Here is a 60,948-nt window from a genome sequence, read left to right as displayed (position 1 = left end):
TTGACAACAGTAGAGAAGAGCTGAGCAGCTTTGCAATTTAAATTATTTGTGTAAAGAAAACAGCGTGTGTTATTTCCCGCCATGCATACGTATCACTGTAGGCACAGTGGGGATCTAATGGCTCTGCTGTAGCGTCCCTCTGTCAGCCAATGCTGGGACCTATAGGATGACATCCCCACAGACAGAATCCTCAGATCTCTATTCTAATACTGTGTATAATGTCCTGTCTTTACCCTGACCTAGGGAGTAGGAGTAGGCTCGTATGCACAGATCTAGGACCAGCTCACCCTCCCCAACACTGGGGAGAAAACCAAACAGCTGACCTTAGATCAGCGGAGCGATTTACATCCTCCTATGTCACAAAGCAAGATTAGTTAGCTGTGCCTGGCTCTTCTCCATCAATACAATCCTGCTGCCGTTACCCCCCCCCCCCCACAAAGCTAAGACTTTCATTGGGCAAAGTGATCTGAGTAATAACTGCTCAGAGCCTGAGAGAGAACCCCACTAGAATCAACACTCAGATATAACAGGCCTAAACATACACTGTCACAGATACTGTTTTGGTGGTGGTTGGTGGAACTGAAAGGTTGGATTGCCCCCTGGTGGTGTTATATGTGTGTATACTCAAACGTGACGTTAAATATTTTCTGCTCTGCTGCACACCTGGGGGGTAATTCAGGGGATGTAAATGATGCTCAATACCGTGATTCACTGCTACTCAATTGGCCCTCAGGCAACACAGCTACAACGTGATGTATTTCAATGCATTAATTTCTTGCATGAAGCATAATTGTGTATGTGTAGGCCTGCACTCATTTATTTAATCATACTTCACAGACTTGTAATATTTTCATCTCTACAACATGGCTGCCTCCAACTGGAACACATTTGGAGAATAAAGAGTGAACACCGTACGGACAGCAAATTTGCGGGTTTTTAAAATCTCAGTGTTGAGGTTATGAGTGTTATATCTGAGTGTTGATTCTAGTGGGGTTAACACCAGTGTTATATCTGAGTGTTGATTCTAGTGGGGTTAAAACCAGTGTTATTTCTGAGTGTTGAATCTAGTAGTGGGGTTAACACCAGTGTTATTTCTGAGTGTTGAATCTAGTAGTGGGGTTAACACCAGTGTTATATCTGAGTGTTGATTCTAGTGGGGTTAACACCAGTGTTATATCTGAGTGTTGATTCTAGTGGGGTTAACACCAGTGTTATTTCTGAGTGTTGATTCTAGTAGTGGGGTTAACACCAGGGTTTTATCTGAGTGTTGAATCTAGTAGTGGGGTTAACACCAGTGTTATATCTGAGTGTTGATTCTAGTGGGGTTAACACCAGTGTTATTTCTGAGTGTTGATTCTAGTAGTGGGGTTAACACCAGTGTTATATCTGAGTGTTGATTCTAGTGGGGTTAACACCAGTGGGTTTGAAATGTAGTATGTCTTTATGATATATGTCATGTATTGTCATAAAGACTTGGTCACTCACTTGGTCAAGGCTACGTGACTGAACGCAACAACAATGTATCTGTGACTAGCAAACACAGTCATAGGTGTAACTCGTAACTCAAACATTCACTGGAAAGGTACCCTGGGCAATCAATATGGAAATAACACCCTACAGTGTTAAAACAACACCCCAAAACAAGTTCCTGTCACACCACAGTTGTTAATTCCCTAACACTGAGAAAGTGTAAGAGCATCAATTCATATCAAGTGTTCATTTAAGTCGGAGTTAGAGACCCACACTCTCAGGGTGTTAGTCTATCAGCACTTTGAAAAGTGTTCGTTGAACACATATCATTTCTATGAAAGTGTTAAATGTAAAACCGTCTGTGTTAGAATTCCCGACCTCAAATCTGCTGTGCACAGTCAAAACATCCGCTCTGCTCTGTTTGTAATAGTGTTAGGAAAGGAGGAGGAGACGTCTGCCACGTCTGTAAACTACACATTCTCTCTCTAGCGGTTCTTGGAACAGGATGGGACGGGGGATTGAGAGAGAGCGAGAGGTGGGAGTAACAGAGACAGAAACACACACGTGTTAACAACCCTGTTTTACTTTAGACCAAACAAAGCCCCCAACAGACCCGTTTCTGGGTTTGCAAACACTGCCGTGTGAGGGTGATGCGCGCAAGTTGGTGGCGGAACACCAACTTCTTATAGTGAAGGCAAAAGAAATCTATGTATTTACATGTTGCTTATGAGTGCATTTCACACTACTTTGGGATTATAATTGGAATCGTATGAATGTCCTTAATATAATGTTTGTGTCATCATCGCAAATCAACTGCATTATACTTAAAAAACAGTTCAACACCTACCAGTAAAATGGGTCTTTGGCTAGCTTTTGCTACAGCCTATGTCAATGAGCGTTAGCATTCTAGCTAACAACTGATGCATCCAAAATAGTTATTTTGCAAAGATCACAACCAAATAATCTTAGTGACTGTTCAAGCTGGAATCAAACCATCAGTGTCAGCGTATGAGAACCCCCCCCCCCCCCCCTAGAATGCTAACGCTCACAAAAGTGATTTTGTTTAGAAGAAATAGAACCGTAAATCGAGGCTATGTTGAACGGGCGCAGATGGCCACGGCTTTCTTACTGCAGCCAAGAGACTTGCGTATCTGTGCATGACGTCAGTGTGTCGTGTACTGGAAAGGGGTCTATAAGAAACAATAATTGGCCAATTTACACGGCGTGGTTTTAAAATAGTGTTCGAGTCGCTTGTCTTTATGTGTCATTTTGTTTAATCTGCTGCCAAGAAAAATATATATATTTAGCCTGCTTCATCGGTTAACGTCACAGCTCTTTCCTCATTCGAGTGTTGCGGCTGCGTTCAGAATCTGAAGAAAGATGAGCTAACGTTATTCCAGGGGCGGGCGGACAGCGAAATTGCGTGTGTGCCTGATTGTGTAGCCGGCTGGTAGGCACATCTTTGCTGGGTTCCAGGACAACGTGGATGGTGGTATCCGTGTCTCGATGCTAGGAATGGAGGAATTTGTCACCGACGAGGAAGAGCCATGGTACGACCAGCAAGATCTCGAATCGGGTAAGTAACGACGCATATGGGAAAGCCGTTTGCAGCCAACCGCATCCCCTATGTCAATGCACCGGTTAGCGGTTCGTTATTGGCGAGCTCAGATGTTCTTCTCAAACAAAGGCCTTTATGATGGAAGGCTTCTAGATCAGTATGCGAAGGTACATTTGTCCGTGCATCTTGACAAATAGTAATGGCAATGCTCTTCGAAATGTAAAACCGCAATTTAATATTTTGCTACTTTCTGACATCAATTTATTGAAGGGATTCCTAGGGCCTTTCTGACGTGGATGGGGGAAATCATTTCCCTACTGTTGTCACAATATTGCAAGAAAAACCAAATACTCTGAACAGTGGTCTGTTGGTGATTGCAAACAATGGGTTACAATATTACAATGTAATAAATTAACCATAGATAGCAGTTAGTAGATTTCGCCTGTCACCAATGCAATGCAATTGTTCTTTGTAGGTTGCAATAATGATTAGGGATCACTTAACCTTGTTTATGCAGTCAATTAGGTTTTGTTGATTTCCTTATTCAAGCATTACTTATTATGTTTTCCTTTTAGAATGTGGTGACTTTCAAGGCCTGTAGACTGTCATGTCCATGTCCCCATAATTCAATAAGAACTGAACATGTCAGTTGAACATAATCAATAAGGAAGTGATTGGTTGAGACAAAGAGCATACATGGGCCAACAAAGCCGTGAAACATGCTTGATTTGCAGACTTGCAGATCCACCAGAATAGTTAATGAGCCAGAGATTATTTCGCTGCCCACAACATTTTCCGACAATGCAGCATAATTCACAGTATGCTGCTGTAAATATACAGGGTAATACAGTATTTACTGTAAAATTGTATTGTACAATTTTACAGCAGTGTAGCGGAGCACCATTGAGCCCCCATAATACATTGCTCTTTACAGTACTGTACTGTAATATATAATTACAGTAGCTAACTGTGAAACATATAGAATTACAGTAGCTAACTGTGAATGTGTTGCTGTAAATTTACGGCAATTTGTTACAGTGTACTGTTATAAGTCACTAGGCTATTCCCCAAATAACAACTGACGACGTGAGTAAAACATTTAAACGTGTTAACCCTCGCAAGGCTGCAGGCCCAGACGGAATCCCCAGCTGCGTCCTCAGAGCAAGCGCAGACCAGCTGGCTGGTGTGTTTACGGACATATTCAGTCAATCCTTATCCCAGTCTGCTGTTCCCACATGCTTAAAGAGGGCCACCATTGTTCCTGTTCCCAAGAAAGCTAAGGTAACTGAGCTAAACGACTACCGCCCCGTAGCACTCACTTCCGTTATCATGAAGTGCTTTGAGAGACTAGTCAAGGACCAAATCACCTCCACCCTACCTGACACCCTAGACCCACTCCAATTTGCTTACCGCCCCAATAGGTCCACAGACGACACAATCGCAACCACACTGCACACTGCCCTAACCCATCTGGACAAGAGGAATACCTATGTAAGAATGCTGTTCATCGACTAAAGCTCAGCATTTAACACCATAGTACCCTCCGAACTCGTCATCAAGCTCGAGACCCTGGGTCTCGACCCCGCCTTATGCAACTGGGTACTGGACTTCCTGACGGGCCTCCCCCAGGTGGTGAGGGTAGGTAACAACATCTCCACCCCGCTGATCCTCAACACTGGGGCCCCACAAGGGTGCGTTCTGAGCCCTCTCCTGTACTCCCTGTTCACCCACGACTGCGTGGCCCTGTGTAACAGTTCAACTTTAGTCCGTCCCCTCGCCCTGACCCGGGCGCGAACCAGGGACCCTCTGCACCCATCAACAACAGTCACCCACGAAGCATCGTTACCCATCGCTCCACAAAAGCCGCGACCCTTGCAGAGCAAGGGGAACCACTACTTCAAGGTCTCAGAGCAAGTGACGTCACCGATTGAAAGGCTATTAGCGCGCACCACCGCTAACTAGATAGCCATTCACATTGGTTACACATGCACGCCTCCAACTCAATCATCAAGTTTGCGGACGACACTACAGTGGTAGGCTTGATTACCAACAACGACGAGACGGCCTACAGGGAGGAGGTGAGGGCCCTCGGAGTGTGATGTCAGGAAAATAACCTCACACTCAACGTCACCAAAACAAAGGAGATGATTGTGGACTTCAGGAAACAGCAGAGGGAGCACCCCCCTATCCACATCGACGGGACAGTAGTGGAGAGGGTAGTAAGTTTTAAGTTTCTCGGCGTACACATCAGGGACAAACTGAATTGGTCCACCCACACAGACAGCGTGGTGAAGAAGGCGCAGCAGCGCCTCTTCAACCTCAGGAGGCTGAAGAAATTTGGCTTGTCACCAAAAGCACTCACAAACTTCTACAGATGCACAATCGAGAGCATCCTGTCGGGCTGTATCACCGCCTGGTACGGCAACTGCTCCGCCCACAACCGTAAGGCTCTCCAGAGGGTAGTGAGGTCTGCACAACGCATCACTGGGGGCAAACTACCTGCCCTCCAGGACACCTACACCACCCAATGTCACAGGAAGGCCATACAGATCATCAAGGACAACAACCACCCGAGCCACTGCCTGTTCACCCCGCTATCATCCAGAAGGCGAGGTCAGTACAGGTGCATCAAAGCAGGGACCGAGAGACTGAAAAACAGCTTCTATCTCAAGGCCATCAGACTGTTAAACAGCCACCACTAACATCGAGTGGCTGCTGCCAACATACTGACTCAACTCCAGCTCACTTTAATAATGGAAATTGATCAAAAATATATCACTAGCCACTTTAAACAATGCCACTTAATATAATGCATATGTATATACTGTACTCTATCATCTACTGCATCTTGCCATCTTTATGTAATACATGTATCACTAGCCACTTTAAACTATGCACTTTTATGTTTACATACCCTACATTACTCATCTCATATGTATATACTGTACTCGATACCATCTACTGCATCTTGCCTATGCCGTTCTGTACCATCACTCATTCATATATCTTTATGTACATATTCTTTATCCCTTTACACTTGTGTGTTTAAGGTAGTAGTTGTGGAATTGTTAGGTTAGATTACTCGTTGGTTATTACTGCATTGTCGGAACTAGAAGCACAAGCATTTCACTACACTCGCATTAACATCTGCTTACCATGTGTATGTGACAAATACATTTTGATTTGATTTGAAATATATTTTTTGCAGTAGCCTAGTCAACTACGGTCCAGGCCTTGTGCATCACCTCCGTTCCACGTTAATTCTATGGGACCATATATGATATTTGCATAAAGATAACCTACTTGACCTGGACTATATAGATTGTGTAAACAACATCATTCAGCGGAATCGCTATTAGTCTGAATTCAATTTGTATTAGTATTTATTAGGGATCCCCATTAGTTCCTGCCAGGGCAGCAGCTACTCTTCCTGGGGTTTATTAGGGATCCCCATTAGTTCCTGCCAAGGCAGCAGCTACTCTTCCTGGGGTTTATTATGAATCCCCATTAGTTCCTGCCAAGGCAGCAGCTACTCTTCCTGGGGTTTATTATGGATCCCCATTAGTTCCTGCCAAGGCAGCAGCTACTCTTCCTGGGGTTTATTATGGATCCCCATTAGTTCCTGCCAAGGCAGCAGCTACTCTTCCTGGGGTTTATTATGGATCCCCATTAGTTCCTGCCAAGGCAGCAGCTACTCTTCCTGGGTTCCAAACACATTAAGACAGGTATATTACACATAAAACAAAAGATAAAACAGTACATCATATAATGCAAATAAGCTTCATTTTGGATGACACTCATTTAAATGCATATCCCAAGCTGCTGATAATGTATCTGCTGAGCTGTAGCCAATCGCAGCTTGTCAAACAACTTTGCACTTCTTGCCAGCATTAGGGCTATTTCATATCTCTCCCCTCTTCCTCACTACATCACTCTTTTTCTCTTTGCCTCGCTCCCTGCCTCTCGCTCCCTGCCTCTCGCTCCCTGCCTCTCGCTCCCTGCCTCTCGCTCCCTGCCTCTCGCTCCCTGCCTCTCGCTCCCTGCCTCTCCCTTCCCTCACTCCCTTCCCTCGCTCCCTGCCTCTCCCTTCCCTCGCTCCCTGCCTCTCCCTTCCCTCGCTCCCTGCCTCTCCCTTCCCTCGCTCCCTGCCTCTCCCTTCCCTCGCTCCCTGCCCTCGCTCCCTGCCTCTCCCTTCCCTCGCTCCCTGCCTCTCCCTTCCCTCGCTCCCTGCCTCTCGCTTCCCTCGCTCCCTGCTTCTCCCTTCCCTCGCTCCCTGCCTCTCGCTCCCTGCCTTTCCCTTCCCTTGCTCCCTGCCTTTCCCTTCCCTCGCTCCCTGCTTCTCCCTTCCCCCGCTCCCTGCTTCTCCCTTCCCTCGCTCCCTGCCTCTCGCTTCCCTCGCTCCCTGCCTCTCGCTTCCCTCGCTCCCTGCCTCTCGCTTCCCTCGCTCCCTGCCTCTCGCTTCCCTCGCTCCCTGCCTCTCGCTTCCCTCGCTCCCTGCCTCATGCTTCCCTCGCTCCCTGCCTCATGCTTCCCTCGCTCCCTGCCTCATGCTTCCCTCGCTCCCTGCCTCATGCTTCCCTCGCTCCCTGCCTCATGCTTCCCTCGCTCCCTGCCTCTCCCTGCCTCTCCCTTCCCTCGCTCCCTGCCTGTAGCTTCCATCGCTCCCTGCCTCTCCCTTCTCTCGCTCCCTGCCTCTCACTTCTCTTTCCCTGCCTCTCCCTTCTCTCTTTCCCTGCCTCTCCCTTCTCTCTTTCCCTGCCTCTCACTTCTCTCTTTCCCTGCCTCTCACTTCTCTCTTTCCCTGCCTCTCGCTTCCCTCGCTCCCTGCCTCTCGCTCCCTGCCTCTCCCTTCTCTCTTTCCCTGCCATGCATCACTCATTCCTAATCTCTCTATCACTTGATCTCATTGTTCCAATTAATAGGATATCTGCCACAGGCTGAGAGCAGATGATGCATTTGCATTTGAGTCATTTAGGAGAAGCTCTTTTAGGAGAAGCTCTCTCAGCACAGGCTGAGAGCAACTTAGCGATTAGGGTTAAGTTCCGTGCTCAAGGCCACATCGACAGAGTATTCACCGAGTCGACTCGGGGATTCCAACCAGGTAATGCTTTGACCCTGCTCTTGATCTGGTCTTATATACACACACTATATACACACACACTATACACACTATACCAGTGGATGCTGTTGAGGGGAGGACGGCTCATAATAATGGCTGGAATGAAGTGAATGGAATGGTATCAAACCATGTTTACCATTCCACTTACTCTACTCCAGTCATTTATTAAGATATTTGTATTTATTTTACCTTTATTAACTAGGCAAGTCATTTAAGAACAAATTCTTATTTACAATGGCGGCCAAACCTGGACGACGCTGGGCCAATTCGCCCTACGGGACTCCTGGATGTGACACAGCCTGGATTACCATGAGCCCGTCCTCCCAAATTAAGGTGCCACCAGCCTCCTGTGCACTATACACACACACACACACACACACTATACACACACACTATACACACACACTATACACACACACTATACACACACACTATACACACACACTATACACACACACTATACACACACACTATACACACACACTATACACAAACACTATACACACACTACACACAATACACACACACTATATACACACTATACACACACTATACACACACTATACACACTACACACACACTATACACACTACACACACACTATACACATAATACACACACTATACACACACACACTATACACACACACACTATACACAAACACTATACACACTATACACACACACTATACACACTACACACACACTATACACACTACACACTATACACATTATACACACACTATACACACATGTACACATGGATTTTCTACTGTATATATGTGGTGGAGTAGGGGCCTGAGGGCACAGAGTCTGTGAATGTATTGTAATGTGTTTAAAATTGTATAAACTGCCTTAATTTGGCTGGACCCCAGGAAGAGTAGCTGCTGAGAGAGTGGGCAGGAGGGGGAACTGAGTGTGTGGGCACATCAGTAGAACTGAGGATAAAAATAAAGGCTGATGTATCTTCACTTTATTCAGAAAGAAGAAGAGTGAGGGAAAGGGAGAATACAGAGTGTTGGAGAAAGAGAGAGACAGTAGAAGATAAAAGGATGAAGACAGGATGAGACGAGAGAGAGAGGAAGATCAGAAGAGAACAAGCTCCATTTCTCTCCCATTTTCTGCACCCAGCCTTCCTCTCTGCACCCAGCCTTCCTCTCTACACCCAGCCTTCCTCTCTGCACCCAGCCTTCCTCTCTGCACCCAGCCTTCCTCTCTGCACCCAGCCTTCCTCTCTGCACCCAGCCTTCCTCTCTGCACCCAGCCTTCCTCTCTACACCCAGTCTTCCTCTCTGCACCCAGCCTTCCTCTCTGCACCCAGCCTTCCTCTCTGCACCCAGCCTTCCTCTCTGCACCCAGCCTTCCTCTCTGCACCCAGCCTTCCTCTCTGCACCCAGCCTTCCTCTCTGCACCCAGCCTTCCTCTCTGCACCCAGCCTTCCTCTCTGCACCCAGCCTTCCTCTCTACACCCAGCCTTCCTCTCTACACCCAGCCTTCCTCTCTACACCCAGCCTTCCTCTCTACACCCAGTCTTCCTCTCTGCACCCAGTCTTCCTCTCTGCACCCAGTCTTCCTCTCTACACCCAGTCTTCCTCTCTACACCCAGTCTTCCTCTCTGCACCCAGTCTTCCTCTCTGCACCCAGTCTTCCTCTCTGCACCCAGTCTTCCTCTCTGCACCCAGTCTTCCTCTCTACACCCAGTCTTCCTCTCTGCACCCAGCCTTCATCTCTTCACATCTCTCTGGTGCATCCTGTTTTCATCAGAAGTGCTATTTAGCCAGAAGGTTTGGCAGATTGAGATGTGGTAATAATCAGATGAAGAAGCGAACTTCCATGCTTAGCATCAAAGCAGGCATTTATTGATGCAGCGAGGCAACCTGCTGTTCTATACCGTAAGGAATCAGCAAACGTGTTCCATCTACAATACAGACGCAGACATTTCCGTGTATTCTAGAAACACTATGCGAGGAGGAAAACATATCAATGATCATGCTTGGAACCCTTTGTAAGACAGACCAAGGCTGGCTCTAGGCCAAACTCTGAGCTGAAGCTATGTGCCCAGACCTGATTGGTTAGCTGGACTTTAATCTGATGACAGGGTTGTCACGCCGCGTACCTGCTGTTCATACAGCTTTACCATCTCTTCAACAACCACCTCTCTACGTCGCCACGTACCTGCTGTTATTACAGCGTTACCATCTCTTCAACAACCACCTCTCTACGTCTCCACGTACCTGCTGTTATTACAGCTTTACCATCTCTTCAACAACCACCTCTCTACGTCTCCACGTACCTGCTGTTATTACAGCGTTACCATCTCTTCAACAACCACCTCTCTACGTCTCCACGTACCTGCTGTTATTACAGCGTTACCATCTCTTCAACAACCACCTCTACGTCTCCACGTACCTGCTGTTATTACAGCTCTACCATCTCTTCTTCAACCACCTCTCTACGTCTCCACGTACCTGCTGTTATTACAGCTTTACCATCTCTTCAACAACCTCCTCTACGTCTCCACGTACCTGCTGTTATTACAGCTCTACCATCTCTTCTTCAACCACCTCTCTACGTCTCCACGTACCTGCTGTTATTACAGCTTTACCATCTCTTCAACAACCACCTCTCTACGTCTCCACGTACCTGCTGTTATTACAGCTTTACCATCTCTTCAACAACCTCCTCTCTACGTCTCCAAACACACATTTTCTTTCCTTGTTATCCTGCAGATAACAGTTTGTGCTGCATCATTTGTACACAGAATTTGAGCTTACTATGGGATTGACTGAAGACTGCAGGGAAGTCGTACTGAAGGGGTTGGTCTGCTTTTCTGCAGACAAGGAAAGAGGGAACGTAGGAAGGAGAGAAGGAGGACAAAACAAGGAGAGGTCTTGTTTTCCTCATTCCGGTGAATCCTATGGGAGATATGTAACTATAAAAACAACACACTGCTCAGAAAGGCTGGGCACATTCTAAACCAGGGGTGTTTTCTTTCGCGTGTGCACACAGACACACACATACGAACGCACACACACATGCACACAGGTTACAGTTGTATTACATGTATTTCTGCAGCCAACGTGTGCACGTGCGCAGTTGGTTGTGACAGGAGTGTGAATCTTCCCCTGAGGACAGTATGTCAGTTTAACTGACACTGCTAAAACATAACAAAAGAAAACCATAGAATTGGCCTGATAGCCCATGCAGGAAATGCACACAATCCATTCCATTATGTCTCAGTCACTGGGTCTGGGTGGTGATGTCGTCCTTCAGGGGGGGTCAACTCCCCTTCCTGGTGTCCTTGTTTGGAGACTGTGGTCTGTGGAGGGTATTGATTAGGATGTTTAATGTTGCAGAAAAACACAGTGCTCACCTCCTCTCTCTCTGTCTGTTTATGTCTGTTTATGTCTCTTTCTGTCTCTGTCTCTCTCTCTCTCTCTCTGTTTCGGTCTCTTTCTGTCTCTTTCTGTCTCTTTCTGTCTCTGTCTCTCTCTCTCTCTGTCTCTCTCTCTCTCTCTCTGTTTCTGTCTCTTTCTGTCTCTTTCTGTCTCTTTCTGTCTCTTTCTGTCTCTTTCTGTCTCTGTCTCTCTCTCTCTCTCTCTCTCTCTGTTTCTGTCTCTTTCTGTCTCTTTCTGTCTCTGTCTGTCTCTGTCTGTCTCTGTCTCTGTCTCTCTCTGTCTCTCTCTCTCTTGTCTCTCATCCCCCTCTGAACACCCACTGTGGGACTCACCCCCCTGTCATAACGTTTGCTGTCATTAAATGTGAAGACTGTTATATTTATCAATTCTCTATGTGTAATTATTACGTAATTAAACTAATCACGGAATAGTGATTAACTAGGAAGTCGGAGCACCATGGGAAAATTGTTGTATAGAGTTTCAATTTCCCAAATATAACTCTTCAGATATTTTATTATCTTATCGATTACAGTCTTCTATTAATGTATTGTTACCTCGTCAGTCTCATTACTAAAGGTCACAAACCCTTGGATATCTGCACAAACCCTAACATAGATCATGATTCAGCGATTTACAAATTGGCTAAATTATACACTGCTCAAAAAAATAAAGGGAACACTAAAATAACACATCCTAGATCTGAATGAATGAAATATTCTTATTAAATACTTTTTTCTTTACATAGTTGAATGTGCTGACAACAAAATCACACAAAAATTATCAGTGGAAATCAAATTTATCAACCCATGGAGGTCTGGATTTGGAGTCACACTCAAAATTAAAGTGGAAAACCACACTACAGGCTGATCCAACTTTGATGTAATGTCCTTAAAACAAGTCAAAATGAGGCTCAGTAGTGTGTGTGGCCTCCACGTGCCTGTATGACCTCCCTACAATGCCTGGGCATGATGAGGTGGCGGATGGTCTCCTGAGGGATCTCCTCCCAGACCTTGACTAAAGCATCCGCCAACTCCTGGACAGTCTGTGGTGCAACGTGGCTTTGGTGGATGGAGCGAGACATGATGTCCCAGATGTGCTCAATTGGATTCAGGTCTGGGGAACGGGCTGGCCAGTCCATAGCATCAATGCCTTCCTCTTGCAGGAACTGCTGACACACTCCAGCCACATGAGGTCTATCATTGTCTTACATTAGGAGGAACCCAGTGCCAACCGCACCAGCATATGGTCTCACAAGGTGTCTGAGGATCTCATCTCGGTACCTAATGGCAGTCAGGCTACCTCTGGCGAGCACATGGAGGGCTGTGCGCCCCCCAAAGAAATGCCACCCCACACCATGACTGACCCACCGCAAAGCCGGTCATGCTGGAGGATGTTGCAGGCAGCAGAACGTTCTCCACGGCGTCTCCAGACTCTGTCACGTCTGTCACGTGCTCAGTGTGAACCTGCTTTCATCTGTGAAGAGCACAGGGCGCCAGTGGCGAATTTGCCAATCTTGGTGTTCTCTGGCAAATGCCAAACGTCCTGCACGGTGTTGGGCTGTAAGCACAACCCCCACCTGTGGACGTTGGGCCCTCATACCACCCTCATGGAGTCTGTTTCTGACCGTTTGAGCAGACACATGCACATTTGTGGCCTGCTGGAGGTCATTTTGCAGGGCTCTGGCAGTGCTCCTCCTGATCCTCCTTGCACAAAGGCGGAGGTAGCGGTCCTGCTGCTGGGTTGTTGCTCTCCTACGGCCTCCTCCACGTCTCCTGATGTACTGGCCTGTCTCCTGATAGCGCCTCCATGCTCTGGACACTACGCTGACAGACACAGCAAACCTTCTTGCCACAGCTCGCATTGATGTGCCATCCTGGATGAGCTGCACTACCTGAGCCACTTGTGTGGGTTGTAGACTCCGTCTCATGCTACCACTAGAGTGAAAGCACCGCCAGCATTCAAAAGTGACCAAAACATCAGCCAGGAAGCATAGGAACTGAGAAGTGGTCTGTGGTCACCACCTGCAGAACCACTCCTTTATTGGGGGTGTCTTGCTAATTGCCTATAATTTCCACCTGTTGTCTATTCCATTTGCACAACAGCATGTGAAATTTATTGTCAATCAGTGTTGCTTCCTAAGTGGACAGTTTGATTTCACAGAAGTGTGATTGACTTGGAGTTACATTGTGTTGTTTAAGTGTTCCATTTTTTTGAGCAGTGTATATTTACTAACTAACTAATCACTCACAGAATTACATAAACACACAATAGGTCATACATTGGTTACTGACAAGATAGAAAAGTCCCTGGTGGGCTAAACCGATATGATGGCTTGGTAGACAAAGGAAAGCGGTGAGGACAGTTCAAGAGTGGATTCACAATAATACAGTTGATAACTACACTCATGAAATTCTAATACGTTGAACATGAACAACTGCTCATTAGAAAATAAATATAAATTCACATATTTACGAGTGTATGCCTTTGTTGTCTCTCTCTCTGTGATCGCCGGTCCGTCTGCTGGATAATAGTCCATTGACAGAAAGCCTCTGGTTTGTCCACCAGAGATCAAAGTATGTTGTAGATTGTTATAATGGATACGTCAGAGTGCCACTTGGTAAATGTTTTTAGAGCAGATGTGTTTTCCAGACTAAAGTACTTAAACAGCTGCAGACTGAATAATCGGTCTTTAGTTTGTAGATTTCTTCACCATTTCAGTGTGGGGAGGATCTCAACATTCTCTAGTCTTGTCCTTCGGTAGAGTTGTAGTTTGAACCACTTCACCAGCATCACCCGGTTTGTTTTGGTAGAGTTGTAGTTTGAACCACTTCACCAGCATCACCCGGTGTGTTTTGGTAGAGTCGTAGTTTGAACCACTTCACCAGCCTCACCCGGTGTGTTTTGGTAGAGTCGTAGTTTGAACCACTTCACCAGCATCACCCGGTGTGTTTTGGTAGAGTTGTAGTTTGAACCACTTCACCAGCATCACCCGGTGTGTTTTGGTAGAGTCGTAGTTTGAACCACTTCACCAGCCTCACCCGGTGTGTTTTGGTAGAGTCGTAGTTTGAACCACTTCACCAGCATCACCCGGTGTGTTTTGGTAGAGTCGTAGTTTGAACCACTTCACCAGCATCACCCGGTGTGTTTTGGTTTGGAGTTGTAGCCATGTCAACACGGGGACTCTGCCCATGCGTTATCTTGACTAAATGTACATTTTGTCACGAGTCCTTTTATGAGAAAAGGGGGCGTTCCATGACGTCGATGTAAATGTCTGTGCTCACGGGGTGTGGTCACTGACTAGTTAAAAACTTTATATGAAAACAATTATCTTGTTTAGAAGGCTTTCATCTTCTCACAAATAGTTGCATATTTGATCATATATTCTATACAACATTTAGATGTAAACCCCATAATTGAGAAGTGTACACAACCAAAGACACAGTAATGTGTGTCTCCTGTCCTTCATGAGATCACCAAATCAGACAAACTCGACATGACTGTCCCTTAAGTGTCCACGGACCACTCCAACTGCTTGGAATACAGAAATGCTGTTCAATTATTCAACCTTTTGATGTCCAAGTGTCTCTCTCTCTCTGTGTTCCACAGTTACATTCCAATCTCCCATACTACTTAACCCAGAGGCAGAGTATTTTACGCCCCCATAAAGCGGCCCTATCTCCCTCTGCAGGAGAGAGAGAGGGTGCTGTAGAGCGGACCCACTGTAACCTCCTTCAGATCTTCACAGTAGAGTTATGACACCCCTCTGAACACCCACTGTGGGACTCATCTCCCTATTCTGTTATACACGGTCCCTTAGCCCCATTCTAATAGGCCCTATTCTGTTATACACGGTCCCTTAGCCTCATTCTAATAGTCCCTATTCTGTTATACACGGTCCCTTAGCCCCATTCTAATAGTCCCTATTCTGTTATACACGGTCCCTTAGCCTCATTCTAACAAGCCCTATTCTGTTATACACGGTCCCTTAGCCCCATTCTAATAGGCCCTATTCTGTTATACACGGTCCCTTAGCCCCATTCTAATAGGCCCTATTCTGTTATACACGGTCCCTTAGCCCCATTATACTAGTCCCTATTCTGTTATACACGGTCCCTTAGCCCCATTCTAATAGGCCCTATTCTGTTATACACGGTCCCTTAGCCCCATTATACTAGTGCCTATTCTGTTATACACGGTCCCTTAGCCTCATTCTAATAGTCCCTATTCTGTTATACACGGTCCCTTAGCCCCATTCTAATAGGCCCTATTCTGTTATACACGGTCCCTTAGCCCCATTATACTAGTGCCTATTCTGTTATACACGGTCCCTTAGCCCCATTCTAATAGGCCCTATTCTGTTATACACGGTCCCTTAGCCCCATTATACTAGTGCCTATTCTGTTATACACGGTCCCTTAGCCCCATTCTAATAGGCCCTATTCTGTTATACACGGTCCCTTAGCCTCATTCTAATAGGCCCTATTCTGTTATACACGGTCCCTTAGCCCCATTATACTAGTGCCTATTCTGTTATACACGGTCCCTTAGCCCCATTCTAATAGGCCCTATTCTGTTATACACGGTCCCTTAGCCTCATTCTAATAGTCCCTATTCTGTTATACACGGTCCCTTAGCCTCATTATACTAGTGCCTATTCTGTTATACACGGTCCCTTAGCCCCATTCTAATAGTCCCTATTCTGTTATACACGGTCCCTTAGCCTCATTCTAACAAGCCCTATTCTGTTATACACGGTCCCTTAGCCCCATTCTAATAGTCCCTATTCTGTTATACACGGTCCCTTAGCCTCATTCTAACAAGCCCTATTCTGTTATACACGGTCCCTTAGCCCCATTCTAATAGGCCCTATTCTGTTATACACGGTCCCTTAGCCTCATTCTAATAGTCCCTATTCTGTTATACACGGTCCCTTAGCCCCATTCTAATAGGCCCTATTCTGTTATACACGGTCCCTTAGCCCCATTATACTAGTCCCTATTCTGTTATACACGGTCCCTTAGCCTCATTCTAATAGTCCCTATTCTGTTATACACGGTCCCTTAGCCTCATTATACTAGTGCCTATTCTGTTATACACGGTCCCTTAGCCTCATTCTAACAAGCCCTATTCTGTTATACACGGTCCCTTAGCCCCATTATACTAGTGCCTATTCTGTTATACACGGTCCCTTAGCCTCATTCTAATAGTCCCTATTCTGTTATACACGGTCCCTTAGCCCCATTATACTAGTCCCTATTCTGTTATACACGGTCCCTTAGCCCCATTCTAATAGTCCCTATTCTGTTATACACGGTCCCTTAGCCCCATTCTAATAGTCCCTATTCTGTTATACACGGTCCCTTAGCCCCATTCTAATAGTCCCTATTCTGTTATACACGGTCCCTTAGCCTCATTCTAATAGTCCCTATTCTGTTATACACGGTCCCTTAGCCCCATTCTAATAGTCCCTATTCTGTTATACACGGTCCCTTAGCCTCATTCTAACAAGCCCTATTCTGTTATACACGGTCCCTTAGCCCCATTCTAATAGGCCCTATTCTGTTATACACGGTCCCTTAGCCCCATTCTAATAGGCCCTATTCTGTTATACACGGTCCCTTAGCCCCATTCTAATAGTCCCTATTCTGTTATACACGGTCCCTTAGCCCCATTCTAATAGTCCCTATTCTGTTATACACGGTCCATTAGCCCCATTCTAATAGGCCCTATTCTGTTATACACGGTCCATTAGCCTCATTCTAATAGTCCCTATTCTGTTATACATTGTCCCTTAGCCCCATTCTAATAGTCCCTATTCTGTTATACACGGTCCCTTAGCCTCATTCTAATAGTCCCTATTCTGTTATACACGGTCCCTTAGCCCCATTCTAATAGTCCCTATTCTGTTATACACGGTCCCTTAGCCCCATTCTAATAGGCCCTATTCTGTTATACACGGTCCCTTAGCCCCATTCTAATAGGCCCTATTCTGTTATACACGGTCCCTTAGCCCCATTCTAATAGGCCCTATTCTGTTATACACGGTCCCTTAGCCCCATTCTAATAGTCCCTATTCTGTTATACACGGTCCCTTAGCCCCATTCTAATAGGCCCTATTCTGTTATACACGGTCCCTTAGCCCCATTATACTAGGCCCTATTCTGTTATACACGGTCCCTTAGCCCCATTATACTAGTCCCTATTCTGTTATACACGGTCCCTTAGCCCCATTCTAATAGTCCCTATTCTGTTATACACGGTCCCTTAGCCTCATTCTAATAGTCCCTATTCTGTTATACACGGTCCCTTAGCCCCATTCTAATAGGCCCTATTCTGTTATACACGGTCCCTTAGCCTCATTCTAATAGGCCCTATTCTGTTATACACGGTCCCTTAGCCCCATTCTAATAGTCCCTGTTCTGTTATACACGGTCCCTTAGCCTCATTCTAATAGGCCCTATTCTGTTATACACGGTCCCTTGTCCCACTGTCTTATTCTAACGGAGCAGTGGGACAGCACTGAATCCACAGAACTAGAATGAGATTCTATTTCTATGACTGGAAGCAGCCTCCTCATTGTTTACGAGTTTAACCCTTTGAGGAGTGACCTCTCGGTGTTCTCTTCCTGAACGTTATCGTTTAGTGAGGATTGAATCGGCCTTAGAATTGAAATTGGAATGGGAATTAGCAGTCATGAAATAGGAATTGGTTAAGTAACGTTCAACGTAGGGTTGAATGTGCTGTGCATAGTGCTGGAAGGGTAACACAGGAGTTAATTAGCTGTGAGTGCAGCAGGCAGGTCTATGTATTAGCCCATGCCAGAGAGGAGCTGGCAGCAGCCTGCTTTTCTCCTCATTAGTTTAATTGAGGGAAGACAGGACAAGACAGGACAATAAGAAAGAGGAGAGACAGCATGGTTGAAAAGCAAGCACTGGAACAAAATGATGCGTGTGCAACAAATTCCCGTGTGTGTGTGTGTGTGTGTGTGTGTGTGTGTGTGTGTGTGTGTGTGTGTGTGTGTGTGTGTGTGTGTGTGTGTGTGTGTGTGCCATCTCTCCTTTCTGTTTCTGAACCCTCTTCAGAACAACAAACATACTGTGTTCTCTCTCGTTGAAGATCAGATTCTGATTAGAATGAACTCTGATTATCAGATAACTGGAGTGTTGATCAGTGATCCCATTGTCCATCACTCTCAACCTCAGAGTTTTACTGTCAGCTCAGCTCAGTCTCTACAATGAGAGTGATGGTGTTTCCATTGAGTTGTTGTGTGTTTTCCCTTCTCAGATATGACCACAGGTCCCAAAACACAAAACATATCTCGCTGCTGTGTCAGACCTGAAAATATAGACTATGCATCGGGCTGATTCGCTCTGAAGGCAGAATACAGTCCCTTCCACTCCTGTTTGACCCTTAATCAATGAGAATATCTCTCAATTAGGGTTTTTCCCCACTGCACCATTTTACCATACAATGAGAGAAGTATTCTAGTCTAGACTGATTGTTAGTGTCTTGTATTGCTTCACTACTAGAACAGTGTTCTTCAATCCTGTTCCAGGGTGTACATGACTACACGTTTTTGTTTGAGCCCACACTCTGCTCGCATGTGAATAAAATGCATAATCTAACAGCAACTTCATATCCTGTCACTTTCTACTTTAGACATTAGCATCCCCTCCGCCCTGCTGCAGAGAGACATACTGCATAATATATAGACTCTGTGGAGAAGTGGTGTCTTCTTGTCTTCTGATGATCTTGGCAGACATCGCAGACCTTCACTGACAGAGATACCAGAGTCAAACGTCTCAGACCTTCACTGACAGAGATACAAGGGTCAAAATGTCTCAGACCTTCACTGACAGAGATACTTTTTCTCTCTAGCGTTGTCTCCCTCCCCCTTTCTTTGTCTCCCTCTCTTTCTCACTAGAATGAGCTTGTTCATCTTTGTGTATCTCAGGGAGGAATGAAGGTGGAATATGATATTTTTTTGTTTAAAAAAATGTACTCTCTTTTTCATGATATCCAATTGTGATCTTGTCTCATCATCCCCAACAGAGGGTGAAGGTCGAGTCATGCGTTCTCCGAAACATGACCCCCCAAGCCGCTCTGCTTCTTAACACCTGCTCACTTAACCCATAAGCCAGCTACACCAATGCATCGAAGGAAACTCTGTTCAACTGACAACCATGTCCGCTTACAGGCACCGGCCTGCCACAAGTAGTCGCTAGAGCGCGATGAGCCAAGTAAATAAACAAAAGTGAAATAAACAATAAAAAAAATTAACAGTAAACATTACACTCACAAAAGTTCCAAACTAATTATGACATTTCAAATGCCATATTATGTGCAAATAGTTCAAGTGCAAAAGGGAAAATAAATCAACATAAATATGGGTTGTATTTACAATGGTGTTTGTCCTTCACTGGTTGCCCTTGTGGCAACAGGTCACAAATCTTGCTGTTGTGATGGCGCACTGTGGTATTTCACCCAATAGATATGGGAGTTTATCAAAATTGGGTTTGTTTTCGAAATCTTTGTGGATCTGTGTAATCTGAGGGAAATATATGTCTCTAATATGGTCATACATTTGGCAGGAAGTTAGGAAGTGCAGCTCAGTTTCTACCTCATTTTGTGGGCAGTGTGCACATAGCCTGTCTTCTCTTGAGAGCCAGGTCTGCCTACGGCGGCCTTTCTCAATAGCAAGGCATATACTCACTGAGTTTGTACATAGTCAAAGCTTTCCTTAAGTTTGGGTCAGTCACAGTGGTCAGGTATTCTGCCACTGTGTATTCTTTGTTTGGGGCCAAATAGCATTCTAGTTTGCTCAGTTTTTTTGTTAATTCTTTCCAATGTGTCAAGTAATTATCTTTTTGTTTTCTCTCTCTCTCCCTCTTGCGCTCTCTCTCTTCCTCATTCCCTCCCCCTACATCGCTCTACCTCGCCCTCCCTCCCACTCTCTCTCAAGACCTCCACCTGGCAGCAGAGCTTGGGAAGACTCTGTTGGAGAGGAACAAGGAGCTGGAGGATTCTCTACAGCAGATATACATCACCAATGAGGAGCAGGTGCAGGAGATTGAGGTAGGAGGGCCAAGTCTCAAAAGCTCCATGGATGCATCTCAATAGTCTAAACTCTACCCACATAGTAACCTCTACCCACATAGTAACCTCTACCCACATAGTAACCTCTACCCACATCCAGGGGTTGGAACCTAAATTATTTTCCAATTGTTTCTTTCTGAACCAAACCATAATTTTTTTCAATCCGTTCCACAGCAAAATAAAGTTTTGAACCAGTTCGAACCCCGAAAAAAATGTCCTTTCTGTTCCTTTTTAACCTCGGAAATCATTATTTATTTTATTTTTACGTTTAGCTCGACATTAAATTACTTCACAAATGGATGGAGCAGCTTGCTATTGAGCAGGCAAGCTATGTGTCAGGTTTTGGCCAAGACTGTTCGGGTTTTGGTCACTAGATGTTCCCATTGCACCTTTTTTGTACCTTTTGTTTTTCTTGCTCTAATTATTGTTTGCACCTGTAGGTCATTCCCTTGTTAGTATTTAAACCCTGTGTGTTCCTCAGTTCCTTGCTCAGTGTTTGTAAGTTAGCACCCAGCCTCAGCCCAAGCCTTGTTCTTTACAGATATTTCTCTTGTTGGATTTTCCAGAGGTTCTCTGGTTTAGTTCTTGTGTATTATTTGAGTAGTCTTTTGAGGTTTGTTTTTTCCCTGCTGTTTTTTACCACTTTGTGGAGTTTCTTTTGTATTTTGGAGGATTTCCATTTTGTGCCTCTTGGCTTTATTTTTGGACATTGTGGATTTAGTTTCTTTGCCTGAAGATTTTGTTCTTTAATTAAACCACCATCTCTAGTACTGCTGTGTCTGCCTCATCTTCTGGGCTCTGACGATTATTAGTGACTGTTTCTCGCACCGGGTCCTGACACTATGTACAGTGGGGAGAACAAGTATTTGATACACTGCCGATTTTGCAGGTTTTCCTACATACAAAGCATGTAGAGGTCTGTAATTTTTATCATAGGTACCCTTCAACTGTGAGAGACGGAATCTAAAACAAAAATCCAGATAATCACATTGTATGATTTTTAAGTAATTAATTTGCATTTTATTGCATGACATAAGTATTTGATCACCTACCAACCAGTAAGAATTCCGGCTCTCACAGACCTGTTAGTTTTTCTTTAAGAAGCCCTCCTGTTCTCCACTAATTACCTGTATTAACTGCACCTGTTTGAACTCGTTACCTGTATAAAAGACACCTGTCCACACACTCAATCAAACAGACTCCAACCTCTCCACAATGGCCAAGACCAGAGAGCTGTGTAAGGACATCAGGGATAAAATTGTAGACCTGCACAAGGCTGGGATGGGCTACAGGACAATAGGCAAGCAGCTTAGTGAGAAGGCAACAACTGTTGGCCCAATTATTAGAAAATGGAAGAAGTTCAAGATGACGGTCAATCACCCTCAGTCTGGGGCTCCATGCAAGATCTCACCTTGTGTGGCATCAATGATCATGAGGAAGGTGAGGGATCAGCCCAGAACTACACTGCAGGACCTGGTCAATGACCTGAAGAGAACTGGGACCACAGTCTCAAAGAAAACCATTAGTAACACACTACACCGTCATGGATTAAAATCCTGCAGCGCACGCAAGGTCCCCCTGCTCAAGCCAGCGCATGTCCAGGCCCGTCAGAAGTTTGCCAATGAAAATCTGGATGATCCAGAGGAGGAATGGGAGAAGGTCATGTGGTCTGATGAGACAAAAATAGAGCTTTTTGGTCTAAACTCCACTCGCCGTGTTTGGAGGAAGAAGAAGGATGAGTACAACCCCAAGAACACCATCCCAACCGTGAAGCATGGAGGTGGAAACATCATTCTTTGGGGAGGCTTTTCTGCAAAGGGGACAGGACGACTGCACCGTATTGAGGGGAGGATGGATGGGGCCATGTATCGCGAGATCTTGGCCAACAACCTCCTTCCCTCAGTAAGAGCATTGAAGATGGGTCGTGGCTGGGTCTTCCAGCATGACAATGACCCAAAACACACAGCCAGGGCTACTAAGGAGTGGCTCCGTAAGAAGCATCTCAAGGTCCTGCAGTGGCCTAGCCAGTCTCCAGACCTGAACCCAATATAAAATCTTTGGAGGGAGCTGAAAGTCCGTATTGCCCAGCGACAGCCTCGAAACCTGAAGGATCTGGAGAAGGTCTGTATGGAGGAGTGGGCCAAAATCCCTGCTGGAGTGTGTGCAAACCTGGTCAAGAACTACAGGAAACGTAGGATCTCTGTAATTGCAAACAAAGGTTTCTGTACCAAATATTAAGTTCTGCTTTTCTGATGTATCAAATACTTATGTCATGCAATAAAATGCAAATTAATTACTTAAAAATCATACAATGTGATTTTCTGGATTTTTGTTTTAGATTCCGTCTCTCACAGTTGAAGTGTACCTATGATAGAAATTACAGACCTCTACATGCTTTGTAAGTAGGAAAACCTGCAAAATCGGCAGTGTATCAAATACTTGTTCTCCCCACTGTACATGCATTGACATTTTGCGGGTGAGGAGAGCGCTGGGCATGAAGTGCTGGGCATCTTGTGATGACATGCATTTTCTGAATTAGGCCCACATAATTATACCTACACAGGAGCGGCTTCTATGAAAGAACTTTGAATGTCTTTGAACTTCAGAGAGTTGGCTTAACTAACGTTGGACCAGAGCTAGCTAACGTTGGACCAGGCCTAGCCCTTGATCATGACTCTCAGTTCCATTACATTACACATAATGCCTGCTTAGAGTTTTCGTGAGCTAGACCAGAGCTAACTAACGTTGGACCAGAGCTAGCTAACGTTGGACCAGAGCTAGCTAACAAACTAGCTTGTGTGTGCAGAGTGGCACCAGAATTAAAATAAAAACACGTCTTACCTTTCTGTAGTTAATAAATCCAATGTGAAACGTGATAACTGCAGTATCCTTAATTAGCATTGAAAAAGTTAATCCATTCTTCTCTCCCTAATTTCTGCCTGTAACGTCAGTAGCTACTGTAGATTATGTATTCTTCGGAGGGAGAGGGAGGGGAAAGTAGCCTACACACACTGGCAAAGATTTCAGGATGACACTGGAATACGTTTCAGAGTGACAGTGAGGGCTTTGCATAGGCTCTATGTTACGTTTTTGTGGGACTGGAAAAAAATGCCCAGAACATAAAATACCATTATTAAGCAGTTCCCATGCTTTTAAAATTAAGGTTATGTTCCGGAACAGTATAGATCACTTTTGTTCTCGGTTCTGTTCTTCGGGAAAAAAAAGAAAAAAAATCCGGTTCTGTCCGCTGAACCGGGTCCAAACCCTGCCCACATCGCAACAATCTAAACTCTAACATAACCTCTACCCACATCTTAACTGGGGTGACAGGTAGCCTAGTGGTTGCTGGATTGAATCCATGAGCTAACAAGGTAAAAATATGTTGTTCTACCCCTGAGCAAGGCAGTTAACCCACTGTGCCATGGGTGCTGATTAAGGCAGCCCCCCGCACCTTTCTGATTCAGAGGGTTTGGGTTAAATGCAGAAGACACATTTTAGTTGAATACATTCAGTTGGACAACTGACTAGGTATCCCCCCTTTCCCTAACTGTCTAAACTCTAACGTAACCTCTACCCATAAGTTAGGTGTAGATTGGATGACAATCTACCTGTTGACTGAGCAGAGTAGTAGGATGTTGGCTCTTCTCTGCTGTGGTGGGTGGCCTACCTAATGCCTCAGTAACTCTTTGACCCTGTTAGCTGATCCTAATATAGTGAAATGGTTCACTGAGTTCATGACCAAGGGGTTTTAGAGTAACCAGTGGAGGGAATAGAAGTGTTGCCCTTAACCAGCAATACTATTGCCAGAAGGCATCCATCCCCTAATGGCTAATGGTTAGTGGAACATGCACCCATCTGTTTTAATGTACTGTATACAGTGCTTTTGGAAAGTATTCAGACCCCTTGACTTTCTCCACATTTTGTAACGTTACAGCCTTATTCTAAAATGTATTTAAATCGTTTTTTTCCCGCATGAATCTACGCACAACACCCCATAATGACAAAGTGAGAACATTCCGCTCCAGTCATTACCACGACCCCGTCCTCTCCAATTAAGGTGCCACCAACCTCCTCCTGTGATATATATGTATATGTGTGTACAGGATATATATATGTATACAGTATGTCTCTCTCTGTGCAGTACCTGGCTAAGCAGCTGGAGGTGCTGAGGGAAATGAATGAGCAACATGCTAAGGTGTACGAGCAGCTAGATGGGACAGCCAGAGAACTGGAGCTCACCAACCGTACCCTGGTACTGGACAGCAAGGCCTCGCAACATAAGATGGAGAGGTGAGCTGGATGAACGCACAGCGTCAAATGCACGTACACAAACACACTAACCCCATTTCTCTCTTCCCTGGTTCTCCCAGGTTGACGGGGACAATCGAGACCCTGCAGACCCAGGTGGAGTCTCTCTCTGGGCAGGTGGAACAGCTCCATTCCCTGGAGCAGCTCAGGGTCCGGAGGGAGAAGAGGGAACGGCGCAAAACCATCGCCTCCTTCCCCTGCCTTAGGGAACTCTGCACCGCACCCAAGTGAGGGCTCATAGCAGTCACACTCACGTCTTTGGTTACTGGATCTCAAGGTCCCTAGACTATGTGTTGCGCTTGTCTGTAGGTACAAGTAAACAGGTTTATGTGATCGGAGACTAAATCCCCATGTCGTTGCCTGCTCGTTGCGGGCGTCCGGCCATCACCGACGCTTGTTTAATGTGAGCGAGTCAGAGACACAATCTGAGAGCTACCGATCCCGTCTTTGAGCCGTACCAGACGTCGAGACATTTTCAGACGTTCGGAACAAAATCTGCAATGCTCTTGTAGTGTGAGTACGGCGATCATCAATAGCCAATGAGAGCTGGCCAGAGAAGAAGCCAGCGAAGATGATGACGTTGTATCACATCACCCAGAATGTGTAGACTCTCCAGCAGGAACCATGACTACAATTATTAGGTGTTTTGTACTTGCCTTTAAAACAAAGTGTCAAATCGTTACAGCTCTGAAGTTCACAGGCAAATGTTATTCAACTCAAAAAAAATGTTGGCTAAATATTTCAACTCTGTGTGGCAGGTGTGAATGTCTGACTGAAAACGTTTGAGGCTGCTTTGTTCTAGCTACGTTAACAATCTAATCACCATCATTGTTTTTCGCGAGACAGTGTGTTGGTAATCGAAAATCCTCACGACCAAGTAAAGAATCTTGTAGTGTGTGAACCCCTGTCTGTGCCACATCGTTTAGTTGGCAAGACAAAAACATCTACAGGAAGAATGGTAGTTTAATATGAGAGGCTCAGCGATGTTAGGATTTTAGCTGATATTGTGTGGAACTGTGTGTCTCTCTATGTCTGTCTGTCAGGTATGAGGATGGGTTTGTGGTGGGCCGCTCAGACAGCTTCACCTCAGAGACTAAGCGCCAGCCAGCAGAGGAGGAGAACGAGCGTCTGAGAGAGGCGGTGTCGGCGCTGCGCTCGGCCGTGAGGGCGGAGCGGGGTCGCAGGGAGGGGGCGGAGAGAGAGTGTCACGTCCTCCTGGGGGAGTTCTCTCGTCTGGAGTCACGTGTGCTGGTCAGAATCACTCCTATTTCAACTCCATTTAATATTCATTCCAGAAGGAGTGCCTCCGTTTTTTTTATGGTTGCATGTTCTACTAAGTCGGTTCAATCCAATGAGTGATACTGATACTTGTTCCTAACTTAAATATAGCAGGGCTCCTAACTCTCCCTCTTTTCTGGGAGAATAAAAATATTGAGTGATTGGTTTATTGACTGTCTGACTGACTGATTGACTCGTTGACTCATTGATTGATTGACAGGGTGCAGAGAGCTGCCAGGCACGGGTTCGTGAACTAGAGGCAGAGCTCCAGGAACTCCAGCAGCTCCGACGGGCGAGGACCCTCCTCCTGAGCAGCGAAGATGACGGCGTGGGCTTCACCCAGACCCTCCTCAACAACACCCCCGAGACAGACACCCTGGAGGGGGAGGGAGGAGAAGTGGGTGGAGGGTCCAGGGAGGAGGGCGAGGGGGGAGGAGGTTTAGGTGGAGAGTTGTTACCTGCCTCCAGCCCCGTAAGGAAGAGCTGCAGCGACACGGCACTGAATGCCATCGTGGCAAGGGACGCGTCCGGGAGGAGAAGGGGGAGCTACGCGATCCACGCCAACAGCGTCCGTAAGAGAGGGATGTCCATCCTGAGGGAGGTGGACGAGCAGTACCACGCTCTGCTGGAGAAGTATGAGGAGCTGTTGGGGAAGTGCCGGCGCCACGAGGAGTCCATGTGCCACGCGGGGGTGCAGACCTCGCGGCCCGTCTCCAGGGACCCCTCCATGAAGGACTGTGCCATGGGCCCCACCCCTGCACCCCCGCCCTCCCCCACCCAGTCCCCCTCCACCCCCGAGGTGATGGAAAGCATCAGTAAGCAGGTGGAGGCTGTGGATAAACGACTGGGCCAGAGCGCGCCAGAGTACAAAGCTCTCTTCAAGGAGATCTTTTCTCGTATTCAGAAGACCAAGATGGACATCAAAGCTACCAAAGCTACCAAAGCCAGCAAGTCTGGCAAGTCCAGCAAATAAATGATGATACTAGATTGGTTTGGTAGCGCAGTGCTTTTTCCATGCTCAAAGCGCTTGAGATTAGAGGAGGAATTTGCCTCGTACTCTACCGATGTGTAGCACTCATGAGTAGGCTTCTGTATGGGGTCTGGTCTCCTGTCTGCTTCACAGGAGGCTGCTGAGGGGACAACGGCTCATAATAATGGCTGGAACGGAGCAAATGGAATGACATCAAACACCTAAAAACCAATGTGTTAGATGTATTTGATAACATTCCACTGATTCCGCTCCAGCAATTAGAACAAGCCAGTTTTCACAAACTAAGGAACCTCCTGTGGACTGCTTCTGTTACTATAGTTACCAATCAAACAATATGCTACTGAAACCAATCTACTACTAATGCTATTAGCACCTGCCTAGCTTTGCCAGTGAGATCTAACACAGCTGCCTTTTGCTACCGTTACACAGGTCACACAGGTATGATAACTGTCACCCTCAACTTGATGGACTCCACTATTGTCTGGGCTTGATATGCCCAGCTGGTAATACACTCGTGTCCCCCGACGACCAGTTCGTACATTCTCCATTCTCCTACTTCACTCGATTTTAATTTAAGGTGGAAGAAAACCTACTTTCTTTTTGAAACACCGTTTTCCACCACCATGCTCGAGTGGCTAATGCAACTTCCTGATGTGACGCCCCGCGTTCAGCCAGGGGTAAACATTTTAGGCATTAGCCACTCGAGCATGGTCCATAACTCCAACCACCTTTCCTTATTATCATGAATGTTATAGCGCATGTTTCATTACTTTGACTTATCTATGTGAAATACTCACATTGTAATGCCATACCATATGGCAGGAGAAAATGTACACAACAATGAACCTGCAGTATACAGGAAATATAATCGATTATACCTTGTATTATTACATGTTTTACTTTTCTATTATTTCTCTGTTCTTTCTCCCTGCGTTGTTGGGAAGAGCCCGTAAGTAAGCATTTCACTGTTAGTCCACACCTGTCGTTTACGATGCATAACATTTGATTTGATTTAGAGACTAACTCAACTCAAGGTCTTAAACTCAACTGAAGCTTCAAACCTTTATAGCAGCCACAGGATTTGGCGTGAGATCAATGCTGGTGTCGTGTTGTGAAAGTTAAACTGTGGAGTGTGTAATGAGAAAAGAAAAGTTGTTACAGAGAAATCAACTGAATCATTTAAACCAGAAACGTGTTATTGTTTTCACCACAGTGTTATAATTAAGCATTAAGGCACGAGGTGGTGTGGTATATGGCCAATATACCACAGCTAAGGGCTGTTTTTACGCACGACGCAAAGCGGAGTGCCTGGACACAGCCCTTAGCCGTGGTATATTGGCCATATATCACAAACCCCTGAGGTGCCTTATTGCTATTATAAACTGGTTACCAACGTAATTAGAGCGGTTAAAAATAATTGTTTTGTCATACCCGTGGTATACGGTCTGATATACCACGGCTGTCAGCCAATCAGCATTCAGGGCTCGAACCACCCAGTTTATAATGAGTCGTATGTGTCAGGTACAAGCAGAGGCAAATTTTTCTCCCAAGGTCACTCAAGTGTTGCTGAGTGAAGAAAAAGGGCATGACGTCTTGTGGAGGACGGACATGACGTCTTCTGTCATAGCAATTTTCCTTCCTGGTCCTGGAGGGCCGCAGTGTGTGGTGCAGGCTTTTGTTCCAGCCCAGCATTCAGGTATACTGCTGGGCTGGAACAAAAGCCTGCACAGCCTGAAGCTCTTCAGTGCAAGGAGATAATGACACTGTGTCATAGCAATGGTAATATATGTTCTATATTCTAATAAGAGACAACAAAATGAAGCGGTTTACACGTCCACCCTTCCTAACGGGGAGCCACTCAACAGTGGACATCCCATTCTTATGGAACATTCTCACAATGTCCTTTTGAAGGCTCCTTGGCTTTCTCTGCACTGTAATGTTTTACTGATTGCACTTAAAAAAAAGAAGTTATTGCGTATTTATACATGGATATTTACTTATTATTGCTTGTGTATTTATTCCAAATATTGTGTGTCTCTGTGAGCATTGATTCATGATAACGACACTTATCTGCCATGGTGCCTGTATGTGATTGTATTCATTATTGATAGGCTACATCTTTAGAATGGAAATCAAGTCATATTTGTTTTTTATTTATCTACTCAACCTGTTGGGCTCCCGAGTGGCGCAGCGGTTTAAGGCACCTCATGTCAGTCCTAGTTATGTCACTACAGACACCCTGGTTTGATTCCAGGCTGTATTGCAACCGGCCATGATTAGGAGTGCACAATTTGTCCAGGTTTGGCCGGTTTAGGCCGTCAGTGTAAATAAGAATTTGATCTTAACTGACTTGCCTAGTTAAATTAAAATTCATTCAGATGAATGAGCATATTATTAGTTTTATGAGCATATTAGTTAGCCTTCAGCATCACAGGTTTTGTCATTGTAGCAAGCCACATTAGCTCTCTCTCATTGAACTAAGAGTCATTCGTGTTGTGGCACTCTGTATCATTGACTTTACATGTCTGCTCTGTGCAATTAAAGCATTGGAATGAAAATATGTCTCTTTGTGGATTTTGTTATATTACTCTGAAATGTATATTGATGGTTAATTATTTGATTAATTGGCTGGTGGAATGATTAATGGAGGTGCGCACACAGTGGTGGAAAAAGTTGCCAATTGTCATACTTGAGGTAAAGTAAAGAGACTTTAATGGAAAATGACTTGAATAAAAGTTAAAGTAACCCAGTAAAATACTACTTCAGTAAAAGTCTAAAAGTATTTGGTTTTAAAAATACTTAAGTATCAAAAATACATGTAATTGCTAAAATGTACTTAAGTATCAAAAGTAGAAGTAAATTTCTTATATTAAGCAAACCAGATGGCACGATTATCTTGTTGTTTTTTTCATTTACAGATAGATAACACTCAGATCATTTACAAACAAAGCATTTGTGTTTAGTGAGTCCGCCAGATCAGATGTAGTAGGTATGACTACGGATTTTCTCTTTAATTGACAATGTTCCTGTCCTGGTAAGCAGTCAAAATGTACTTTTGGGTGTCAGGGAAAATGTATGGAGTAGAAAGTACATTATTTTCACTATAATGTAGTGAAGTAAAAGTTGGCAAACATATAAATAGTAAAGTAATGTACAGATACCCCCCAAAAACTATTTAAGTAGTACTTTAAAGTATTTTTACACAAGTACTTTTTGTAAGTCGCTCTGGATAAGAGCGTCTGCTAAATGACTTAAATGTAAATGTACTTTACACCACCGCACGCACACACAAGGGGGTCAAGTTAGTCCGATTTTCATTCACCCGCCCCGACGATCCCCGCACCCTTCCACCAAGATGCGCTATTGACCAGGTCAACGGCGTCTTACGTATGACTATATTATTTCACCCGTCTAGTTGTATTTACAGTGTTTAGCTGCAAACACTCACTCCAGCACGGTGAGCCACTGAGCAGAAAACAAATATTCAAACCGAGTTTTTTTAAAACGAGGCCCGACATCGCGAGATTTCCGTGAATGCTTGCCAAGCAGACTCGGTAGAGCAGACCGGGTTTGATGTTTAAGAATTCAATGAGAGAAGTGAAAAATTATTCCTTCGTTGTTTAATTTTCTCGAAATCTTCTATAGCTAATGTCTTAAGTAACCGAACTTGTTATTACTCCAACCTCGTGAAAGTGACAAACTGACACGTTTTCATTATCGAAGGAGTGCCATTGATAACAGCGCGATAAGACCATTAGACTCGATTGCGTGTTTCTGCACATGAGCACAGCTAGCCAGGCCAGCAGACATCGCCTAAAAGCGTAAATTATATCTTCATCTTACCCCATCATTGATCCAACGTTAAAAGTAGTAGCCTTTAGATGTCTTAAACGTTGTAGTTTTCTACATCGACCGCGTGGCCTAATGGATAAGGCGTCTGACTTCGAATCAGAAGATTGAGGGTTCGAGTCCCTTCGTGGTCGTCTTTTGCTAAATCGTATGGTTACTGTCGCATTTGTAGCTAGGTACTTTCATTGGAATGCGAAAGGGTCAAGATTTGACAATGGCCTGATTCAGCATAAGGCAAACAAGTTAAATGTTCTCATACTGTACACGACCGCATATCATTTCTACCTCTTCTTGCACAGTTGCGGTAGGTAACGACTTCCGAACCGAGTGCACCCTTGCCTCTCTCACCAGTCGTACAGTGTGGGCGTTTCCAGCTACGTATATTAACGTAACTGCGCTACAAATTCCTGTATAGCAGAGTGGCGCAGCGGAAGCGTGCTGGGCCCATAACCCAGAGGTCGATGGATCGAAACCATCCTCTGCTAGTTTTTTCTTCCCGTTCACGCGGAATCAGATGTTTTTTGCTCATTCATTGAATAGCATTTACTTGTAATTTATAGAAAAATAATCAACTCAGCAATCAACTCAAGTGAGATCAGCATGTCTACAAAAACTCAACATAGATGTTTTATCCTTTCAAACAAAAAATGCTAAATGTATTGATTACGTGAGAAAATAGACACAAAGCAGGACTCATTCACTACCTAGATGCCCTGTGGTCTATGTTCTTTGCAGTAGCCTCATTGGGCTTCTCATTAGCCTCTGCTATGATGTCAATATCTTCTGAATGTAGGCCCTGAGGTTTCTCTGCTGGCTCCTGCTCTGCTCTGCTCTGACATCACCAGCAAGGCTCACTGCTTTGTTGATATGGTTTTTATTCTGCCGTGGAAGAAAGAGTAAAAAAATACTGAATTCAATATCTTACTTCAAATAAAATCGAATCGAATTTTATTGGTCACATACACATGGTTAGCAGATGTTATTGCGAGTGTAGCGAAACGCTTGTGCTTCTAGTTCCGACAGTGCAGTAATATCTAACAAGTAATCTAACAATTCCACAACAACTACATAATACTCACAAATCTAAGTAAAGGGATGGAATAAGTATATATACATATAAATATATGGATGAGCGATGACCGAGCGGCATAGGCAAGATGCAATAGATGGTATAAAATACAGTATATACATATGAGACGAGTAATGCAAGATATGTAAACATTATTAAAGTGGCATTATTAAAGTGACTAGTGATCCATGTATTAAAGTGGCCAATGATTTCAAGTCTGTATGTAGGCAGCAGCCTCTCTGTGTTAGTGATGGCAGTTAAACAGTCTGATGGCCTTGAGATAAAAGCTGTTTTTCAGTCTCTCGGTCCCAGCTTTGATGCACCTGTACTGACCTCGCCTTCTGGATGGTAGCGGGGTGAACAGGCAGTGGGTCGAGTGGTTGTTGTCCTCGATGATCTTTTGGTCTTCCTGTGACATCGGGTGATGTAGGTGTCCTGGAAGGCAGGTAGTCTGCCCCCGGTGATGTTGTGCAGACTGCACCACCCTCTGGAGATGCATTAACACAGCGCAAATTTAGTTAGGACAAATGTTCGGTGGAATACATGTGACAAATCTTCATGGTCGTGATAAAACATCAGGTTCTACCGAGATTTGAACTCGGATCGCTGGATTCAGAGTCCAGAGTGCTAACCATTACACCATAGAACCACATTTCGCAGTCCATACTGCAACATCTTATGAACTATTGGAATCTCGTGTGTCATTATATGTACAGCAGATACATTGTATACAACCAGGAAGCTGACAGCTGGCTGTTTGGGAGGCAGTCGATATTGAAGGGGGCCAGTGCCTTATCCATTAGACCACTGGGGCGCATTAGAAAATATATATGTCGGAATGACCATAGGGGCTGCAAATTCATATTTGTACTGTCGTGTAAAAGCATTCTTTTCAATCTACAATTTCCATAGAGATTTTCACAAACGGCGCGCGACGGCCACGCAGGGCCAGCACCCTGATGGTAAATTTGACCAAGGACATGGCATGGGTTAGCGAGAGTTGGCAAACCAGCTATCTACCTTTTCATGTTGGCACGTGGTCGCATTTTAGCTACCTACCTGACTAGCTAACTTTCATCTGACTGGAGCAATGTCTGTCTCTGGTGTACTTCCTGAGCTATCTCTGGTGGAGACCGACAATGTAGTTATGTCTGTGTATACTCGTGTTGCGGTTATCTTCCACTTTTTAAATTGTATTTATTTAAAAAAAACATTTTTAAATCACCATCCGTCAGTCAGTGGCGACAGCTAGCTAACTAGCTATTTGCGAAAGGATATATTGTCATACTGCAGCAAGCACTTTTAAAGGCCAAAATAATCAATATTCTCTTATAGATCATGGTGATAAACTAGCCTCTGAATGAATAATATAAATTACTTTTTAAACAGGTCAACATTCACAAAGCGGCTGCGCCAGACGGATTACCAGGACGTGTACTCAAAGCATGCATGGACCAACTGTCAAGTGTCTTCACTGACATTTTCAACCTCTCCCTGGCCGAGTCTGTAATACCAACATGTTTCAAACAGACCACCATAGTCCCTGTGCCCAAGAAAGGGAATGTAACCTGCCTAAATGATTACCGCCCCGTAGCACTCACATTTGTAGCCATGAAGTGCGTTGAAAGGCTGGTCATGGCTCACATCAACACCATCATATCGGAAACCCTAGACCCACTCCAATTCGCATACCGCCCCAACAGATCCACAGATGACGCCATCTCAATCGCACTCCACACTGCCCTTTCCCACCTGGACAAAAATAAGTACTATGTGAAAAATACTGTTCATTGACTACAGCTCAGCGTTCAACATCATAGTGCCCACAAAGCTCATCACTAAGCTAAGGACCCTGGGACTAAACACCTCCCTCTGCAACTGGATCCTGGACTTCCTGACGGGCCACCACAAGGTGGTAAGGATAGGCAACAACACATCTGCCACGCTGATCCTCAACACTTGCGCCCCTCAGGGTGCGTGCCTAGACCCCTCCTGTACTCCCTGTTCACCCACGACTGTGTGGCAGAGCACGACTCCAACACCATCATTAAGTTTGCTTACGACACAACAGTGTTAGACCTGATCACCGACAACGATGAGACAGCCTATAGGGTGGAGGTCAGAAGCCAGGACAACAACCTCTCTCATTGTGAGCAAGACAAAGGACTATAAGAAAAGGAGGGCCAAACGGGCCCCCATTAACATCGACGGGACTAAAGTGGAGCGGGTCGAGAATTTCAAGTTCCTTGGTGTCCAGATCACCAACAAACGAAGGTCCAAATACACCAAGACAGTTGTGAAGAGGGCACGACAACACCTTTTCCCCCTCAGGAGACTGAAAAGATTTTGCATGGGTCCCCAGATCCTCAAAAAGTTCTACAACTGCACCATCGACAGCATCCTGACCGGTTGCATTACCGCCTTGTATGGCAAACGCTCGGCATCTGACCGGAAGGCACTACAGAGGGTAGTGCGTACAGCCCAGTACATCACTGGGGCCAAGCTTCCTGACATCCAGGACCCACTAGGCGGTGTCAGAAGAAGGTCCAAAAAATTGTCAAAGACTCCAGTATTTTTTTTACTTTAGTTTATTCCTGAACTGCATTTTTGGTTAAGGGCTTGTAAGTAAGCTTTTCACAGTAAGGTTGTTTTCGGTGCATGTGACAAATAACATTTGATTCGGTTATAAAACCGTTGCTAACGTTACCTGGCTTGAGTAAAGATATATGTGGCAAAATGACTCTGCCACGAGCAGCGCGCGAGATCTTGAGATGAGCAAGATGCAACAATGCAATACATTGACAATATGGTCAAACTATCTACATTATCCACATTGAAACGTTTTGTAATTGTTAAAAATTATGAATTTGTTTTTGTCTTTTGTTTGATAAGGTTAAAGGGCAGTGGTGAAACTTCACACTTCTGCTAGGGGGGGGGGGGGGGGATTTGCAGTTCAATAGGACAGAATGGTGTTCATTGTTCATCTGTTAAAGGGGCAGTTCGAAATGTAATGCGGGGGAGGTTGGTCCAACTCCTAGGAGTTATTAATAAAAATGCGGGTTGAGGGTTCACCGACCACCACGGACAAACTCACTCTCCCTGCCTGTTTCATTACACTACGATCAGAGCCGTCTGCAGACAATGATCAGCTAGGGGGAAATCAGATGTTCAGCATTTTGATGCCATATTAATAATTATATAAAATAATGCAACAAATTTTCCACCATCAGGTTTCTGTGCCAATGCACCACACAACTAATAAAAAAAATCATACTGACTTCGGGCACTTCAATATCATGGTTTTCAACAACTCAATAAATAGACTGTCAATCTCAACAAACAGAAAATACATTCCTTCCTACCTTGTGGGCTTACCCAGTATAAAAGGTTGGTTTGACAATCTCCGAATGTCATTAAACTTTTTGGTGATTTGTTTGGATTGATTGATTTTATTTGTCAGTTAAAAAAATACATACTGTATATAAGATTTGTCAAAGTGACCAGGATTGCACAATAAAGTCGGGGACTTATTTCCATGTGGTCCCTATTTTTTTTACTAAGGCACTGCATCTCAATACAAGAGGCGTCACTACAGTCCCTGGTTTGAATCCAGGCTGTATCACATCTGGCCGTGATTGGGAGTACCACAGGGCGGCGCACATTTGGCCCAGTGTCGTCCAGGTTTGGCCTGGGTAGGCCATCATTGTAAATAAGAATTTGTTCTTAACTGACTTGCCTGGATACAGACGGAAAAAAATGCTTGACCTCCAGATGAGTATGGGAGGGGAGTTTAAGTACAATTCTTACAAGCTTGTTTTGGCTGGTCTGTAGCTTATTCTTTAGATGTTTGGGGCTGCTGATGAACCATGACATACAGGCAAAATCAAAGTTACACTGGACTAGCGCACTTGAGCCTTTAAGGTGTCTATAGCTAGGTTTCCACCCAATTGGGGACAGTTTTTATGTCAATATTCCGTTGGAGCCTGGTGGGAGGAGCTATAGGAGGACGGGCTCGTTGTAATGGCTGGAATGGCATAAATGGAAACAGAGGGAAACATGTGGTTTCCATATGTTTGATGTGTTTGATACCGTTCCATTTATTCCATTCCAGCCATTACAACGAGCCCGTCCTCCTATAGCTCCTCACACCAGCCTCACCTGGAATTTTCTAAAATCTGCATAAAAATCATATGCATATTTTCCCATCAGAGTTGTGTTTCCATCAAATTCACTTATTACGGATAAAGTGTGTTCTAGCCAACAGCTCACAGATACAGTGTGGGTATAGCCTACGACACAATGAGATTATTATGGATAAGAGCAAAATAATTTGTATTTGTCAACGGCAGCCAAGCATCGATCATCACGTCACCAGAATAAGACCCTGGATATTTATTGAAAGGAGCTCTTTCACCAATAATAACTTATTTCATCTGTAGCCTATTAAACTGCATCCCATGATGTCTTTGACATGTTTTATCCAATTTAACTCGCATTAAAAGGTTGGATGGAAACCTGGTTAATGTCAAGCCATTTTGAGGATGATGGAATTATATTTTGGACGAATGTGCGCACGTCTACAGGAGACTTCTGAAGTAGCCTAATCAGATGAAAACATTGTGACCAGATGCGTTTATGCCACATATAAAACGTAATACATTTTAAAAGTTAAATGTTAATATGCTATATTGAAGAATTTGGTTCTAAGTGCGTAAGGAATAGCCGTTTGGATTGGAGAGGAGGCAGAGTGTGTTAAGCTTTCCTGAATAACCGGGTCTGCCAGGATCATATGTTGCCACATTATTATAGGATGACTTGGCAGAATGATGATCTGAAACAGACAGCACATCTCAGTATCTAAAGTAAAAATACAGCCAGACTAGTCTGCGACTGTGCCTTTCTAGACCTTATGAACTGTCCAGAGTAGGCCCACAACTGATCCAAATGGAATGAAACGTTCAAGTCACAGAGCCGAGAGTAGGATTTTGTACTCACTTGAAATGCTTCATTCCATTGTGGTGTTGTAGATTAGTCTGGGTAGGATACTTGTATTGTCCTTAAACAAAATCAATAGGGAAGCTTTTTGAGCTGCGTACTTCAAGCTTCACTGTATTTTCATGCGCAATGATGCACCTTTGCCTTGTTCTTGTGGATTCATATAGAACATTTATGCAGCTTTTAATGTTTTTATGTGTGGTATGGTTGCTAGTTAGCCTATTGCAGATCTGGACAAACTATCCACCTACGACTATTGTCACTATGAATGGTGGATGGAGGGCAGGATAGAACAGACTGGTAGACTATATTGGCCTGTGGTATAGTAAAAGTTAGTGCGTGGAAAAGCGGAGTGCACAAGGGAAGTACCAAAACAGTACCAAGTACCACCCCCCTCCCGTAAATTTCGATCTGTCCTTAAATTACTAAGTCGGATGTTGAGGTCCTGGACTGGAGTGGTTACACGTGGTCTGCGGTTGTGAAGCTGGTTGGACGATTCACTAAAACGACGTTGGAGGTGGCTTACGGCAGAGAAATGAACATTAAATTCTCTGGCAACAGCTCTGGTGGACATTCCTGCTTTCAGCATGCCAATTGCACGCTCCCTCAAAACTTGAGACATCTGTGACATTGTGTTGTGTGACAAAACTGCACGTTTAGAGTGGTCTTGTATTGTCCCCAGCACAAGATGCACCTGTGTAATGATCATGCTGTTTTTAATAAGCTTCTTGATATGCCACACCTTTCAGGTGGATGGACTATCCTGTCAAAGGAGAAATGCTCACTAACAGGAATGTAAACATATTTGCGCAAACCAATTGAGAGAAATAAGCTTTTTGTGTATTTAGAACGTTTCTGTGATCTTTTATTTCAGCTCATGAAACATGGGACCAACACTTTACATGTTGCGTTTAATGTGTATATTTATGTTGTATCATAATACAGAGAAAAAGAGACCTAGGTCTCAATATGTCTTCACTGTTTAATAAAGGTTAAATAAAATATCAAATATACAGTATATTGTTTTTTCCCTGTCTTTGGACTAGTACTGAAACGCCCACTCCCAATCAATCGATCGCTCGGTGCTCGTTTGAGCGTCCTGGAACCAATAGCTGTTTCTTTGGCTGTGTTGTTTTTCCTTGCTGGTTGTCTGTGGCACAGGAGGAACGCTAGCTAGCATTCTGTTAAAATTCGGCTAACGTACGCCTGTGATTATCTGATCGAAGTAATGAATTTACTACCATCAAATGCACATGGGAACGGACTCTTGTACGCGGGATTCAACCAGGATCATGGTGAGAAATGGTTTCTTCATCAAAATCGTATTTGGTTGACAGTGCTTTCGTCGATGCCACGCTACCGACGACGTGTTGAGGCCGGGGGTTAACTTTAAACGTTAGTCAGCCTTCGGTAGCTAGCTCGCTAGTTGTTCTCTAGCCATATTAAGTTGTTGTGAAATCGTGATTGGATTGTCATTTGAGCAAACTAAATAATATTACATGTAACAATTTAGATGTAACATCATGACCAGAGCGAGCTAAATGTTATGGATCTGTTAGGCTCTCCCATTTATGGACAATATCATTTTAGCACTAATGTTGTCTGATGTAAAATAAACATCTGCTAAACTTTCGTTAAATGTATGTTGTAAATAGCCAACATAACGTTACTATTCACTTTACCGTATATACTTGCAGGGTTGTCAAATTTCCTCATCTTTAGCGCCTCTGTCGTTAACAAGCTAACTATCTTAGCTACATAGTAACGGTATAGCACAGATGGTTATAACAAAGATGGTAGAACGTTCTCCTTTTATCTGTGGTTATAACGTTAGTTTGACAACTGCTAAACTACTAAATAGTTTACATCAAAAGATGGCTAGGTATTTTTATTTAACCTTTATTTAACTAGGCAGCTCAAGTTGTGAGGGTGGGTGGGTCTAGGTGGCCCTAGCCAGCTTTTCTTCACTGAGCAGTGAATGAATGGGTCTCCTTCCAAACAAAGAAATTACTGGTAGCTAATATTCAAACACTCTGTTCAATGCCCACTGTGTGTGCATTCCTCACAGGCAGCACCTGGTTACTGGAGCAGTAGGACAAACTCCAACTCTGATAGGATAGAGAGAAAGAACAGGAACAGATAGGAGGTTGAATGGAGGAACAGTCTGTCCTTAGTTGACCTTCCATATAATCATGATGTCTTCGAAGACAGAAACAAATTATGGCACAAAAGCAGTGATTATCTTGGGTTGTTCATACGCTGTGAATTTGTTTGGACCAAGCTTCGATCAGGGTTGTTCTAACCAGTGGTATTTTCTGTTCTCCTTCCAGGATGCTTTGCTTGCGGAATGGAGAATGGGTTTAGGGTGTACAACGCAGACCCACTCAAAGAGAAAGAAAAACAAGGTAAATATATGTCAAGATAATGACTGTACAGCAAATATGAAACATAAAATCATAATTGTCTATAAAAAAAACAAACATGATTCATCATAATGTGGTTTTTCCACAGTTTACTATTGATCAAAAGGTATGTGGTAACCATTTTATTGATATGTAAAGAAACTCAATGGGTAAGTAGCAGTGCTTGCAGTAAATCGAGGCCATTTTGCTGCATACCGGGGCCACAGCATTGTGACAGCGAGAGCCAAGGTACTTCCTTCCTGTTCCTGCTGTGTGTGAGATGAGATGGATCTGTCTGTGGCTGGATTGGTGCTCTGGTTGGATGAGGAGGGCTATATGAGAAAGTTAATCATTCCGCCACTCAGCCCTACACATGTGACTCCTCACATAACCTGGTCCAAAGTCACTATAGGAAACGATGGCTTACTGTACTGTCTTTAGTACTGTAGGGAAATTATTATTTTATATATTTTTTAATTGAACCTTTATTTAACTAGGCAAGTCAGTCAGAATAAATTCTTATTTACAATGACGTCCTACCCCGGGCAAACCCGGACGACGCTGGGCCAATTGTGCACCGCCCTATGGGACTCCTAGTCACGGCCGGTTGTGATGCAGCCTGGATTCGAACCAGGGTGTCTGTAGTGACGCCTCTAGCACTGAAATGTAATGCCTTAGACCGCTGCGCCGCGCCACTCGGGAGCCTATAGGCCAGGGATAGCCTGGTCCTGTTGGGTTTCTGCAGGGTGTGCAGGCTTTTGTTCCAGACCAGCGTTATTTTAAACAAACACTTTTTCTGTAAAGGTTGGACACTTGTCCAACCTTTACCTATGTGTGCAGGTGCTAGGATATTGGGTTTCTGTGAGGCGTCATGCATGCTGGGAAGGCTTGTTTTAATATGCAGATGAAATGAGTTGTGTGCTATTTACTGTCTGCTACTTTCTTGAAAATGAGTAAAACCTTTGAGATATTAAAACTATTTAAATCCTCCTGATCAGGAGTGTATCTTTCTAGTAACATTTTTGAGATCTTGTCGGAATAAGATTTTGGATAATTGTGGTGGTTTTTGAGGCAACGTCCTTGATTCTCATTGGCTGAGTTTACTGGGCACCTGCCAGATTGACAGCATAATGTCCAATAAGGTGGTTCTGTGTGTGTCTTCCAGAGTTCATGGAGGGCGGGGTCAGCCATGTGGAGATGCTGTTCAGGTGTAACTACCTAGCGCTGGTCGGAGGAGGGAAGAAGCCCAAATACCCACCTAACAAAGGTATGGTTACTGTGTGTGTGGTGCTTGTGTTGAACTTGCCTGTATCTATGTACTATGAGCATAAGAAATCATATATTTTGGAACCCTCAAAATAACACTTTTTTTTTTAAAAATCTGTTTGAAATGTTTCCCTTGCATTTATCTCAATAGTGGTAGACTTTTCCATCAGATTGACCGTATCCGGTTATTTTTTTAAAATTTGGTCTGAAACTAGAGACAAACGGCATCATCTCACGTTAGTCTTCTTTACTGTTGTTAATTCCCACCTCTGATGCTTTCCTCTAGTGATGATCTGGGATGACCTGAAGAAAAAGACGGTTATAGAAATTGAGTTCTCCACGGAGGTGAAAGCAGTGAAGCTTCGAAGGGACAGGTACGGGTGTATCTATCAGCAGTGTCGAGTGCCAATACAACCACACATTGGGCGTTTCTCAATATGCATACTACTGTGCTCCCGAGTGCATTCTCTGAAGACGTTTTCCTGAGTACGTTCTTGTGTGGACGAGAGTGTGAAGAATGCATACAACATTCCATTTGAGAAGCACTCACACTGTCCCTACTGTATTACCTCACGCTGCACCTCCCCATTCACTGAACCTTCTTCCAGCCAGAACGATGGCAACAATAGAGACCAAACAAGATATACACAAAGCAAATGTTTTACTTCATAATTATCAGCTAGATATGTGAATCGCAATAATCTAGCTAGCCAGCAAGTTAAACAGGCAAAAATGACCTAAAACTTCATTTTTGTAAGGTAGATGTACATTTTTCATGGCTAGCTAGCTAGCCCTTTTGAACTATGGACTTACCCATTCACTGAACCGTCTTCCAGCCGGGACAATAGCGACGAAACAAGACACAGTACCGGTCATACGTTTGGACACACCTACCCATTCAAGGGTTTTTCTTTATTTTTACTATTTTCTACATTGCAGAATAATAGTGAAGACATCAAAACTATGAAATAACCCATATGGAATAATGTGGTATCAAAAAAGTGTCAATTTAATCAAAATATATTATATATTTGAGAATCTTCAAATTAGCCACCCTATGCCTTGATGACAGCTTTGCACACTCTTGGCATTCTCTCAACCAGCTTCATGAGGAATGCTTTTCCAACATTCTTGAAGGAGTTCCCACATATGCTGAGCATTTGTTGGTTGCTTTTCCTTCACTCTGTGTTCCAACTCTTCCCAAACCATCTCAATTGGATTGAGTTCGGGTGATTGTGGAGGCCAGGTCATTTGATGCAGAACTCCATCACTCTCCTTCTTGGTCAAATAGCCCTTACACAGCCTGGAGGTGTTTTGGGTCATTGTCCTGTTGAAAAATTATTGTCCCACTAAGCGCAAACCAGATGGGATGGCGTATCGCTGCAGAATGCTCTGATTGCCATGCTGATTAAGTGTGCCTTAAATTCAAAATCACTGACAGTTTTACCAGCAAAGCACCATCACACCTCCTCCTCCATGCTTCATGGTGGGAACCACACATGCAGAGATCATCCGTTCACCTACTCTGCGTCTCACTAAGACACAGCGGTTGGAACCAAAAATCTCAAATTTGGACCAAAGGACAGATTTCCACCGGTCTAATGTCCATTGCTCGTGTTTCTCGGCCCAAGCAAGTCTCTTCTTATATGTGTCTTTTAGTAGTGGTTTCTTTGCAGCAATTTGACCATGAAGGCCTGATTCACGCAGTCTCTGAACAGTTGATGTTGAGATGTGTCTGTTACTTGAACTCTGTGAAGCATTTATTTGGACTGCAATCTGAGGTGCAGTTAACTCTAATGAACTTGTCCTCAGCAGCAGAGGTAACTCTGGGTCTTCCTTTCCTGTGGCGGTCCTCATGAGAGCCAGTTTCATCATAGCGCTTGATGGTTTTTGCGACTGCACTTGGAGAAACTTTCAAAGTAACGATGGACTGTCGTTTCTCTTTGCTTTTTTGAGCTGTTCTTGCCATAATATGAACTTAGCCCTATTTGGTAAAATACTATCTTCTGTATACCACCTCTACGTTTGCACCACATAACTGATTGGCTTAAACACATTTAAGAAGGAAAGAAATTCCACAAATTCACTTTTAACCGGATCCGGTAACGCAGGGGTGTCAAAGTCAAATGGACGGAGGGCCAAATAAAAAATTTAGCTACAAGCCGAGGGCCGGACTGTTCGAATGTTCATTGAAAATTTTTTAAATGACGCATATAGTCTAGTGAACCTAATTGAACCTACTGAAAACCTAACAAATATATTCCAATATGATCAGATAAATAAAGCAATATTTTCTTATGGCTCTGTCAGTAATCTTTAATTTTCAACAGACACAAAAGACAAATTTCCTTTATATAAAAATCCCCATAACATGAACATTAAATGAAAGAAACCGGTATTCAAGGCACCATCAGTAGCCTATATTTTCTATTTTAGCAAAAGTGGGCTAAATTTACTTCAAAGAAAAAAACAATAATAGCAATTTTCTATCATCCACTCAACTGAAATATTTTTAAAATATAATTGGATTGAAATACAATAAAATAAAGTGCAAAAATCTATTAATCAAAAACAACACTTTGTTTAAGGAGAAGTAACATGCAGTGAAAACAAATATTAAACTTTAACTTTTAAACTTGAACTGAGTAAAAACTCTAAATATGTGATTGCACAGTAATGTTCACTTGTTTGAGGTTGAGGGTGATACTTGGTGGTGTCCCATCTTTTCCACAAGTTCATCAATGTTCGGGGTAAGGCTCTGAGCTGAGGAAATCCTCAGAATTGAGTGGAGGTGTTCAGCAGTAAGTCGACTTCTGTGTGATGTTTTGTTCAGGTTCATCAAAGAAAACAGTTGTTCACACAGGTATGTGCTGCCAAACATAGACAACGTTTGAGCAGCCTGGATGCGCAGCTGGGGCATTGTGTCGGGGAGGAAACGGGCGAACTCCGCAGCACCCACTGCCGCATATTTTGCCCTCAGTGCATCATTGCATTGGAGGTCAATCAACTCCATTTGGAGGTTTGGTGGTGAGCTTTCCACGTCAACAGCAAATGGGTTACCGAGCAGTTCCAACCTGCTTTTTTGTGCTTCAAAGTCAGCAAATCGGCGTCGAAAGTCAGCGGCAAGCATACCTATTTTATCAGCCAACTGTGCGCTCGGGAACGCACTGGTAGAGAGCTTCTCTTTCATGGTCTGGCAGCTGGGAAAGTGGCTCAAATTTTCTTTCCGCATCTGCGTCTCCCACAGAGTCAGTTTGGTTTTAAATGCCTTCACTGTACTGTACATATCAGAGATGACATGATCCCGACCCTGCAGCTGCAAGTTCATTGCATTCAGATGACTCGTAATGTCACACAGAAAAGCCATTTCACACAGAAACATTTCGTCTCGGAGTTGTGTTGTGTCTTTCCCTTTGCTGTCCAAGAACAGACAAATCTCCTCACGAAGCTCGAAACATCTTTGAAGCACCTTTCCCTGGCTTAGCCATCGCACCTCTGTGTGATAAGGCAAATCACCATGCTCCGTTTCTAACTCCGTCAGAAATGCCTTGAACTGGCGGTGATTCAAACCTTTGGCTCTGATAAAGTTAACTGTGCGCGTGATGATGCTCATTACATGCTCCATTTTCAAGGCTTTACCGCACAACGCTTCCTGGTGTATGATACAATGATAAGCTGTCAGCTCACCTGTCGCGTTTTCCTCTTGCATCTTTTCCCGTATCTTCGCCACCAGTCCGCTCCTGTGTCCACACATCGCAGGTGCTCCGTCGGTTGTCAAACCCACGAGTTTTTCCCAAGGCAGCTCCATCTCATTTACACAGCAGCCTACTGCTCGGTGCGTCACCGTTGCATTGTGGGAAATGTAGTATTGGTGCGTGTAAAAGATCTGCGGGCTGCCGGCTTGCTGCGGTCTGCGGGCCGGTTCTAATAATAAATCAAGATCATCCCAGGGGCCGTAAAAAACCTTCTCGCGGCCCGGATGTGGCCCGCGGGCCTTGACTCTGACATATATGCGGTAACGAGTCACAAACCCGGATCCGGGATCCCCCCCATCAAAAAAGCTGACTAGCATAGCCTAGCCTAAAGCCACAGGGATATCATATAATAAAATGTTCATGAAATCACAAGTCCAAGACACCAAATGAAAGATACACATCTTGTGAATCCAGCCAACATTTCTGATTTTTAAAATGTTTTACAGGGAAGACACTATGTATTTCTATTAGCTAACCACCATAGCAAAAGACACAACTTTTTTTTCCCACCATTTTTTCCCTGCATAGGTAGCTATCACAAATTCGACCAAATAAAGATATAAATAGTCACTAACCAAGAAACAACTTCATCAGATGACAGTCTGATAACATATTTATTGTATAGCATATGTTTTGTTCGAAAAATGTGCATATTTCAGGTATAAATCATAGTTTTACATTGCAGCCACCATCACAACTCTCACCAAAGCAACTAGAATAACTACAGAGAGCAACGTGAATTACCTAAATACTCATCATAAAACATTTATGAAAAAACACAGCGTACAGCAAATGAAAGACAAAGATCTTGTGAATCCAGCCAATATTTCAGATTCTTTAAGTGTTTTACAGCGAAAACACAATTTAGCATTATATTAGCTTACTACAATAACGATAACGAATAAACCAGCAAAAGATATTAATTTTTTCACTAACCTTCTCAAACTTCTTCAGATGACAGTCCTATAACATCATATTACACAATACATATATTGTTTGTTCGAAAATGTGCATATTTAGCGGCACAAATCGTGGTTATACAATGAGAATAGTAGCCAAGCTGCCAACAAAATGTCGGGAGAAATCTTGGGAGAGGCACCTAATCTAATCAATAACTAATCATAAACTTGACTAAAAAATACAGGTTGGACAGCAAATGAAAGATACATTAGTTCTTAATGCAACCGCTGTGTTAGATTTTTAAAATTAACGTTACTACGACATACAGCGTGCGTTAAAGCGAGACCGCACCGAAATTAATGGCGGAATAGTAGTTTTACATTTTTCAACAGAACAACGAATTAACATCATAAATAGTTCTTACTTTTTGATGAGCTTCCATCAGAATCTTGTGCAAGTGGTCCTTTGTCCAGAATCATCGTTGCTCGGTTGTAGATTGTCTTCTTCAACTTAGGAATTAGCAGCAAACATTAGCTATGTGGCCCAGACGTGCCCAACTCTTCATAACGCAGCACAAAGAAATATCCGAAAATCGCAATATACTGATATAAACTGATATAACTCGGTTTAAAATAACTACATTATGATGTCTTTAACACCTATATCGAATAAAATCAGAGCCGGATATATCTAAGGCCTATAACGAGAGCTTTTCAGAATGCCATCCTGAGGTCCTCCTTTGCGCCATGACGAACATTGAAAAGAGTGCACCCCCGGTTCCATGAGCCTTTATATGGCCTCAGATCTGCCTAGCAACACCATTCCAATTCTCACTGCTTACTGACATCTAGGGGAAATCGTATGCAGTGCATGTCGACTCATAGATCACATGCAATTTAATAAACTGACCCTGGAACAGCGCATCGATTTCAGATTTCTCACTTCCTGACAGGAAGTTAGCTGCAACTTGAGTTCTGTTTTACTCACAGATATAATTCAAACGGTTTTAGAAACTAGAGAGTGTTTTCTATCCAATAGTAATAATAATATGCATATTGTACGAGCAAGAATTGAGTACGAGGCAGTTTAATTTGGGAACGAATTTTTACAAAGTGAAAACAGCGCCCCCATATTGACAAGAAGTTCAAGGCACACATGTTAATTGAAATGCATTCCAAGTGACCACCTCATGAAGCTGGTTGAGAGAATGCCAAAGGGTGGCTACTTTGAAGAATCTCAAATATATAATATATTTTGATTTGTTTAACACTTTTTTGATACTACATGATTCCATACATGTTATTTTATAGTTTTGATGTTTTCACTATTATTCTACAATGTTGAAAATAGTAAAAATAAAGAAAAACCCTTGAATGGGTAGGTGTGTCCAAACTTTTGACTGGTACTGTATATACTTCATAACAATCAGCTAGCTATATGTGAATTGTAATAATGTAGCCAACCAGATAGTTTAACAGGCAAAATGACCTTAAACTAATAATATGCAATGTGCAATTATGCAATGATACATGTCAAACCTTCGTTGGTAGCTAGCTAACAATTTTTGACTTATTATGGGCTTGTGATCTACGCTACGTAGGCAGGTAAACATGTCAAAATTAACACAGCATGTATTTATTAACGTATCAAGATAAAATATTATAGTCAGGCAACATATGAGAAATGAATAGGCAACATTTCATTCTGAAGTTGGAGTTCATTTTCTCTGGCTTCAGCTCAAATAATGTCCGCCATTGATTTCAATACATTTTGCGTTGTTTTTACGGTGTTGCGTCACATTTCTTTGCATACTTTTCATTGAAGCTCGCATCGATGCATCAAAATATGTACAAACGGAGTACGCATTCGAGAAGTGCCCTCGTTCTCCGTTTCACATACTTTGATTTGGATTCATACTCCAACCCTCCCGTGCACAGTAGTAAGCATTTTGAGAAACACCCGTTGACTCAAATGTACTCACATTTTTTGTAAGAATTTAGTACCACTTTAACTCCCTGTTTTAAGACCAATTAGGAATGCAGTCGTTGTGTTTCAGCATCAATGGCACACAGCGATCACATAAGCATTGCTTACACACGTAAGAATTTCACTGTTCGTCTACACTTGTTGTTTTACGAAGCATCTGACGAATAAAGTGTAATTTAGTTCGATCTGGTTGGAAGTACTGCAGGGAATCAAATGAGATATGTAGCTTTAGTTACAGGACAGCGAGGGTGGGAGATGGTACCAGTATTTACATTTTTTTATTTGAGTCATTTAGCAGACGCTCTTATCCTGAGCAACTTACAGGAGCAGTTAGGGTTAAGTGCCTTGCTCAAAGGCACATCGACAGATTTTTCACCTAGTTGGCTCGTGGATTCGAACCAGCGACATTTCAGTTACTGACCCAACGCTCTTAACCACTAGACTACCTGCTGCCCGTAATAGTACAGTAATAGCAGGTTGTGATTGCACTCCTTCTTCTTAGGCCCAGAACCTGTTGGATTGGCAGTCATTACATAGTAACTGTTTGGTAACAGTTCTTCCCAATGCAGTAATGGTATAACACAGTATAGATCCTTGTTGCTTTTAGAGAGGACTACTCTGGAATTGCCTGAAAAGCAATGAATGTTAAGATGTTCTCCTTTTAGGTGACGTTAATGGGGAATGTTAGAAGGTAGTATGTCGGTGTCAGGAGTAGTCAAATCTAATTTTATTTGTCACTTACACGTATTTAGCAGATGTTATTGCGGGTGTAGTGAAATGCTTGTGTTCCTGGCTCCAACAGTGCAGTAGTATCTGACAATTCACAACAATACACACATCTAAAAGTAAAATAATGGAATTAAGAAATATATAAGTCTTAGGACGAGCAATGTCGGAGTGGCATTGACTAGAATACAGTAGAATAGAATACAGTATACACATACGAAATGAGTAAAGGCAATGTTTTCTTACCAATGTTTCCCCATTGGATTGCTGTATATTAGTGGGCCAGAAATCTTTAGCCTAATGTCTGTATCTCTCTTATGTCCTCAGGATCGTTGTGGTCCTGGACTCAATGATCAAAGTGTTCACGTTCACCCACAACCCTCATCAGCTGCATGTGTTTGAGACCTGCTATAACCCAAAAGGTCAGTACTGTCGTGTCTTTGGCTATGCCAGATTAATTGCTATGACATGCTATTCTAAAATAATTTCTCCGTAATTAATATTACCTGATTGAACTAATCATGTAAATATAATTAACTAGAGAGGGACACCACGAAATAATATTTATAGAGCTGTTATCTTCCGAATAAACTCTTAAAGATTTAGTAAAATTTTACATCCATAGCAGTCACATTAATCGTCATTTTATTCAGTCTCATCTGAAAGTGGTAAATCCTTGGTTATCTGCAAGAATCCTGGCAAACAAGTTGAATCAGCAATACAAAATTGGGTTTAATTATTTATTTACTAAATACCTAACTAATCACACAGAATCACACATACACAATTAAATCATAACTTGATCACAAATTGCCGTCATAAAGGCAAACGTCCCTAGCGGGCAGAATAGATATGACAGCTTGCTACACAAAGAAAAGGGGCGGGATTTTAGTGAAAGAGCGGGAGACTGGAACATAGGCGAGCTGTACTATCGTAAATACAGTATCTTATGCATTCTAAATTACCGCCCATTTAGAAAAGGAAAATGCAATAAATATTTACTCTGAGCTGCGCTTCAGTAGGTTGGTGGTAAATGGAAGACCGTCTTGCCAAATCGAGTCCTCTGTCCTTTGAAGAATGTCTCTGGTGGTCACTGGATACGTTGGAGTAACGTCGATGTGTAGTAGACGGGATACTCTGACTGTCCTTCCTAACCTGCGTTTGTAGCAGCTGTTGCTAACTCAACGGCTAGGAGGTATCACTTCTGTAGTGAATACGAGTTCAAAGTTCATACCATTTACAACCAAAGTCCATGCTGATGTTGGCTTAGTTCTGTAGTTATTATCTGAACCATTCTGACATCGGATCGTCATCCTAAATGTACCCGGAACAGGACGTTATATTTTTGTCAATGGCTTTTATAGTGGAGGGAGAGGGGTGTGTCTGAAAAGTTTATAACCCATGTCTCTTCACAGGGGCGGGCCCCTGGTTGAGCAGAAGCCAAACTTATGAAAACCCAAATCTCTCATTTGGAAGCTAAAATTACATTTCATCTCTTCACAAATAATTTCATATTCAAACATTTGAATTAAACAACAATTCCATGTGAATCCGATACCTCTGACGTTTAGACTTTCCACAGTAGAGTATGTCATTCTATCATTGATGAGAATGTGTCAGAGGGCAACCGAACTGACATAATATACCTTAAGTACCACCGCATATGTTCAGTTGGTCGGATTACCAGAATATAGTTAATTTCCCCCCAACTTCTGATGTTCTCAGAATCTCTGTTAACCAATGGGTTTTCTTATGTCACATCAGTTATAGTAGGGAGAGGGAAAAACGGGGAAAGAGGTATTTATGACTGTCATAAACCTACCCCCAGGCCAACGTCATGACAGTACTACAATACAGACGGACCGACTACTGTCTACTGCAGCTTCCAGATTCCTAACCTGGCTGCTAAATACAATATTAGACATGCTCATAATTGAAGTAAACCAACAATCTTCACAACAGTGTTATATGGGTGTAATGTGTAGATTCTCCTCTCATCTCTCCCTCTCTCTCTCCCCCTCGCTCCATTTTCATACACTCTCCCTTCATTTTCATACTCTCCCTTCATTTTCATACACTCTCCCTTCATTTCCATACACTCTCCCTTCATTTTCATACACTCTTCCTCCATTTTCATACTCTCCCTCCATTTTCATACACTCTCCCTCCATTTTCATACACTCTCCCTCCATTTTAATACACTCTCCCTCCATTTTCATACACTCTCCCTCCATTTTCATACACTCTCCCTCCATTTTCATACACTCTCCCTCCATTTTCATACACTCTCCCTCCATTTTCATACACTCTCCCTCCATTTTCATACACTCTCCCTCCATTTTCATACACTCTCCCTCCATTTTCATACACTCTCCCTTCATTTTCATACTCTCCCTCCATTTTCATACACTCTCCCTTCATTTTCATACTCTCCCTCCATTTTCATACTCTCCCTCCATTTTCATACACTCCCTCCATTTTCATACACTCTCCCTCCATTTTCATACACTCTCCCTCCATTTTCATACACTCTCCCTCCATTTTCATACACTCTCCCTCCATTTTCATACACTCTCCCTCCATTTTCATACACTCTCCCTTCATTTTCATACACTCTCCCTTCATTTTCATACACTCTCCCTCCATTTTCATACACTCTCCCTCCATTTTCATACACTCTCCCTCCATTTTCATACACTCTCCCTCCATTTTCATACACTCTCCCTCCATTTTCATACACTCTCCCTTCATTTTCATACACTCTCCCTTCATTTTCATACACTCTCCCTCCATTTTAATACACTCTCCCTCCATTTTCATACACTCTCCCTTCATTTTCATACACTCTCCCTTCATTTTCATACACTCTCCCTTCATTTTCATACACTCTCCCTCCATTTTCATACACTCTCCCTCCATTTTCATACACTCTCCCCAGGTCTGTGTGTACTGTGTCCCAACAGTAACAACTCTCTCCTGGCGTTCCCGGGCACCCACTCTGGGCATGTGCAGATCGTGGACCTGGCCAACACAGAGAAGCCTCCGGTGGACATCCCCGCCCATGAGGGGGCGCTGTGCTGCATCGCCCTCAACCTGCAGGGAACCAGGATAGCCACCGCCTCCGAGAAAGTAATACAACCCCTTTTAAAAATACTCATTAGCTAAAGGGACATTCCACAGTAACAGAGTGACACTGAGACTCAGATTGTTTACTTTAAAATGTATGTCAAACAAAAACCAATGATTACAAAGTTAAACAAACCATACAACTCTATGAACAAGGACTACTTTTAACTATTTCCACTGCAAATTGTACAAAACACATATACTTGAAGAACACTGCAGATGCAAAGTTTGGTAACAGAATGACGGTTGGTGGTGTTTGTGCCGTCATTCTGTTACCAAACTTTGCATCTTTGCGTCCAAAAGAAGAATTGGCTTTGGGGAGGACCAGTGCAATATACTGGAGCACGTGCTACGGGTGGGTGCTGCTATGGTGACCAGTGAGCTGAGATAAGGTGGGGCTTTACCTAGCAAAGAATTATAGATGACCTGGAGCCAGTGGGTTTGGCGAAGAATATGAAGCGAGGGCCAGCCAACGAGAGCATACAGGTCGCAGTGGTGGGTAGTATATGGGGCTTTGGTGACAAAACGGATGGCTCTGTGATAGACTGCATCCAATTTGCTGAGTAGAGTGTTGGAGGCTATTTTGTAAATGACATCGCTAAAGTCAAGGATCGGCAGGATAGTCAGTTTTACGAGGGTATGTTTGGCAGCATGAGTGAAGGATGCTTTGTTGCGTAATAGGATGCCGATTCTAGATTTAATTTTGGATTGGAGATGCTTAATGTGAGTCGAAGGAGAGTTTACAGTCTAACTAGACATCTAGGTATTTGTAGTTGTCCACATATTCTAAGTCAGAACCGTCCAGAGTAGTGATGCTGGACGGGCAGGCAGGTATGGGCAGCGATCGGTTGAAGAGCATGCATTTAGTTTTACTTGCATTTAAGAGCAGTTGGAGGCCACGGAAGGAGAGTTGTATGGCATTGAAGCTCGTCGGGAGGTTAGTTAACACAGTGTCCAAAGAAGGGCCAGAAGTATACAGAATGGTGTCGTCTGCGTAGAGGTGGATCAGAGAATCATCAGCAGCAAGAGCGACATCATTGATGTATACAGAGAAAATAGTCGGCCCGAGAATTGAACCCTGTGGCACCCCCATAGAGACTGCCAGAAGTCCGGACAACAGGCCCTCTGATTTGACACACTGAACTCTGTCTGAGAAGTAGTTGGTGAACCAGGCGAGGCAGTCATTTGAGAAATCAAGGCTGTTGAGTCTGCCGATAAGAATATGGTGATTGACAGAGTCGAAAGCCTTGGCCAGGTCGATGAATACAGCTGCACAGTATTGTCTCATATCGATGGCGGTTATGATATCATTTAGGATATGGCTGGGGTGCACCCATGACCAGCTCTGAAACCAGATTGCATAGCGGAGAAGGTACGGTGGGATTCGAAATGGTCAGTGATCTGTTTGTTAACTTGGCTTTCGAAGACCTTAGAAAGGCAGGGTAGGATAGATATAGGCCTGTAGCAGTTTGGGTCTAGAGTGTCTCCCCCTTTGGGGATCTCAGACGATATGAAAGAGTTTGAACAGGCTAGTAATAGGGGTTGCAACAATTTCGGCGGATAATTTTAGAAAGAGAGGGTCCAGATTGTCTAGCCCGCTGATTTGTACGGGTCCAGATTTTGCAGCTCTTTCAGAACATCTGGTATCTGGATTTGGGTGAAGCAGAAGCTGGGGACGCTTGGGCGAGCAGAGGTGTATTTGGAGGGCAGGTTGGTCAGGATGATATCTATGAGGGTGCCCCTGTTTACGGATTTGGGGTTGTACCTGGTAGGTTCCTTGATAATTTGTGTGAAATTGAGGGCATCAAGCTTAGATAGGTCACCTAACAGTCTGAGCTCTGAAGATAGATGGGGGGGGGGCAATCAATTCACATATGGTGTCCGGGGCACAGCTGGGGGCAGAAGGTGGTCTATAGCAAGCGGCAACGGTGAGAGACTTGTTTCTGGAAAGGTGGATTTTTAAAAGTAGAAGCTCAAATTGTTTTGGCACAGACCTGGATAGTAAGACAGAACTCTGCAGGCTATCTGCAGTAGATTGAAACTCCACCCCCTTTGGCAGTTCTAACTAAAACAGCAATGGACAAGGCACATTGACATTAGGGAGAGGCTTGCGTAGCCGAGTGATCATAGGGTCCAGTGAGTAGCTAGGCGGGCTGGAGACACGGCGATTCATACAGCTAACGTGCCGGGGCTAGCAGATGGGCCTTAGAGGGACGTCGTGACGGAAGAAGTCTGTTGTAGCCCCCTCGTGCGGTTACGTCAGCAGACCAGTCGTCATGGATCAGCAGGGCTCCGTGTAGTAAAAGGGTCCAGGACAATTGGCAAAATAGGTATTGTAGCCCAAGGAGTGGTTGATGGACCTCTTCAGCTAGCTGGGAGATGGGCCTAACATAGGCTAGCTCCAGGCTAATTGGTGCTTGCTTCGGGACAGAGACGTTAGCCAGGAGTAGCCACTCGGATAGCAGCCAGCTAGCTGCTCATGATCCAGGTGAAAAGGTTCAGAGCTTACGGTAGGAATCTGGAGATATGGAGAAGAAGAAGTCTGATATGCTCTGGGTTGAATCGCGCTGTGCAGACTGGCAGGAGTTGTCCGGGCTAAAGGTTAGCTGGTGACCGCTAGCTGACTAGTAGCTAGTTAGCTGGCTAGCTGCTGTTGGGGGTTCCATTTCTAAAGTAAAGAAAATAGCAGATCCATACCACATTGGGTGAGGCGGGTTGCAGGAGAGTATGTTGAGGTTTAAAAAAATATTTAATAAATATATGCGTAGAAAAAAGATATATACACGGGATACGACAAGACGAAGAGAAAGACGCCTGACTGCTACGCCATCTTGGATTCAAGTTCTCACCAGTAGATAGTCCTTGTTCATAGAGTTGTATTGTTTGTTTAACTTTGCAATCATTGGTTTTTGTTTGACATACTCTCCTTCTTTTTTTACTTTAAAATGTATGTGTCACTCTTAACGTGGAATTGCTCTAAACCCTTTTACCACTACTCCTGGGCTTAGACGGTACCTTTTATCTCTACAACTGGTTGTCATGGTTGCTTGTAGACTTGGCGCAACCAACTCCCAACTGGTTGTCATGGTTGCTTGTAGACTAGGCGCAACCAACTCCCAACTGGTTGTCATGGTTGCTTGTAGACGAGGAGTACCAACTCCCAACTGGTTGTCATGGTTGCTTGTAGACGAGGAGTACCAACTCCCAACTGGTTGTCATGGTTGCTTGTAGACTAGGCGCAACCAACTCCCAACTGGTTGTCATGGTTGCTTGTAGACGAGGAGTACCAACTCCCAACTGGTTGTCATGGTTGCTTGTAGACGAGGAGTACCAACTCCCAACTGGTTGTCATGGTTGCTTGTAGACGAGGAGTACCAACTCCCAACTGGTTGTCATCGTTGCTTGTAGACGAGGAGTACCAACTCCCAACTGGTTGTCATGGTTGCTTGTAGACGAGGAGTACCAACTCCCAACTGGTTGTCATGGTTGCTTGTAGACGAGGCGTACCAACTCCCAACTGGTTGTCATGGTTGCTTGTAGACGAGGAGTACCAACTCCCAACTGGTTGTCATGGTTGCTTGTAGACGAGGCGTACCAACTCCCAACTGGTTGTCATGGTTGCTTGTAGACGAGGAGTACCAACTCCCAACTGGTTGTCATGGTTGCTTGTAGACGAGGAGTACCAACTCCCAACTGGTTGTCATGGTTGCTTGTAGACGAGGAGTACCAACTCCCAACTGGTTGTCATGGTTGCTTGTAGACGAGGAGTACCAACTCCCAACTGGTTGTCATGGTTGCTTGTAGACGAGGAGTACCAACTCCCAACTGGTTGTCATGGTTGCTTGTAGACGAGGAGTACCAACTCCCAACTGGTTGTCATGGTTGCTTGTAGACGAGGAGTACCAACTCCCAACTGGTTGTCATGGTTGCTTGTAGACGAGGCGTACCAACTCCCAACTGGTTGTCATGGTTGCTTGTAGACGAGGAGTACCAACTCCCAACTGGTTGTCATGGTTGCTTGTAGACGAGGCGTACCAACTCCCAACTGGTTGTCATGGTTGCTTGTAGACGAGGAGTACCAACTCCCAACTGGTTGTCATGGTTGCTTGTAGACGAGGAGTACCAACTCCCAACTGGTTGTCATGGTTGCTTGTAGACGAGGAGTACCAACTCCCAACTGGTTGTCATGGTTGCTTGTAGACGAGGAGTACCAACTCCCAACTGGTTGTCATGGTTGCTTGTAGACGAGGAGTACCAACTCCCAACTGGTTGTCATGGTTGCTTGTAGACGAGGAGTACCAACTCCCAACTGGTTGTCATGGTTGCTTGTAGACGAGGAGTACCAACTCCCAACTGGTTGTCATGGTTGCTTGTAGACGAGGAGTACCAACTCCCAACTGGTTGTCATGGTTGCTTGTAGACGAGGAGTACCAACTCCCAACTGGTTGTCATGGTTGCTTGTAGACGAGGAGTACCAACTCCCAACAGCGTCTCTGTTTATTTCTCTCCAGGGGACCCTGATCAGAATATTTGACACCATGGCAGGTCACCTGATTCAGGAGTTGAGGCGGGGGTCACAGGCCGCTAACATCTACTGGTGAGAACAACCAACCAACCTGGGTCTCTTCTTCACCTGATATTAGATGTGACAAATGAACTAATGTTTCCATTTTGAGTCATTTAAGCAGATGTTCTGATCCAGAGTGACTTACAGAGGGTATCTGTCTTAAGGTTGTTCGGTACGACCACCACATATTAGTCCTAGTATGTTGTTGTTCTAGTCCTGATTGGTAACCCTCTGTTCCCCCTTCCCCAGCATCAACTTCAACCAGGACGCGTCCCTCATCTGTCTGTCTAGTGACCATGGTACAGTCCACATATTCGCTGCAGAGGACCCCAAGAGGAACAAACAGTCCAGGTCGGTCTGATTTGATTTGTCTGAGACAAACGTTTCACCTTTTTATGCACTTTGTGACTGGAACTCTTAAAAGGTCCAAATACTGCAACATTGATCATAGATTAGAGTACTGCCTTGGTGCCAGGGGTAATACAACTCTTTTTGAGAGAGATATCTATATTATTGACTGTTCAATGATATACACCATTTTTGGAAGAGTAACTTTGAAGTGAGCACATTTGTTTTTCAATGAATCCTTGTTTTGTTTCCTATAAATTGAAAACCCATCCCTGAATCATTATCGTTGTTTCCTTTTATCCTTAGCTTAGCCTCGGCCAGTTTCCTTCCTAAGTACTTCAGCTCCAAGTGGAGCTTCTCCAAGTTCCAGGTTCCATCAAATTCGCCGTGTGTGTGTGCCTTTGGAACAGAACCCAACTCTGTCATAGGTGAGGTGTGTGTGTGGTAGTGTTGCTCTCTGTGTACATGTTTGCTTTGGCACACCTCTGGAACAGAGCCCAGTGCAGTCATAAATTAGTCATACTCCAGCTACTTCCTGCTTCCTGTCCAGTGTCTATAAACACATTCAGCTTGACATTTCTTCCATGTTGACTCATTTTATTGTTGACCTGACACTACTTATTTCATTGTTTTATTGTTGACACAATTTTAGACTTTGAGCGGGAAACTGTGTTCTTAGATTTTTGCATACTTTTGTGCCAACCAGAAGACATTCTTTTTTTTGACTTTGAGGATATAGCTGATGTACATTCTCTTATTGCAACACGCTCTCTCTCTCTCGTCAGCCATTTGTGCTGACGGCAGCTACTACAAGTTCCTGTTCAACCCGAAGGGGGAGTGTTCCCGAGACGTCTACGCCCAGTTCCTGGAGATGACTGATGAGAAGATCTGACCTTTAACCCAGACTCCTCCTGCAGACAGACAGACGTGTGTTTATTTTCTGGAGCAGGAGGACAAGGGGGGATGGACAGAAGGAGGAGGTTAGGTGTCTCTGCTCACCCAGTGCTGATAGACTCTCAATGGAGGGAAGGAGAGAGGGAGACCGCCTTAGAAACGACAAGACGGATGGAGGGAGCGATGAATGAAGTCAATGTCCTCTCTGACACAAACTACTTATTGACCATCCTTGAACAACTAGTGAAGGACAGACAGATGGACAGACTGTCACCTGGACCTTGTTGTCCTGCTACTCTGAGAACCAAACAGGGAAATGTATTTTTGTTGCTTTTTAAAGATGTCTTCCTTGGAATTTACAATGATCGGTCGATTATTCTGGTTATTTTTTTTAAAGGCGTATAGCGTTGATTCCAATAGGTAGATACATAGAAAAATAAATATTGTAAACTAACACCACCTAATCTAACTATAGGGAGTGCCTCTGAGCTGAATCAATATTGGAGTGTGTATATACTCGCATATGTGCCTTCAGGAAGTATTCATAACCCTTGACTTATTCTTCATTTTGTTGTTACAGCCTGAATTCAAAATGTATTAAATATATATTTTTTGCACACATCTACACACAATACCTCATCATGACTAAGTGAAAACATGTTTTTAGAAATGTTTGCAAATATATATATATATATGAAATGAAATGCAGACATATCTTTGTAAAAGCACCTTTGGCAGTGATTACAGCTGTGAGTCTTTCTGGGTAAGTTTCTAAGAGCGTTCCACACCTGGATTGTGCAACATTTGCCCGTTATTCGTTTTCAAAATGTTTCAAGCTCTCAAATTGGTTGTTAATTGTCGCTAGACAACCATTTTCAGGTCTTGCCATAGATTTTCAAGTAGATTTAAGTCAAAACACTAACTCAGCCACTCAGTAACATTCACTGTCTTCTTGGCAAGCAACTCCAGTGTAGATTTGGCCTTGTGTTTTGAGTTATTGTCATGCTGAAAGGTGAATTCATCTCCCAGTGTCTGCTGGAAAGCAGACTGAACCAGTTTTCCTCTGGGATTTTGCCTGTGCTTAGCTCTATTCTGTTAAGTTTTTTATCCTGAAAAACTCCCCAGTCCTTAACAATTACAATCATAGCCATACCATGATGCAGCCACCACTATGCTTGAAAATATGGAGAGTGGTACTCAGTAATGTGTTATGTTTGGGGCAAATCCAACACTTTGTATTCAGGACAAAAATGTAATTGCTTTACCACATGTTTTGCAGTATTAGTTTAGTGTCTTGTTACAAACATGATGCATTTTTTGGAATATTTGTATTATCTACAGGCTTCCTTATTTTCACTCTGTCAATTAGGTTAGTATTGTGGAGTAACTGCATTGTGTTTGATCCATCCTCAGGAGAACACTATCACAGCCATTAAACTCTGTAACTGTTTTATAGTCACTATTGGCCTCATGGTGAAATCCCTGAGCAGTTTCCTTTCTCTCTGGCAACTGAGTTAGTGACTGGGTGTATTGATACACTATCCAGAGTGTAATTAATGACTAACCCATGCTCAAAGTGATATTCAATGACTGCTTTTTTAAATTTTTACCCATCTACCAATAGGTGCCCTGCTTTACAAGGCATTAGAAAGCCCCCCTGGTCTTTGTGGTTGAATCTGTGTTTTAAATTCACTGCTCAACCTTACAATGATCTGTATGTGTGGGGTACAGAGATGAGGTAGTCATTTCAAAATCATGTTAAACACTTATTGCACACAGAGCTAGTCTGCAACTTACAATGTGACTAAAGCAAATTTTTACTCCTAAAAGTATGTAGGCTTGCCATAACAAAATGTTTGAATGCTTATTGACTCAAGACATTTCAGTTTTCATTTGTAATTAATTTGTCAAAATGTCCACTTTCACATTTTGGGTTATTGTGGTTAAGCCAGTGACAAACAAATCTCAATTTAATAAATGTTTTATTCTGGCTGTAACACAAAATGTGGAAAAAATCAAAGGGTATGAATACTTCCTGAAGGCACTGTACATATGCATATTTGGGTGGGATTTCACAAAGATCTTTGAGTTAGCCAGATGATCTTTGAGTTAGCCAGATGATCTTTGAGTTAGCCAGATGATCTTTGAGTTAGCCAGATGATCTTTGAGTTAGCCAGATGGGTAAAAACTTAGAAATAGATCTTTCTTCCTACAGTTGAAGAAATGAGTCACCCATTAAGGGGCGGCAGGTAGCTTAGTGGTTAGAGCATTGGGCCACTAACCGAAAGGTTGCTGGATCGTAGCCCTGAGCTGACAAGGTAAAAATATGTTGTCCTGCCCCTGGACAAGACAAGACCCTGTTCCCCAGTAGGACGTCATTGTAAATAAGAATTTGTTCTTAACTGACTTGCCTAGTTACATTTTTAAAAAGTTCCTATTTTTATATGATTTTTTAATCTTGATTTACAGTGGTTTATCTGGTTAACCTCAGGGATTCCTCTTGGTGAAACCTCACCCTGGTAGAGTTTTTACTCGCTGTATAAACACAATGCGCCAGACTGAACATATGTAACTTACTGCATATAGACCGTAGAGAGTAGAAGAAGAGATCTCATGGTGATGAATGTTTTGCTTTTCCTGACATTTCATGTTGTAGCTTACTATGTATATATGTATGTGTAATATTCTTGAGGTGAGTCTCGCCCTCCTTGTGGAGAGGGAATATATTAGTTACAACTCTAGTTAGTACCTATAAAGCACTGATTTGGGGCTAGATTCAATCCCATCGCCCCTTTTCGGGCTATGCACCTTTTTTAAAGGCAATGTTTCCGTGTTCAAGGAGACCGCATTCGTGGTAAATCATGCATATGTCGGCTCAGTCGGAAATGAATGTCATTCGCGCTATAACGCATATAATATAATAATATATAATAATATAACTATATATATAACGCAGCTCTTCCGCGGTACGGATTGAATCTAGGCTCAAATACTTTGATCTTTACATTGAGTTTTGAGCATAATCAAACTCGGCAACTTGATCAGTCTCAGATGATTTTCAATGACGTATATCTTCCTAATTCTATCAAAGAAACCAATGTTTATCATACATCCGTTCATGAATGAATACAACCGTTTTCCCAGAACCAAGCCTTCCCGGTCATTGTGGAAACTGCTGCAATATTCTGCCGTGATCAAAGGGCATTTCCACCCTCTTTGCTTAAATTTAAAAAATCTGCTTTCAAGATTAAATGAAAGTCTTACGAGTGACACGTTCTAGCTGAATTAAACCAAAATCCACTTCCTTGTGTGACTGCATGCGCACCCATTCCTTTTTGTTGAGGTTTAATTGGCTGGTGTAGTTTGCCTCTTGAAGAGAGAACTCTCTTCTGCTTGCTCACTAGGGCCAGCTTGAGCAAGCTTCTGCATAAATGATCTGATCTAAAAATGATGGTAACATTTGTGGATCTACAAGCAGTATTGACTTTAGAGCCTATCTCATGTGTCACAGTATCAGGTCCAGCTTTTTGGCCCATGTATGTGACCTTACAATGCAGTACTACAATGTATTTTTCTGTATATTTCTGATTTGTCCGACGCACATTTCTCTTTCAGTTTGAATTCGATGGGAACCGCTCTCTGAATGCATTTCATTTGTTGCATCCAGCTCTGATTGTACATATGTCAGGGGAATTTAATCCCAACACACTTCACAATGTGAAGAACCCCCCCCCCCCACACACACACACAACACTATGCTGCCATTTATCTACATATGGACGCGGCACAAACTCCTGTTTATGTGACACATTCAAAATGATTGTAAAATCCTGCATTTAAATTTATAA

The 60,948-nt window shown here is 43.6% G+C and overlaps 2 protein-coding genes and 2 non-coding genes across 4 annotated transcripts; 3 read left to right on the top strand and 1 right to left on the bottom strand.

Annotated features, from left to right (window-relative positions):
- Positions 1-2,625: 2,625 nt before the first annotated feature.
- Positions 2,626-29,775, top strand: LOC139570009 (cerebellar degeneration-related protein 2-like). The gene is made up of 6 exons (XM_071391445.1): positions 2,626-3,046; positions 20,507-20,619; positions 24,782-24,930; positions 25,011-25,175; positions 25,992-26,199; positions 26,447-29,775. Exons 1-6 carry the CDS (start codon positions 2,977-2,979, stop codon positions 27,197-27,199), a joined length of 1,458 nt encoding a protein of 485 aa, XP_071247546.1. The 5' UTR covers positions 2,626-2,976; the 3' UTR covers positions 27,200-29,775.
- A 1,352-nt stretch (positions 29,776-31,127) lies between these two features.
- Positions 31,128-31,200, top strand: trnar-ucg (transfer RNA arginine (anticodon UCG)). Its single transcript has one exon. It is a non-coding gene; the product is annotated as a tRNA-Arg (tRNA).
- A 1,512-nt stretch (positions 31,201-32,712) lies between these two features.
- On the bottom strand, positions 32,713-32,784 carry trnaq-cug (transfer RNA glutamine (anticodon CUG)). The gene has a single exon. It is a non-coding gene; the product is annotated as a tRNA-Gln (tRNA).
- A 5,379-nt stretch (positions 32,785-38,163) lies between these two features.
- LOC139570029 (WD repeat domain phosphoinositide-interacting protein 3-like) lies at positions 38,164-58,369 on the top strand. The gene is made up of 10 exons (XM_071391472.1): positions 38,164-38,425; positions 39,461-39,535; positions 40,698-40,799; positions 41,085-41,172; positions 48,493-48,587; positions 51,104-51,294; positions 55,803-55,888; positions 56,108-56,209; positions 56,513-56,634; positions 56,992-58,369. The coding sequence occupies exons 1-10, from the start codon at positions 38,359-38,361 to the stop codon at positions 57,096-57,098; spliced, it is 1,035 nt and encodes a 344-aa protein (XP_071247573.1). The 5' UTR covers positions 38,164-38,358; the 3' UTR covers positions 57,099-58,369.
- Positions 58,370-60,948: the final 2,579 nt, after the last annotated feature.

The sequence above is a fragment of the Salvelinus alpinus genome, chromosome 3 (assembly GCF_045679555.1).
Source record: "Salvelinus alpinus chromosome 3, SLU_Salpinus.1, whole genome shotgun sequence".
Classification (NCBI taxonomy): domain Eukaryota; kingdom Metazoa; phylum Chordata; class Actinopteri; order Salmoniformes; family Salmonidae; genus Salvelinus; species Salvelinus alpinus.
The sequence above is the reverse complement of the archived record's forward strand: the minus strand, read 5'-3'. Positions and strand labels throughout refer to the sequence as shown.

Excerpts from the sequence above, each read along its gene's own strand:
- LOC139570009 (XM_071391445.1), top strand. The coding sequence starts at position 2,977 with ATGCTAGGAATGGAGGAATTTGTCACCGACGAGGAAGAGCCATGGTAC. Across the intron at positions 25,176-25,991 it reads GAACTCTGCACCGCACCCAA|GTATGAGGATGGGTTTGTGG; the intron begins GTGAGGGCTCAT and ends TCTGTCTGTCAG. Across the intron at positions 26,200-26,446 it reads GTCTGGAGTCACGTGTGCTG|GGTGCAGAGAGCTGCCAGGC; the intron begins GTCAGAATCACT and ends ATTGATTGACAG.
- LOC139570029 (XM_071391472.1), top strand. The coding sequence starts at position 38,359 with ATGAATTTACTACCATCAAATGCACATGGGAACGGACTCTTGTACGCG. Across the intron at positions 39,536-40,697 it reads CAAAGAGAAAGAAAAACAAG|AGTTCATGGAGGGCGGGGTC; the intron begins GTAAATATATGT and ends TGTGTCTTCCAG. Across the intron at positions 56,635-56,991 it reads AGAACCCAACTCTGTCATAG|CCATTTGTGCTGACGGCAGC; the intron begins GTGAGGTGTGTG and ends CTCTCTCGTCAG.